Consider the following 72,089-nt stretch of genomic DNA (forward strand, 5'->3'; position numbering starts at 1 on the left):
GAGGGCTGATCTGGAGTCCATTCGGGGCTCCGGAGAGGGGAATCCGTCACCGCCGCCATCATCAACCTTCCTCCATCACCAAGTTCATGATGCTCACCGCCGTGCATGAGTAATTCCATCGTAAGCTTGCTGGACGGTGATGGGTTGGATGAGATTTACCATGTAATCGAGTTAGTTTTGTTAGGGTTTGATCCCTAGTATCCACTATGTTCTGAGATTGATGTTGCTATGACTTTGCTATGCTTAATCCTTGTCACTAGGGCCCGAGCGCCATGAATTCAGATCCGAACCTATTATGTTTTCATGAATATATGTGAGTTCTTGATCCTATCTTGCAAGTCTATAGTCACCTATTATGTGTTATGTTCCGTTAACCCCAAAGTGACAATAATCGGGATACTTACCGGTGATGACCGTAGTTTGAGGAGTTCATGTATTCACTAAGTGTTAAGGCTTTGGTCCGGTACTCTATTAAAAGGAGGCCTTAATATCCCTTAGTTTCCAATAGGACCCCACTTCGATGGGAGGGTAGGAAAAGATTTCATGCAAGTTCTTTTCCATAAGCACGTATGACTATATTCGGAATACATGCCTACATTACATTGATGAACTGGAGGTATTTCTGTGTCACCCTATGTTATAACTATTACATGAGGAATCGCATCCGACATAATTATCCATCACTGATCCAATGCCTATGAGCTTTTCACATATTGCTCTTTGCTTAGTTACTTTAACGTTGTTGCTGTTACAATTACTACAAAACTGCTACTGTTACTTTTGCTACTGTTACCGTTACTTCCATACTACTTTTCTACTAAATACTTTGCTACAAATACTAAGTTATCCAGGAGTGGTTGAATTGACAACTCAACTGCTAATACTTGAGAATATTCTTTGGCTCCCCTTGTGTAGAATCAATAAATTTGGGTTGAATACTCTACCCTCGAAAACTGTTGCGATCCCCTATACTTGTGGGTTATCAAGACTATTTTCTGGCGCCGTTGCCGGGGAGCATAGCTCTATTCTTTGAGTCACTTGGGATTTATATCTGCTGATCACTATGAGGAACTTGAAAGACGAAAGAACTAAGATTTATCCCTCAACTACGAGGGAAGGTAAGGAATTACCATCTAGCTCTGCACTTAATTCTCCTTATGAGTAAACTTGCGACACCTAAACCTGCTTCTGCTATGAATTCTGATATGTCGCATGTTGTTGATGATGCCACTTCTACTATGCATGATACTTATGATGAAACTACTTCTATGCTTGATACTACTGTGCCATTAGGTGAATATCTTGATGAACAACTTGCTAGGGCTAGAGAGAATGAAACTATTGAAAATGAAATTATTGATGATAGTGATGATGAAGGTTCTCCCCCTAAATATGAATTGCCTGTTGTTCCTGAGGGTTATGTTATGGATGAAGAAACTGCTAGGGATTTTCTTGCTTGCAATGATAGATCCGATCTTAAGAAGTTACTAGCTAAACTGAAACAAAAGTCTTTGAATGCTAGAATGAAATACGACCCTGCTTTTGCTACTTCACCTATCTATGTTTCTGATAAGGATTATGATTTCTCTGTCGATCCTGAGATAATTACTTTGGTTGAATCTGATCCTTTTTATGGCTATGAATCTGAAACTGTTGTGGCACATCTTACTAAGTTAAACGATATAGCCACCCTGTTCACTAATGATGAGAAATCTCGCTACTATTATATCCTTAAGATATTTCTGTTCTCATTAAAGGGTGATGCTAAAACATGGTTTAATTCTCTTGATCCTGGTTGTGTGCGTAGTCCCGAGGATATGATTTATTACTTCTCTGCTAAATATTTTCCTGCTCAGAAGAAACAAGCTACCTTAAGGGAAATATATAATTTTGTGCACATTGAAGAAGAGATTCTCCCACAAGCTTGGGGGAGGCTTCTCCGATTACTTAATGCTTTGCCTGATCATCCTCTCAAGAAAAATAAATTCTTGATATGTTTTATAATGGACTAACCGATGCTTCCAGAGACCACCTGGATAGTTGTGCTAGTTGTGTTTTCAGGAGAACTGTCGATCAAGCTGAACTGTTATTGAATAATATGTTGACTAATGAAAACAATTGGACACTTCCTAAGCCAATTCCTGAGCCAACCCTTGAACCAACTCCGAAGAAAAGGGGTGTTCTATTTCTCAGTCCTAAAGATATGCAAGAGGCAAAGAAATCTATGAAAGAAAAAGGTATTAAAGCTGAAGATGTTAAGAATTTACGTCATGTTGAAGAATTACATGGTCTTAATATACCACCTATTGAAGAAATACATGGTCTTGATAACCCGACACAGGTAGTAAAGGTAAATTCTCTCTATAGATATGATAAAATTGAAATCCCGTCTACTAAGTTTGCTAGCCAATGCTTGGATGATTTTGATGACTTTATGGCTAGACAAGAATATTTCAATTCTTATGTTGGTAGATAATTAAAAAGTAATGCTTATATGATTGGACACTTGAGTGATTATATGTCTAGAGTTAAGGGTGAACTTAAACTCATTAGTAAACATGCTTCCATGGTTACCACTCAAGTAGAACAAGTGCTTAAAGCTCAAAATGATTTGCTCAATGAATTGAATAATAGATATGACTTTGCTGTTAGAGTAGCTACTAGAACGGGTAAAATGACCCAGGAACCTTTGTATCCTGAGGGCCACCGTAAGAGAATTGAGCAAGATTCTCAGAGAAATAACGTTGATGCACCTAGTCCTTCTAAAAAGAAGAAGAAGAAAAATGATAGGACTTTGCATGCTCCTAGTGAACCTGTTGTAGACACACCTGAGAATCCCAATGATATTTCTATTTCTGATGCTGAAACACAATCTGGTCATGAACATGAACCTAGTATTAATGTTAATGATGATGTTCATGTTGATGCTCAACCTAGCAATAATAATGATGTAGAGATTGAACCTGCTGTTGATCTTGATAACCCACAATCATAGAATCAACGTTATGATAAGAGAGACTTTGTTGCTAGGAAGCACGGTAAAGAAAGAGAACCATGGGTTCAGAAACCCATGCCTTTTCCTCCTAAACCATTTAAGAAAAAGGATGATGAGGATTTTGAGCGCTTTGCTGAAATGATTAGACCTATCTTTTTGCGTATGCGTTTGACTGATATGCTTAAAGTAAATCCTTATGCTAAGTACATGAAGGATATTATTACAAATAAAAGAAAGATACCGGAAGCTGAAATTTCCACCATGCTTGCTAATTATACTTTAAAGGGTGGAATACCAAAGAAACTTGGAGATCCAGGAGTACCAACTATACCATGCTACATTCAAAGAAACTATGTTAAAACTGCTTTATGTGATCTTGGAGCCGATGTTAGTGTTATGCCTCTCTCTTTATATCGTAGACTTGAACTGAATAAGTTGACACCTACTGAAATATCTTTGCAAATGGCCGATAAATCAACTGCTATACCTGTCGGAATTTGTGAGGATGTGCCTGTTGTGGTTGCAAACGTTACTATCTTAACAGACTTGGTTATTCTTGATATTCCCGAGGACGATAGTATGTCGATTATCCTTGGTAGACCCTTTTTGAATACTGCAGGGGCTGTTATTGATTGCAACAAAGGCAATGTCACTTTTCATGTTGATGGTAATGAGCATACGGTACACTTTCCGAGGAAACAACCTCAAGTTCAGAGTATCAATTCTATTGGAAAAATTCCATCAATTATTATTGGAGGTTTTGAATTTCCACTCCCTACTGTTAAGAAGAAATATGATATTCTTATTATTGGGGATGTGCATATCCCCGTTGAGGTAACCTACTGTTATTCAAAATTTCTCCGGTTTCATGCGATTCGGAATGAGTTTGTTAACAAGACTTGATCAACCTTGTTAGTGGATTCCTTTTTATGAGCATGAGATGGATGAAGTTAGAAAGCACAACTTTCTGTACCCTCTTTTTACTTTCTGTTATTTATATTAAATAAAGCAAAAATAGTATTTTCTGTCTGTTTTCTGAATTATCCATGCAATAAAAAAATACCCCGAAAATAGAAGTTCTCCAAATGCCCTGAAAATTTAGTATGATTTTTATGGAATATTTGAGAATATGTGGCACCGAGAACACAGCAGGGGGAGCTAGCACCTGGCCACGAGGGTCCAGGGCGCGTCCCCTGCCTCGTGGGCCCACGGTGGCCCCCTTCCAGTTATTCCTGCACCCACACACTTCTTCTTCCTCCCAAACAAATCACCATCCAGCTCAAGCACGAGTTCTAGCTCATTTTGCTGCCATTTTCGATCTCCTTGCTCAAAGCTCCATTCATAAAACTGCTTTGGGGGATTGTTCTTTGGTATGTGATTCCTCCAATGGTCCAATTAGTTTTTGTTCTTGTGCTTTATTCATTGCAAATTTTTGCTGCTAAGGTGACCCTGTTCTTGAGCTTGCATGTCAAATTTATATGGTCCCAATTAGTTCTAATGCATGATATAGTCTCTAGGCACTTGTGGGAGTAGTTGCTATCAATTTTATTGAGTTTGGTTCACTTTTATTTGGAGTTACCCAAATTTTCAAAAAAAATTCAGAGGAAGAAATATGTCTAGGAAAATGTACCAAGGTGGTTCTTCAAGGAAGCAAGGACCCATGCTCGCAATACGTGAGCAGGACGAGGAACCACCGAGGGAAGCTTACGTGCGACCCTGTGAATGGCCGTCAGAGGAGTTTATGGTCAAAGTAGGCATCAAGGATGAATTTGATGCATATGTGCGTAATGCTGATCTTGAGGACTTCATGCAAAATAAGTGCCCTCAATACTACCATTTAACTGATTTCTTTGTGAGAAGGTTCAAATTTACATCTTCGCGTAATTCTCACAATGTCCTGTTTGATCCTTATGATAAATCTTATACCATGGACTTAGAAGATTTTACTACTGCTTGTAAACTCCCGCAATGGGGTAGTGCTAGTGAACCTCGCAAATCTGAATATAAAGATTTTCTTGCTAGTATCATTGTGGGGGAATCTAGAGAAATAGCAGAAGCTACCATAGGGAGCATTCATTTTCCTGCTATACATTATTTTGCTCTCTTCATTGGTAGATGCATTACCGGTAAAGACGAGGCTTGTCACATGTGTGTTCCGGATCTTAGTGTCCTCAAGAGTGCTCTATTAGGTGATAAACAATATAACTTGGGGGCCATTGTTGCACGTAGGTTGCATAATAGTGGTTTGATTGGAGATTTGTTTGGTGAGATTTATGCAACTCGTGTAGCTAATTTTCTTGAGATACCCATACATGAAAGGGATATGGAGTTGCCCCCTGCTTATTTAGATTATGACGCCATGGTTAGCCATCAGTTTCTTGAGAGGAATGCACAATTTTTCCAATACCGACTAATCTTTAACAGACGTCGCACTGTCCATGTTGCTCTCCCTGCTCCTGGTTTATTTGACTTTCAGGCAAAAAGGAGATATTTTATAACCAGGGAGGAGGCGAACGAGTACGAGAGGAGGATGGAGGCAGCCGCCTCCAAGCTGCAGCTCGTGAGGCGATGGCTGCTGCATCCCAGTACGACCCCAGTTACAACTTTGGATATCCGCCAGGCCATCCGTGGGCATAGACCAACTTAGGCCAAAAGCCTAAGCTTGGGGGAGTACGTATTCCTCACCGACATTACATTCATGTTCACACACTCATTCTAGTTGTCGGTGCTCATACTTTTTCATTGTACTATCCATGCTAGTTTATTTTCTTTTTCTAGCTTTCTTCTTGTGAGTTGAAAAACCTTAAGAAAAACAAAAAAATTAGTTGTAGCTTTTAGCTAGTTTACTTTCCATGCCTGTAGTAGTAGTAACTAAAAGAAAACCCAAAAATATTTCTTGTTCTTCTTTTGCTTGTTGGGAGCTTTCCCGTGTAAATAGTTTTATTTCTTTTCTTTCCTTTGGGGGTCGAGAGGAGAAGACTTTGTTGAAAATGTTGAGTGGCTCTCATATGCATTACTGTTGATTTAACCAAGAGCCCATATTACCTTGTCTTCTCCCTTGATTTGAATGCTTGCAGATTCCAGCTTAGTCCAATGCACATGCACTATTATTATTATATACACCGTTCGGTCGTGCGAGTGAAAGGCAATAATGACGATATATGATGGACTGATTGAGATGAGAGAAGCTGGTATTAACTCGACCTCTCTTGTTTTTGTAAATATGATTAGTTCATCGTTCCTGATTCAGCCTATTATGAATAAACATGTTTGCAATGACAATTAGAGATTACAGTTGCTTCTGCCATGCTTAATTAGCTAGGAGTTTATAATGGTTTACCTTGCGTGCCAACATGCTATTAAAATGATTGTGATGTGGTATAATAGGGTGGTATCCTCCTTTGAATGGTTTGAGTGACTTGACTTGGCACATGTTCATGCATGTAGATGAAAAAAATCAACATTGCCTTCATGATATTTATGTTCATGGTGGATTATATCCTACTCATGCTTGCACTGAGTGTTTATTAATTTTAATGCACGTTCATGACTGTTGTCGCTCTCTAGTTTGTCGCTTCCCAGTCTCTTTCTAGCCTTCACTTGAACTAAGCGGGAATACTGCTTGTGCATCCACATCCATAAACCCCAAAGTTATTCCATATGAGTCCACCATACCTTCCTATATGCGGTATCTACCTGCCGTTCCAAGTAAATTTGTATGTGCCAAACTCCAAACCTTCAAATGAAATTCTGTTTTGTATGCTCGAACAGCTCATGTATCAACTAGGGTTGTCTGTATCTTCCATGCTAGGCGGGTTATTCTCAAGAGGAGTGGACTCCGCTCCTCATTCACGAGAAAATGGCTGGTCAACGGGATGCCCAGTCCCATGCTCAAATCAAATCAAAATAATTGCAAACAAAACTCCCCCAGGATTGTTGTTAGTTCGAGGCACCCGTTGTTTCAGGCAAGCCATGGATTGATGATTGCTGGTGGAGGGGGAGTATAAACTTTACCATTCTGTTTGGGAACCGCCTATAATGTGTGTAGCATGGAAGATATCGAGATCTCTTAGTTGTTATGTTGACATTGAAAGTATATCGCTCAAAATATTATTTATCTCTATTTCAAAATCGAGCTCTGGCACCTCTACAAATCCCCGCTTCCCTCTGCGAAGGGCCTATCTATTTACTTTTATGTTGAGTCATCACCCTCTTATTAAAAAGCACCCGCTGGAGAGCACCACTGTCATTTGCATACATTACTATTAATTTATATTGGGTATGACTGGATCTCTTTTACCATGAATTACAATGTTTAGTCAGTCCTTGATCTTCAGAGGTGCTCTGCATTTATGCTTTGCGGTCTCAGAAAGGCTAGCGAGGTACCATCTTGTTATATCATATTATGATTGTTTTGAGAAAGTGTTGTCATCCGAGATTTATTATTATTACTCGCTAGTTGATTATGCCATTGATATGAGTAAACATGAGACCTAAGTGTTATTGTGAATATGGTTAGTTCATACTCTTTGCTGAAAATTTGAATGCTGGCTTTACATATTTGCAACAACAAGAGCAAACAGAGTTTGTAAAAGTTTTTCTTTATCACTTTCAGTTTGTCAACTGAATTGCTTGAGGACAAGCAAAGGTTTAAGCTTGGGGGAGTTGATACGTCTCCGTCGTATCTACTTTTCCAAACACTTTTGCCCTTGTTTTGGACTCTAACTTGCATGATTTGAATGGAACTAAACCGGACTGACGTTGTTTTCAGCACAACTGCCATGGTGTTATTTTTGTGTAGAAATAAAAGTTCTCGGAATGACCTGAAAATCCACGGAGTAACTCTTTCGAATTAATAAAAATATTGGCGAAAGAATCAACGTCAGGGGGCCCACACCCTGTCCACGAGGGTGGGGGGCGCCCCCCTAGGGCGCACCCCCTGCCTCATGGGCCCCCTGGAGCTCCACCGACCTCAACTCCAACTCCATATATTCACGCTCGCGGAGAAAAAAATGAGAGAAAAAGATTCATCACGTTTTACGATACGGAGCCGCCGCCAAGCCCTAAACTCTCTCGGGAGGGCTGATCTAGAGTCCGTTCGGGGCTCCGGAGAGGGGAATCCGTCGCCGTCGTCAGCATCAACCTTCCTCCATCACCAATTTCATGATGCTCACTGCCGTGCGTGAGTAATTCCATAGTAGGCTTGCTGGACCGTGATGGTTGGATGAGATTTACCATGTAATCGAGTTAGTATTGTTAGGGTTTGATCCCTAGTATCCACTATGTTCTGAGATTGATATTGCTATGACTTTGCTATGCTTAATGCTTGACACTAGGGCCCGAGTGCCATCATTTCAGATCTGAACCTATTATGTTTTCATGAATATATGTGAGTTCTTGATCCTATCTTGCAAGTCTATAGTCACCTATTATGTGTTATGATCCGTTAACCCCGAAGTGACAATAATCGGGATACTTACCGGTGACGACCGTAGTTTGAGGAGTTCATGTATTCACTAAGTGTTAATGCTTTGGTCCGGTACTCTATTAAAAGGAGGCCTTAATATCCCTTAGTTTCCAATAGGACCCCGCTGCCATGGGAGGGTAGGACAAAAGATGTCATGCAAGTTCTTTTCCATAAGCACGTATGACTATATTCGGAATACATGCCTACATTACATTGATGAACTGGAGGTATTTCTGTGTCACCCTATGTTATAACTATTACATGAGGAATCGCATCCGACATAATTATCCATCACTGATCCAATGCCTATGAGCTTTTCACATATTGCTCTTTGCTTAGTTACTTTAACGTTGTTGCTGTTACAATTACTACAAAACTGCTACTGTTACCGTTACTTCCATACTACTTTTCTACTAAATACTTTGCTACAAATACTAAGTTATCCAGGTGTGGTTGAATTGACAACTCAACTGCTAATACTTGAGAATATTCTTTGGCTCCCCTTGTGTCGAATCAATAAATTTGGGTTGAATACTCTACCCACAAAAACTGTTGCGATCCCCTATACTTGTGGGTTATCAGGGGATCGTGGGCAGGGGATTAGGGTTCGGTGGTAAGGCAGGGGCCTAAGTAGGCCAGTAGGTGGGCCAGCCTGGCTGGGCCGTGGCCCGGTTGCACTGGAGAAAACCTTTTGCTTTTACCTTTCTTTTCTTGTTTATTTTATTTTTCTTTTCCGTTTTCTTTTAGTTCCTAATTATTTAAGTTTTAATAAAATACCCAAGTGGCACCTAAATTGATGCTACAAGTTATGTCACAACCAGAAAAAGTTCCATCGCAAAATAATATAGTTTAGTATTTTACAAAATATAAAAGGCATTTAATTAATGGTTTTAGCTACTGATTCAATTAGTTTAGTGCATTTAACATTTTATAAAGACTTGGTTTCTCCACCAATATATATCTTATGAATTATTTGTCATAGTAATAACATTTTAGTTTTGACTTTTGAAAACTTTAATTGTTTGACTTGTTTTTGAATTTGGATTTTGAATCGGTTTTGAACTAACGCGAGATTAGCAATAGTAACAGAGGTGACGTGGCATCATTAGCAGAGGTTCACTGTAGCTTAATTATCCGGGCGTCACACACGCCGGCCAAAGTATCATAAGCAACATTGAACACTCAGTACCAGGAAGAGGCTCTAAAGCATGCAGCAACCATTCTTTCCCATTGTTTTGCATGGTACCTATACAAGGGAATGACAAAGCCTCTGCCATTATGTCCCATAGAATCTTTGACGAAGTACAACGACAGAGTGCAGGAAAGTTGTCCTTAGATTCAATTCCGCTTATCGGGCATAGATCATTTATTTCGAGGCCCTGAATATGTTTGTTTCTCCAAGTCGGCAGAGAGTCAGTAGCCACGCACCAAGCAAAGTTTCGAACACTTGGGGTACATCGGTGGACCAAATGAGTTGCTGGCAAGATCGTCGGCCATCAGGGCATGAACTGAAGCCATTAGACGTGCTTCTGTGTGCCTCTTCAAAACCGAACTGGTAAGCACTCTTAGTAGGAAAAACACCATACTTTCCTGCACCCCATGCCAGCATGTCATCTCCCAGCCACGGCGACACATGAATTTTTAGAATATCTACAACATCCGTTGGTAGGAAATATTGTAGTAAAAACTCTAGATTCTAGGAGCCATGCTATAAGGGCATATTTCACCCCATGTGGTTTTGGTGATTGATGACAATGCTTTTGCGGACTAATCGTGTGCTTTGAGCATTTCATATGTTTAGGCACAAGACGATTCATTGCCCCTCGAAGCTTAGTGAAGACGGCGTTTCTCTACGTTTCTTTTCGGTGGATTTGAGTCGTAGGAAAGCCATACTATTAAGAGGGGTCCACTTTGCGAAGGTTAGGTTGGAATCATCACGTACACGTCTGTTCCTTTGAACCACCTTTCCTTTGCATCTTTAGAGCACCGACCGTTTATCCGTGTCTTGGCAAAATGAAGGACTTCTAGTGTTATTGAGCTGTGGCATGCAGTAGTATTGCTCAAGGAAGCAATAGTACCGCAAAGGCCCATGGTAGTACCGGCCGGTCACGCGGTAGTACCGCAGGTCCTTGCGGTAGTACCGCTCCCCGGGCGCGATAGTACCGTGGCCTCTGGCCTAGCACAGCAGCACGAGCGGAAGTAGGGGTGAATGTAATTTTTTACATGCGCGCCCTACGCGGTAGTATCGTTTCCTGTATGCGGTAGTACCGTGTCGGATTTTTGCACAAATCGAAACTCAGCGGAAGTAGCCACGGATGTATTTTTCTTCGTCCGTGCCTTCCAAGCCCAGGCCAACCCTGCCTTGCGGTAGTACCGCAAGGGCGAGCGGTAGTACCACTCCGGCGGTTCTACCGCTCCTTTGCTTCATCGCAACAGGGCTGGTCTCGCTCCTGCCGTGCAAGCAGTAGTACCGCATGTCGCCGGCTGGATAAGTGGGTAACGGTTGGATTTGTCCTATCACTATATAAGGGGAGTCTTCTTCTCCGAGTTGACTACCTCTTCTATCCCCAAGCTCCATTGTTGCTCTAAGCTCAATTCTCGCCCGATCTCTCTCCCTAGCCAATCAAACTTGTTGATTCTTTAGGGATTGGTTGAGAAGGCTGAGGGAGTCCTAGACTAAGGGGTCCTCGGACAGCCAGACTATGTGCGTAGACCAGACTATTGGGCTATGAAGATACAAGATAGAAGACTTCTTCCCGTGTCCGAACGGGACTCTCCTTTGCGTGGAAGGCAAGCTTGGCGATTCGGATATGTAGATTCCTTTTCTCTGTAACCGAATTTGTGTAACCCTAGCCTCTCCGGTGTCTATATAAACCGGAGGGTTTAGTCCGTAGAGACAACAACAATCATAATCTCATAGGCTAGGCTTCTAGGGTTTAGCCATTACGATCTCGTGGTAGATCAACTCTTGTAATACTCATATTCATCAAGATCAATCAAGCAGGAAGTAGGGTATTACCTTCATAGAGAGGGCCCGAACCTGGGTAAACATTGTGTCCCCCGCCTCCTGTTACCATTAGGCTTAGAAGCATAGTTCGGGACCCCTACCCGAGATCCACCGGTTTTGACACTGACATTGGTGCTTTCATTGAGAGTTCTGCTACGTCATCACCACAAGGCTTGATGGCTCCATCAATCATCCACAACAATGCAGTCCAGGGGAGATCTTCCTCCCCGGACAGATCTTTGTATTCGGTGGCTTCGCACTACGGGCCAACTCATTTGGCCATCTAGAGCAGATCGATAGCTACGCCCCTGGCCATCAGGTCAGATTTGGGAGCCTGAATTTTGTGGTCGGTATTCGTGGAGACTTGATCTTCGACGGATTCGAGCCCATGACGGCTGTCCCCTGCCACCACGATGAAGATGACCTAAATCTGTCATCTGACTGCGCTTAGAAGATAACGCCTGTAACTGCTCTGGCTCTAGATCGGGAGCGGATCGCGTCATCCGAAGACGGGAATCTTAACCCTGTCACGGATGCCACAAACTCAGCGGTGCTCGAGCTGCGCACAGACCCAACATCGACTTGGGCTTGTGTCACCGGAACCTCGGACTCATCTCCGGCCATAGGTTCCGGACCGCGTGCATCCGCGCCCATCGAACCTGATTGGGCGCCGATCTTGGAGTTCTGCTCCGCGGACGTCTTCCAGCACTCACCTCTAGGCGATGTGTTAAACTCATTGAAATCCCTCTCCCTGTCGGGAGACTCTCGGCCGAACTATGTCCGGCTCGAATGGGAAGCGGACGACGAAGAACTTCGTTTCCCACCCACCACCCACTTCATTGCCACTGTCGAGGACTTAACCGACACGCTCGATTACGGCTCTGAGGACATCGACGGTACGGACGACGATGCCGGAGAGGAGTAGGCACAAAAATCACCACCCTTGGGGCAGTGGACGGCTACATCCTCATATGATATATACATGGTGGACACACCTAATTAAGGAGAAGGATGCTGACAGCGATAACGGCATGCCTATCGATGAACCCCCCAAGCGCCAGCATCAGAAGCGCCGACCTCGATCCGGCAAATGGAAAAACATCAACATTGTCATGGACGACGATGATAATATGAACCAAGCCGAGGACCCCACAGACCCAGCGCTGGAGCAGGGCATGCAAGAGGATGGCGAACACAGTCCGGAGATGTTGTCTGACCATAGCAATGCCGAAGCTAGCAATTATCAACCTGTCTCTGAAGAGGAGATCAGCCTGGGCGACGATGAATTCGTCGTCCCAGAAGAACCATTAGAACAAGAACGCCTCCATCAAAGGCTTATCGCCACCGCAAGGAGCCTGAAGAAGCAGAAGCAGCAGCTTAAAGCCGCACAGGATACGCTCAATGACAGATGGAACGAAGTGCTAGACGCTGAGGAAAAATACAGCGGTAATCGCCAAACAAAGTGCTATCCTAAGCGTAAGCTGCTGCCCGAATTCGATGATGAGGCTATTGCGCCTATACCGCCAAAAAACAATACGGCTGACAGGCCAGACCGACCACCTCGTGGTCGAGACAGAGCGGCTAGCAATGCCGTACACAAGCCCGCACCCCTCCCCGTAAAGGAAGGAAGGTTGCGGCCCAGGACCAGAAACACGATCTATGTGAAGACCTGGACAAAAAGGCTGGCAAAACCAGGTCCATCTGTGGATCCAGGGAACGTGCTCCTACACGGGATCATGATTATCAAACCAAATATACCGGTCATTTACCAGCTCGGAACCAATACCGAACATTACAACCGTCGGACCGAATCCACGACACAGCCAGATACAGGGGTGCCGCGCATCCCCATGAGGTGCTAGAACACGATTTTCCAGAGGGTTTTAAACCTGTAAACATCGGTGTACAATGGAACAATGGACCCCGCGGTTTGGATAGAAGACTTTATTCTTCACATCCACATGGCTCGTGGAGATGATCTCCACGCCATCAAATACTTAACCCTCAAGCTGAAAGGACCAGCTCGGCACTGGCTAAAAAGCCTCCCTAAAAACTCCATTGGAAGCTGGGAAGAACTTGAGGACGCTTTTCGGGCCAACTTCCAAGGGACCTATGTCCGGCCCCCGGACGCAGACGATCTAAGTCACATAATCCAACAACCTGGAGAATTAGCCCGTAAGCTTTGGAACCAGTTTCTCACCAAGAAGAACCAAATCATCGATTGTCCGGACGCTGAAGCCTTAGCGTCCTTCAAACACAGTGTCCGGGACGAATGGCTAGCCAGACACCTCGGCCAGGAAAAGCCAAGGACAATGGCAGCCTTAACTACACTCATGACCCGCTTTTGCACGGGCGAGGACAGCTGGTTAGCCCATAGCAGCACCAGTGATCCCGACACATGTGAGGTCAGGGACGGCAATGGAAAACCACGACGCAACAAAATAAGCGTCAGAACAATGAAGAAATCCCAGACAATACAGCGGTAAACGCCGGATTCAGGGGCTCCAGACCCGGTCAACGGAAGAAGCCATTTAAAGGCAATAAAGACGGATCATGCAGCCTGGATAAAATTCTAGACAGGCCCTGCCAGATCCACAGCAACCCCGCTAAACCTGCGAACCATACCAACCGTAGTTGCTGGGTCTTCAAGCAGGCCAGCAAACTCAACACCGAACATAAGGGGAAGGGACCTCAGAGCGAAGGCGAGGACGAACCTCGCCAACCGAACACGGGGGGACAAAAGAAATTTCCACCAGAGATCAAAACAGTGAACATGATCTATGTCACTCATATCCCAAAGAGGGAGCGCAAACGCGCACTCTAAGATGTCTATGCCATCGAGCCTGATGCCCCCAAATTCAACCAATGGTCGGCCTGTCCGATCATCTTTGATCGCAGGGATCATCCGACTAGTATCCGTCACGGGGGTTCGGCTGCCCTAGTGCTCGACCCAATAATCGACAGATACCATCTCACTCGAGTCCTCATGGACGGCGGCAGCAGTCTCAATCTGATATATCAGGACACTGTCCGCAAGATGGGGATAGACCCGTCAAGAATCAAGCCAAGCAGCACTACCTTTAACGGAGTTATACCGGGCGTGGAAGCCCGCTGGACGGGCTCTCTAACATTGGATGTTGTATTCGTCTCCCCCGACAACTTTCGAAGCGAAGAACAAATCTTTGACATTGCTCCGTTCCGAAGTGGCTATCATGCACTATTCGGAAGAACGGCCTTCGCCCGTTTTAATGCAGTCCCGCATTATGCTTATCTAAAACTCAAAATGCCTGGACCACGTGGCGTCAGTACGGTCAACGGAAATATGGAGCGCTCTCTTCGTACAGAAGAATACACGGCGGCTCTAGCAGTCGGAAGACAAAACAGCCAATTAAAGCCGAGCAGCTCATCGGTCGTTAAGACCGCAGACAAAGCTAGACGTGTCTGGTGCACACCTCAGCGCGGCAGCTCAGATAAACCCGAGCTAGATTAGCAGCTACGCCCCCACCAACTGCCCCATAAGGAGATAGCACACGTGCCACGTATACACAAATATACACTCAAAATTCCTTGGGTGGCGACAGGGGCACTGTCGGCGTTCTGGGAACGGGGGTCCCCAGACTTGCCTGCTTGCGGCCTGCAGCGTGGCTCACCAGCGGCCCAATACGGCCCGTCTTCATCAACAAACGCTCAAGACCCTTGCGAGGGGCCAAGCCTCGCGGGGCGGGCGACGCAAGGCCTCCTCAGGGGCGGCCTCAAAAAGGCAGGCTCACGAGGAGGCGGAGAGATCAAGGCGAGGGGTACCTCGCGAGGTGCTCATGACGCAAGCCATGATGATCAAGACCAGGCGGGCGCCAGGCGGGCGCCAGCCTGCGCAGTGTCCTTGTTTCCTCTTTGGTGTAAAGGGGGCAAGCGCAGGCGCGAAGTACCGAGGCATCAAGCAAAGGTTTCCATATGAGTGCAACGAGACCAAGACCAGCAGGACGGCAGGATGAAGGTCACTGTGGAGCCCAAGATGGCGTCATCGCCAGTGCCTTTGGCAGTCGAAGACCACCTTTAGTCAAGATAGCTTGTACTAGTTGTCCCCTTTCAAAATGGCCGTTGTTGGCTCCCTTCCCGCTCAATATTTGGGAAGAGGACCAGGGCCTCTATAAATAGAGATAGCCACCACAGTAGGAAGGCATCTCATCTGGAATCTGACCGAGACCTAGCTCATCCACTCACCCACAAGAACACCTCTCGCGAGGCTGTTCTTCCTCTACACTGTTCATCATCAGCCCCAGAGGCAATCCACCACACCATACACTGGATTAGGGTATTACACCACGGCGGTGGCCCGAACCAGTATAAACCTCGTGTCTCTTGTGTTGTTCATCGTGCTAGCTTAGAATTGCGGCGAGGTTGTGGGCGTGTTTTGGTAGGGAGAAGATCTTCGTGCGCACCCCAGAGTTCGGACCTTAAGGGTTTTGCCGGAACCCGATATCTGACATTTGGCGCGCTAGGTAGGGGTGTGCCGGAGCTCTCCTTTCCGTCGGCTCGCTCTCCACCAACACCGCGCTTTGCCCTCATGGCGGACAACGCGCCTCCGGCTTCGGCGGCCGATGCCAGCACTGGGGCCAGGGGGCTCCGAGCCTTGGCCCCCGCCTTGCGGCAGGTGTAGTGGCCACACAAGTTCAAGCCAGAGATGTCGCCGCGCTACAACGGCGCGGTAGATCCACTGGCTTTCCTGCTGGCGTACGAGGAGGCCATCCTCAAGGCCAGAGGCGACGACAAGGTCATGGCCAACTGGTTTCCCATGGCCCTCACCAGCGTCTCGCGCGTTTGGCTGCTCAACCTGCCAACATCTTCTGTGGCCTCCTGGGAGGAGCTGCGCAACCTCTTCCTGACCCACTACGCTGCGCCAGCGCCCCCGGTCGTCGCAGCTCTCCTGGGCGGCTCGCAGGCGCCACCCACAGACCGCCACGCCAAGCCGTTCTTCCGCCAGATCGGCGCCGCCCTCGCGCGGCAAGGAGCTCTTCCGGGTTGGGTGGCACCCAAAGCCGACCTAACTTTCAACTCGGACGATCACCCCGGCAACACCGCCTGCTCGGGTGCGCTCCCAATGCTTTGCATGCCCCCCATCTGCCATGTGGCCGTCACCAAGACCCTCATCGATGGCGGCGCCGGCCTCAACGTGCTATCGGTGGAGGCCTTCAGCCTCCTCCATGTACCGCTGGAACGGCTCCGACCCAGCAAGCCCTTCTCGGGCGTCGGAGGCGGTTCCTCCAGCTCCCTGGGGCAGATCCGCCTTCCTATGACCTTCGGCACCCACGACAACTTCCGCACGGAGCTGGTCAACTTTGACATCGCCCACATCGGCCTCCCGTACAACGCCATCCTCGGATACCCCGCCTTGGCTCAGTTCATGGCAGCGACCCATCCGGGCTACAACCTCATGAAGATGCCAGGGAGCAGCAGCGCCCTCACCATAGCTGGAGAAACCAAGGATGCCCTGCTGGCGCTCAAGCTCGCCCTCAAGACCGCCGCAGCAGCACAGCCTACCAGCACGGACACCCCCAAGGCCAAGGAAGCCGCACCGACCAAGAAGAAGCAGTTGTTCACCCAGGGCAAGGCGGAGACCAAGAAGGTACCAGTTGAGGAGGACGGGTCCTCAGAGGCCAGCATCACCATAGGCACCAACCTCGACCCCGACCAGGAAGAAGCGCTGGTGAAGTTCCTGCGCATGAACAAGGATGTGTTCGCATGGGAACCCAAGCAGCTAGCAGGGGTCCCAAGGCAGGTGATTGAGCATCACCTGAATGTGTGCCCCAATGTACGCCCCGTGAAGCAGAAAGCCAGGTGGCAGTCCACCGAGAAGCAGGCCTTCATTGTCCAAGAAACCCACAAGCTAGAGGCAGCAGGTGTTATTCGCGAGGTTCGCTACCCCGAATGGCTGGCAAACCCTATTGTTGTGCCAAAAAAGGGAGGAAAGGAGCGCATGTGTGTCGACTTCACCAACCTCAACAAGGCCTGCCCTCAAGATCCGTTCCCACTCCACCGCCGAGTGCGACCTGCTGTGTTTCCTGGATGCGTTTTCGGGCTATGACAAAATCAAGATGGCGGTAGAAGATGTGGAGAAGACGGCCTTCCTGACCCCATGTGGGGTATACTGCTACACCTGCATGCCATTCGGGTTGCACAACGCGGTCGCAACCTTCCAGCGGCTGATGCACATCGCCTTAGGCCGGCAGCTCGGGAAAACGCCGAGGCTTACGTCGACGACATTGTGGTGAAGTCTCGGGAGGCGAAGACCTTGATCCAGGACCTGGAAAAGACCTTCGCAAGCCTCCGCAAAGTGGACCTGTGACTCAACCCGGAGAAGTGTGTGTTTGGCGTTCCTTCCAGCAAGCTTCTGGGCTACCTCGTGTCCCATAGAGGGATCGAGGCCAACCTGGAGAAGGTCAAGGCAATCGAAGACATGAGTCCACCGCAAACCCTAAGAGAAATGCAGAAGCTCGCCAGACGCGTAACTGCGTTAGGACGCTTCATCTCCAAGCTGGGGGACGCGCCTTGCCTTTCTTCAAGTTGATGAAGAAGAAAGGCCCGTTCGAATGGACATAGGAGGCCGACCAAGAGTTTCAAGACCTCAAGAAGTACCTGACCAGCCCTCCTGTAATGGTGGCGCCACACCCTCTTGAGCCCCTGGTGCTCTACCTCGCCGCCACACCCTACTCCGCCAGTGCAGCTCTAGTGGCGGTTCGGGAAGAGCGCCAGGTCAAGGCTGCGTCACGACCTGCCACGGCCCCGGCCGCGGCAGCACAAGACCAAGAAGGCCTCGCGAAGACCACGACCTCGGCAGATGGAGACCAGCCTCAACAGGGAGAGGCCCCTAGGGCTGAAGAGGCCGCACCAGGCAGCTAGGAGCTGGGGGCACCGTCGTCTCAGGAGGCGCCTAACCCTTCGGAGGGCACGGACCTCGTCAGCACACCCACCCTCGTCGAGCATCCGGTGTATTTCGTCAGCACGGTGCTGCGGGATGCAAGGGCAAGATACCCCATGCCTCAAAAGCTCTAGCTTGCGCTGCTGGTGGCCTCGCGTAAGCTGCGGCATGACTTTCAAGGTCACCCCATCAAGGTCGTCTCGACCTACCCATTGGAAAGGGTACTCAGGAGTCCCAACTCCGCTGGAAGGGTCGCCGAGTGGAACATTGAGCTGCAAGCGTTTCAGTTGGAATTCAGCACAACTAGGGTAGTCAAGGGAGCCGCACTTGCAGATTTTATGGCAGAATGGACAGTGGCGCCAGGGCTCGAAGCAGGCAAAGATCGGTCACTTTCCCTAGGAAGTGAGGCACCAGATGGTTGGGTCATGTACTTCGATGGAGCATTCTCGCGGCACGGCGTGGGGGCTGGTGCAGTGCTTATATCCCCCACACAGGACAAGCTCTATTACGCCGTGCAGCTCTGTTTCCAGCATGGCGAGAAGGTCTCCAACAACATAGCAGAATACGAGGGCCTCATAGTAGGCTTGAAAGCTGCAGCAGCATTGGGGGTGAAGCGCCTCATCATCAAGAGTGATTCACAGCTCCTCGTCAACTTCTCTAACAAGGCGTACGAGGCGAAGGACGAGCACATGGAAGCATATCTTGCGGAGGTGCGCAGGATGGAAAAGCAGTTTTGGGTGCTGGAGTTGCAGCATGTGCCCCGCGGCATGAACCAAGAGGCTGATGACATCGCCAGGAGGGCATCCAGGCGGCTGCCTCAGGAGCCTGGTGTTTTCGAGGAACGGCTCTTCAAGCCATCGGTAGCACCGTCACTGTCAAGCACACAGCAACCTCGGGAGGAACTCCCTCGGCCACCTGCCACAAGAGCCCCGACCTGTGGCCCAACCTTGGGAGCACGCTTACTCCTGGCGCTGGAGCCTTAGGAGGGATGCTGGACCATGGAATTCAAGGACTACCTGATGCAAGGGACGCTGCCAGAGAAAGAGGAGGACGCGGAACGCGTGGCCCGGCAGGCCACGGCCTACTGCATCCAAGACGAAGAGCTCTACCGGAAGCGGCCAAATGACGTTTCCCTACGTTGCATCTCTAGAGAACAGGGGAAGGAGTTGCTGGCTGACATACACGGTGGAGATTGCGGACACCACTCGTCGTGATGGACCCTCGTCGGCAAGGCGTTTCGCAGCGGGTTCTACTGGCCTACGGCACTCAACGACGCAATCGAGCTGGTGAAGGCCTGCGAAGCTTGCCAATTCCATGCCAATCAGATCCATCAGCCAGCTCAGGGCCTGCAGACCATCCCACTCTCGTGGCCGTTCGCGGTCTGGGGGCTGGATATCTTGGGCCCGTTTCCTCGAGCACCTGGGGGCTACCACTACCTCTACATCGCCATCGACAAGTTAACCAAGTGGGTGGAGGTGGAAGCCGTCCGCACCATCCCAGCTGGTTCTGCTGTCAAGTTCATCAAGGGCCTTGTGAGCCGATTGGGGTCCCTAATTGCATCATCACCGACAACGGTTTGCAGTTCACCAGCAATCTCTTCAGAACATATTGTGCTAACCTTGGAACGCAGATATGCTACGCTTCGGTAACACACCCCCGGAGTAACGGCCAGGCTGAACGCGCCAACGCAGAGGTCCTGAAGGGCCTCAAAACCAGGACCATCAAAAAGAAGCTGGAGGCCTGCGGCAGGGGCTGGTACGATGAGCTCGAGTCCATGCTGTGGTCCATCCGCACTACCGCCACCAAGTCGACTGGTGAGACCCTGTTCTTCCTCGTCTACGGAGCAGAGGCTGTCCTCCCTCACGAGGTCAAGCGTTGCTCCGCGCAGGTCCTAGCGTTTGATGAAGCGCAATAGGACGCCATGCGGCGGATGGACCTCGTGCTGGGGGAGGAGCACCGTCGAGAAGCCGCACTACGAGAAGCAAGATACCAGCAGGCGCTGCGGCGGTATCATTGCCGCAACATTCGCCCCAGGACTCTCGAGGTAGGTGACCTCGTACTCAGGCGGGTGCTCTCCAGGGAAGGGCTGCATAAGCTCTCACCCATGTGGGAGGGCCTGTTCAAGGTTTTCCATATTTCCAGGCCTGGCGTCGCGCGCCTGGAGACTCAGGAAGGGGTGCCCATCCCAAACGCTTGGAACATTCAGCACCTCCGGAAGTTCTACCCTTGAAGAAAGGCCCAGTGCATGTGAAGAAGGCCCGGTGCCTGTGAAGCTCGCCGCGCAAAGAAAGGCCCAGTGCCTGTGAAGAAGGCCCGGTGCCTGTGAAGCTCGCCGCCCAAAGAAAGGCCCAGTGCCTGTGAAGCTCGCCGCCCAAAGAAAGGCCCAGTGCCTGTGAAGAAGGCCCGGTGCCTGTGAAGCTCGCCGCCCAAAGAAAGGCCCAGTGCTTGTGAAGCTCGCCGCCCGTGACACTCTCACATAATAATGAGTTGGGGCTGTACACGCCCCGGAGTGTCCGGAGTGCCGCCCTCGGGCCTCGGGGGCTCCCGCCCATGCCCAATGGCAGCACTTAGCTCCGCGGAGACTAGGTGTCGGACGCGGCTTTTCATTTGCTTTCCGTAGTTGGCTTGTTCTCCCTTGTTTGAACCTTTATTGAAGTTGCTTCTAGTGTTGTTTGCCGTCTTCTGCCCCTGTTCTCTGTTTTTGGCTTTTGTCTGGCTCGCTCTCTCTCTCTCACAAACCTCGCGAGGGGGCTGCGCGGGCACCCTCGTGAGCCCTTTCTCGCCTAGTTTTCGCGAGGCTCCCTCGTTGAAGTTCACAGCGGGACGACCCCTCCTGGTCCATGCCCCTCGGGCATCGCGATGCAGAGCACCAGGCCATAGCCGGCAACCCTCACGACTAAGGTTCGGAAATGATTTTCCCAACTGATTTTTGCAGCTCTTAAGGCGCCCGGCGAGGCCGCAGGCAGGCACCTCGCAAGGCGGAAACTACTGCAAACATCCCGAGCTAAGTTGTTCCTACGCGCAGGCACATAACCACGACACCATCACACAGCACAGGGACAATGAGTGTAGCACGATAATTGGGGGATCATAGTCTGTTGCACGCCCCCACAGGGCAACATACTTCTCTCTCTCAATGCAGGAAAGGACAAAAACAAAATAAACACGGCGCACAGCTCGCGAGAAGGGATCTGCATCATCCTCCCGAGCTCAATCAGACTCCACCTCGCGCTTCACCGGGGCGCGGCGACGGGACGACCCGCTACCACCCTCGAAGCGGGCGCGGCGGTGTGGTGGCTGGTCGTGGCCACCGCTGGAGGAGCTTCGCCGGAGGAGGAACCGCTGAGGCTCGGCGAGCTGCGGTCGCCGGAGGAGGAACCGCTGAAGCTCGGCGAGCTACGGTCGCCGCCAGGAGCGGGTTCGCCTTCGCCCTCGTCGCGGCCGTCGCCAAGGCCAAGCACCCCGTCGCTGTCATCGTCTTCAGGGCAGCACCCAACACGGCGGCCATCTTCTCCGAACACCCTCATGTAGAGGGTCGCGTCGCCGTCGTACTGGAAGTGGAGGGTGCACCGCCGGCCCAGGCCACGTGCGCGGGCAAACGTCTGCCAACCCCGGCCAGGGCCATGTTCCCAGCGACGGAGATCTCCACCGTGACCCAAGAGGCCCTGCTGCAGCATCGTCCGCCTGCAGCCAGAGCCCGCTGGGGCCAGCGGCCGGCAGTTCACCGACGAAGAAGTGAGGGAGCTGGAGCCAGTTGCCGGCCAGGTTGTCCGACCACACGACTAACTCTGGCAGCACCTCTGTCGAATTGAAGCGCGGCCGGGGAGGCCGCGCAGCCACGGCACGCCTTCCTCCACCGACTGGGCTGCCTCGATACGGGCGGCCGCCATCGCGACCACGAGAAGCCGCGACGGGATTCACGGGATGCTTACGGGGACGGCCACGGCCGCGCTTGGGTGGAGGAGAGCCAGGCCCTTCCTGGCGAGCCTTCCCATTCTCCGCGGCCGAGAACCTCTTCACGGGCACCATGGGACGCTGCAAGCAACCGGAGCGAGGAAGAAGAAGAAGCAGGCGGGGCGAGGGGAGATGTGCTACGGGGGCTTTCGCCCCTCCCCATTTATAGCCCAAGGGAGGCCAACCGTCGGCCCCCACGATCATCGGTAATGATGACTCTTTTTGCATGCAGCAGGGTCTCATCAAATCGGGCAGTTGCTGAGGCAGCATGGGAAAGCAGAGACGCCCACGTCCAATCAACCGCCACGGGGCGACCAAGGCCGCAGGCTGTTGGGGCCCTCAGCGCTCCGCACTAGCCCTTTGGCTTCGCTGCTAAGCCAAGTCCAAGCGCGCCTTGGGCTCGGGGGCTACTGTCGGTGTTCTGGAAATGGGGGTCCCCAGACTGGCCTGCCTGCGGCCTGCAACGTGGCTCACCAGCGGCCCAGTACGGCCTGTCTTCATCAACAAACGCTCAAGACCCTCGCGAGGGGCCAAGCCTCACGGGGGGGACGACGCAAGGCCTCCTCAGAGGCGGCCTCACCAGGCAGGCTCGCTTGGAGGCGGAGAGATCAAGGCGAGGGTGTCGTGGTATTCTCACGGGGGGCTTGCGAGTCGACAGATGTCACAAGGGCTTAGTGTGAGGGTAAGACTGCTGCTGATAGGACCGGGAGCGGGTATGCGAGTAGCACGCGCTAGTTTACCCAGGTTCGGGGCTCTCCGGAGAGATAATACCCCTACTCCTGCATGTCTGAGTATATATATCTGGGGTGTACATCGGGCAGTACAAAGTGCTCCAGGAGTTGTATCTGGGCGCAGTGCCATAAGCATCTGGCTCCATATATGCATGTACGAGGCATGCTTTAGTAGCCGGCCATGCTCGTGGCCGTATGTGTGTGCTTGGGCATGCTTGCCTGAGGGAATGGGTGGATGGATGGCTAGCTAGCTCTTTTGCTAGCTAGCTTGCTTATGGGTGTGTGCGTGAGTCCATCCTGGATGGATGGATGTGTGCCCCTTTATATAGGAGAGGGTAGCTTAGGATGTAAGCTTGGTAGTGGGCATGGGCTAGGCATGGTGGGGTGTCATGCTTGTCCCCTAGGTCACTTCATAAATAGTGCCAGGGGACAAGTGACACTATACATGATGGCTAGGGTGATACAATAATAGTGCTCGGGTAAGGCCGTCTCGTCGGTGTCGCGTCGGGCTGTAGTTGACCTCGGGCAGCCGGCTGGATGGCGCAGTCGGCAGCCGCAGCCGGCCGGGTGGAGCAGTCGGACGGGGAGCCGGCAGGAGAGGCCGGGCAGTCGGACTAAGGGGCTTTGCTAGACCCGATGTCTTGAAATATTGTCTTGCCGTCTTCGGGGTACCCGTGGTCAATTACTCCGTCAGTAGCCTCCAAGCCTCCGGGCAACTTGGCAAAGTTGCGCGGAGGTTTTTTGGCGGGTGTTGATGTAGAAAATGCCGATGACGGTCTGCTGCAGGCCCAGCTGGCATAACTTGCTTCGGGCGGGGGCGCGCCAGCGCACCCGCTGGGTGTAGCCTCCGAGCCTCCGGGCAACTTGGAAAAGTTGGGCGGAGGCTTTTCACGTTTGTTGGTGCAGAAAATGTCGATGACGGCCGGCTGCAGGCCGCAGCCGGCGTAGCTTGCTTCCGGCGGGGGCGCGCCAGCGCACCCGCTGGGTGTAGCCTCCGAGCCTCCGGGCAACTTGGAAAAGTTGGGCGGAGGCTTTTCGCGGTTGTTGGTGCAGACAATGACGTCGAGGGTGCCGGGTGCGGACACGAAGTCCGCAGGCTGGTGCTGTCGGGCGCGGACGTGGGGTCCGCCGACTGAAGGTGTCGGTGCGGCTTGCTTCCAGTGGGGGCGCGCCAGCTCACCCACTGGGTGTAGCCTCCGAGCCTCCGAGTGAGGAGGGTTTTCCCCACGAAAAACGATCATGCAAGAGATAGAGTTAGTCCGCGCAGATATATCAAATGTTTGCTTTTAGCATTGCAAGTTTTATGCGGAGGGTGCCGACTCGGTTTCGTCCGAGCCCCCTTCAATCTTTTTCATGTTCCCTCCACTCTTTGGCTTGTGCTCTCGCTTGCCGGACAGCCGCTCCACGGTCTGTGGCTGAGAGTGGGCCGTGGAGTGGAGTGTACAATATTCAGACTCTGGGAGCGGATTTAACTGAGCAGATACTCATAAAAGAAACGACCGGGTCGCCCGAACGGTTTTTCTTCCCGGATGTTTTTCACGTGGGTGGCCTCCAGCGTTCACTCTTGCTAGCCGGACAGCTGCTCTGCGGTTTGTGACTAAGAGTGGGCCTTTGGTACCGTGCACGCTACTAAGCCGTCTGCGGGAACTAACGTCTCAGGCCAAACGGCCAGCCTCCGGGCCAACTCTGGCTGGCGCTGGGGCGAACAGTGATGCAACTGTAATAAAATGCGGAGAGATAGCCCCGAGCATCGCTCGAGATTATCCGTACTTTCGTGGTGCAAAAATTATGCGGGTGAGGAGCTCACATTGCTTTTGGCGCAGTTGAGGCGAAGTTTGCCGAAGACAGCCGGCGTGGCTCGGCGCTTGCGGAGCGCGCCGGCGCACCCGCTGGGTGTGGCCTTCGAGCCTCCGGGTGCTCGAAGTGGGGCCCGACCTATTAGGCCTGATCGGCCAGGAGTCGAGGCGGGACGTGCCCGAGCCGGCTTGGCACAGCCGGCCAGGCGGCGAGGCATCTGAGCGCCCTTTTTCTTCTCTTTTCTCTTCGTCCGCCGGCTGCTGGCAGCCGGACAGACTCGTTTCTTCTTTCTCAGCACCCGACCACTTTCTCAGCCGGACGTGGTGCTCTTCTCTCTTTTTTTTTCAAGCACCCAGCCACTCTTTTCCAGTCGGCCACTGGGGCAGCCGGCCCCTCTTTCTTCTTTTTCTCTGTAGGCAGCAGAATGCGCGGGTGCAGCAGGCGGCCGTAGTGGGTGCGCAACGGCTGGCCTCTCTATTTTTTCTCGGCTTCTTGACATTCTTTTGCTCCAGCCGGCAGAGGAGCTTGCAGGGCGCAGCCCGCACGGTCGCGGCCAGCCGACATGCGGGAGGCCGGGATGCGGGCGGAGCCGGCGCGGGGGGCGGCAAGCCGGCTAGCCGGGATGCGGGCGGGGCCGGCAAGCGGCCGGGTCGCCGGGCAGGGCTGACAAGCGGCGGAGCCGGCCGTGCGGGCGCGAGCCAGCCAGCGTGGGAGGCCGCCGGGGACGCCGGACGGCGCCGAGTCGCGCGGAACCGGCGCGCGGCCGCGTCGCGCGGAGCCGGCGAGCGCGGACACGGCAGAAGCCGGCGCAGGCACAGCCGGCAGGCCGGGTCGAGGGGGGAGACGGCGGTTGGTCGGGCCGGCCTGCGGAGCTGGCGGCCGGGGTGACGGACGGGGCGGCCACCGGAGCCGGCACAGGAGGTGGAGAGGCCGGCGTGAGGGTGGGCCGGAGGCGACCCGGCGGGGACCCGGAGACGGCCGGAGCGAGCGCCCGGCCGCAGGCGGATGCGACCCGGAGCCGGTTGGTGCGGGGCACCCGGCCGCGGCCGGAGGCGACCCGGTGGGGATCCGGAGCCGGCGGGCGCAGGCGACGGCCGGGGCACATGCTTGTGGAGGTGCGGGCCGATGCAGAGGGGCTGAGCTCGGGGTTGGCCGCGCGGAAGCCGCGGAAGTCGGGCGCGGGGCCAGGAGGCGGATGGGCCGGGCGGCAACCGGCTGTGGTCGAGCATCCTGTCCTCGCGTTCGCCGAGTACATTCGGCCCAGCAGCCGGCCACGCGGGGCACGCGAGCAGCGGGAGCCGGCCTGGGAGGCTCGGAAGCGGCGCGGGCGCCTGGAGCCGGCCGCGATGTGAGCGCATGGAGGCGGCGAGCTGGACAGTCGAGTTGGACCCAGCCGAGGGTGAGGTCGCGCGGGGCGGACCGAGACTGCTATGGACGTTCAGAGCGCGACGACGAAGGACCCGTCTGTGGAGGCACACCGGAGCGAACGGGCGGCCGCTGCACCAGTGCTAGCGAGGCGGAGCCTGTGCTCGGGGCGGCGAGCAGCAGCAGGACGCATAGGCGGGGCTGAGCGAAGGCGGGCCGGTGTATGCGTCGTGTACAGGCAAGGCAATGTCTGTGTTGACCATTATCCGGCTAGTGTACGAGGATTATCTGACCATTATATGGAAAGTGTATGAGCGGTATATGGCCATAGTCTGACTAGTATATGCCCATTGTCTGGTTTGTGTACGAGGCACGTCTAACTCGCATTAGGGAAGTGTTTTGGGTAGTATATGGGCGATAAGTAGCAGCAGCAGTAGATGGAGGCGAGGCTTGAGCAGCGCTCGAGTGGCGCAAGCAGGCGACGAGGCGAACGGAGCGCCCGGGGAAGGTGGAGGCGGATGGAGCCGCGGCCGACGGCGAGGACGCGATGCTCCGCACGGTCGCCCCAGGGCGCGTTGATGTCGAGCAGCCGAGCGCTACCAGAGGGACGACGGCGACGCCGCTGCAGAGATGATGAAGATGGCGAGGCCGACGGCGAGGATGCGCCGCTTCGCGCGGCCGCCCCGGGGGCGAGTTGATGTCGAGCCCTCGAGCGCGGTCGGAGAGATGGTAGCGACGCCATAACGGAGATGACGAAGATGGTCCCGCCCGGACTGCGAAACCAGCAGCAGCGTGGTTGCATAGTAGTAGTGCCGCCCCACGATGGGCGCCAATTGTCGTGGTATTCCCACAGGGGGCTTGCAGTCGACAGATGCCACAAGGGCTTAGTCTGAGGGTAAGACTGCTGCTGATAGGACCGGGAGCGGGTATGCGAGTAGCACGCGCTAGTTTACCCAGGTTCGGGGCTCTCCTGAGAGATAATACCCCTACTCCTGCATGTCTGAGTATATAAATATCTGGGGTGTACATCGGGCAGTACAAAGTGCTCCTGGAGCTGTATCTGGGCGTAGTGCCATAGGCATCTGGCTCCGTATATGCATGTACGAGGCATGCTTTAGTAGCCGGCCATGCTCGTGGCCGTATGTGTGTGCTTGGGCATGCTTGCCTGAGGGAATGGGTGGATGGATGGCTAGCTAGCTCTCTTGCTAGCTAGCTTGCTTGTGGGTGTGTGTGTGAGTCCATCCTGGATGGATGGATGTGTGCCCCTTTATATAGGAGAGGGTAGCTTTGGATGCAAGCTTGGTAGTGGGCATGGGCTAGGCATGGTGGGGTGTCATGCTTGTCCCCTGGGTCACTTCATAAATAGTGCCAGGGGACAAGTGACACTATACATGATGGCTAGGGTGATACATGAATAGTGCTCGGGTACGGCCGTCTCGTCGGTGTCGCGTCGAGCTGCAGTTGACCTCGGGCAGCCGGCTAGATGGCGCAGTCGGCAGCCGGCAGCCGGCCGGGTGGAGCAGTCGGACGGGGAGCCGGCAGGAGAGGCGGGGCAGTCGGACTGAGGGGCTTTGCTATCCCCGATGTCTTGAAATATTGTCTTGCCGTTTTCGGGGTACCCGTGGTCAATTACTCCGTCAGAGGGGTACCTCGCGAGGTGCTCATGACGCAAGCCATGACGATCAAGACCAGGCGGGCGCCAGCCTGCGCAGTGTCCTCGTTTCCTCTTTGGTGTAAAGGGGGCAAGCGCAGGCGCGGAGTACCGAGGCATCAAGCAAAGGTTTCCATATCAGTGCAACGAGACCAAGACCAGCAGGACGGCAGGACGAAGGTCACCGTGGAGCCCAAGACGGCGTCATCGCCAGTGCCTTTGGCAGTCGAAGACCACCTTTAGTCAGCATAGCTTGTACTTGCTATCCCCTTTCAAAATGGCTGTTGTTGGCTCCCTTCCCGCTCAATATTTGGGAAGAGGACCAGGGCCTCTATAAATAGAGATAGCCACCACAGTAGGAAGGCATCTCATCTGGAATCTGACCGAGACCTAGCTCATCCACTCACCCACAAGAATACCTCTCATGAGGCTGTTCTTCATCTGTACTTTTCATCATGAGCCCCAGAGGCAATCCACCACACCACACACTGGATTAGGGTATTACACCACAACGGTGGCCCGAACCAGCATAAACCTCGTGTCTCTTGTGTTGTTCATCGTGCTAGCTTAGAATCCCGGCGAGGTTGTGGCCGTGTTTCGGTAGGGAGAAGATCTTCGTGGGCACCCCAGAGTTCGAACCTTAAGGGTTTTGCAGGAACCCGATATCCGACAGGCACACTGCACACAAAAGTCCATAGTTTGGCTCGACCCTATTCGGACTCCAGAAGTTATATTTCACGGTTCATTAAAACGAACCAGCTTTACTTACGGCCACACCAGATTCTTTTACCTGGTTTTTTCCCTTTTTACAGATGGCCATCAGACTATACCCTTCAAGGGCACTTCACAACGGAGAAAAAGGCGTAGACGTGTAGCAGGGCCCCACATTAAGGTTTCCTTTTTAGATTAAGACCCTGTGTAAAACTTTTTTTATCTCTTTTTGTTTTATACTTTCCTAGCATGTAAAATGTCCAAGAAAGTTATCGGCATTACCTGTAAATATACGGCTCGCCGTACTAAAGTGGATGTTATAGAAGCAGCTTGGTTCGTATTGTGTTTTGAGATTTATGCTCTCACCACCTGCGCTCTTTCCCCACGTCGGATTGCCATACGTGCCTTGATACCAGGGTCTATCACCAGGGGCTGTAGTCAGCCCGGTGTATATTGCAAAGTACGGACACCTGTAGGCAGTGTTTGGCGTCGCGAGTTTGGCCTTATATGCATCAGCTCCGAATCATGTCTTTGGTCAATAGTTGGGTTGCCCGGCTCCTGTGCTTACTACCTTACGTTCCGCTATATCGGCTAGGGTAGTAAAGGGAGAACTACTGCAATTGTGTCCTGGCTCGTCCGGATGAACACCTCAGTAGAGAAAGCCGAAAATTGACTGTCATGATGCGGCGAGAGCTGGTCAACCGCTCGATGACTCATCGGAATCCTCGCGATTCCCTCCGTATTAAACAAAGGATCGTTATTCTGGTCACGTATGTAAATGCGCCATCTTCGGATAAACACGAACATATCAGGGGCTATATCGTAGACCCGCCGTCAAACTCCTATGGCTAAGTGAAAGTGTTAAAGCCCTATAGTCCGATTGCCTGGTTCGCCGTGCTAACACCTCCTTAATGGACCAAGACGTTGGGTCAAGTGTGATCAAGTGCTTTTCCGAACACCCCCGCGCTATACGCGAGGGGGCTAAAGCCGACGACTAGCAAACTCTCAGATTATATATATACAAACGGCTGCACAGGAGGCACCAAAACTTTTTGGGAAAAAGTATAAAAACATAGCCTTAAAACATATCATAACATTGTTTTTACAATTTCAGTACACTTCACTCGAACATAACATCTTTCGAGCACTGACCCTCTATCAAGCGGGCACCTTCTAGGACATCTTCGAAGTAATGTTCTGGCATGTTAGGGTCCTTGCCTGCGGGTGGACTCTACGCTGCAATATCGGTGGCCTTCATCTTCGCCCAATACGTCTTGACACGGGCAAGGGCCATCCGTGCACCTTCTATAATAGCGTCGATACGCGGCACCGCATTAACAAGTTGCCGCACCAAACCGAAATAACTATTCAGAATTGGCTCAGTCAGCCACAGTCGGGCTATGACGTCCTTCATGGCAGTTCCAGACATCTTGTGGAGCTTGGCCCACTGGGCCATCTGTTCGCTCAATAGTGGATGCTTTGGCGTGTCAAATTGCGACCAAAATAGCTTTTCCGTCGCATGTCCTTCTTGCGCGTGAAAAAACTGATTCGCATCGGCAGCACTCTTCGGCAGGTCCAAAAAGGCGTTTGGAGAACTCCACAGTTGATTAAGTGGGGCACACTTCGGATCACCAAACTTAGTTTGCAATAAAAAGGGCTTACCAGTCGAGATCTCCACAGCTTGTCGGATCTCCTCCCGAGCTGCTCTAGACTCAGACCGGGCTTCCTTCGCCTCTTGTAAGGCCTTGTCAAGATCGGTCGCTTTGGTTTTGTTATCTTTCTCAAGATCTTGGCATCGACTAGTGGCATCCTTTAGCTCAAGTGCCATAGTTGATATTCTCTCCTCGCACTGATGCCGAGCAGTCTGCTCGGCCTTTAATTTGGCGGCTACCATTTCGGCAACCGCATTACTCATCTTGGCTTGCTCCTTGGCCCGGGCAAGTTCAGCCCGAAGGGTCTCAATAGCGGCAGCACTGTATGCAGTTATGCATGTACAAATTCTCAGTGCCACGCTCATATCATAATACTAGCATGTACTGAGTGCCCCAGAGACATACCTTGCGCCTCGTCGAGCCGCTTGTTAATAAGCATGATGTCATCATCCGCTACATCAACTTTATGCTTCAGATGTGCTACCTCTGTAGCTTGGGCAGTTGCCACAGATGTAACAGCCTGTGTTTCAATTAGTCAGATCATTTCCTGGGCATATATTTTTGATCCTCTGATCACCTCCCTTTGGATGTCAACCAGAGTCTCAGGGGCTATTATCTATACACAGGTGCAATTTGCATTTATAATATAATTGAAATTACACTACGTACCTCGAAGCCTCTTAGTAGGCTCGTAAAGGCTTCATTCAATCCGCTTTTCACGGACCAAACTCTTTCAACCACCGTACCCATCAAGGTACGATGTTCCTCTGAGACGGAGGCATGTTGCAATATGTCCATCAATGTATCCGGCGCCTCCGGATCCGGAACAGGTTGCGTCGTCCCTCGGAACTTCGATAGTCCGGGACTTTTGTTGCTGGTGCCCTTGAGGGCCGCACACCCCGAACCCTGGGTGGCCGAAGCATTACCTTCGGGCCCAGTCTTCACTGCCCCTTGCGCCACTCATTGATCGGGAAAGATCATCCGGGACGACACCTCGGCGTCATCTGCGTTTTCAGGAAGGGAGATTTGAGTAGGCGTCTCGCTCTCCATCATCTCCGGAAGAAGATACCCCGAAGAGGAGGACTGTCGAGGAGGGCTGCGTGCAGGACTGCAAACATATATTTTAAATGTTACCCTCACGACCAGGAAAGAACGGGACATGTTTAAAACACCCTGGTTCACTTACGATTCGGCTAAGGGCCTATCTTTGCAATGTGACTGCATGTCAACGTCGCCCCCTGACTGGGATACCTTCCCCCGCTTAGAAGTTTCTCTCTTCGAGTCTTCAGAGGCGGTCCTCTTCTTCCCATGAGGAGAAGGGATGTCAGCTCGCCCTTTCCTTCCACCTTCAGAAGGGGAAGTTCCAATCTCCCCGGATAAATTGCCTGGTGTGCCTCCAGAATGGAGGCCACCTTGGGCCTCTTCGCTCTCCTCCTTATCTTCCCCCGCTGACACTTGATATGGTGCCAGAGACAGCATCCTTGTTAACACCGGATCGGCGGAGTCTTCGGGAAGTGGAGCCGAACACCTAATTCTCTCCGCCTTCTTTAGACAGCCCTGGCCGAGTAGAGTTTTATCAGTACATTGTTATGAGTAATTTGACTAAACTGTGTTCGGGAGTCAAGTGCTTACCGGAGTATCCGGATGATTGCAGTCAAGGCCGAGGTCTTCTGTAGTATCCGGCCACTATTTTCGTGCGCCGAAGAATAAATTCCACATCCCTCTGAGCATTGTGCCGGAGAAGTGCTGAAGGGTCTGTGGACCTTCCAGATTGAACTCCCACATACGGAGAGAACGCCGCTGGCACGGAAGGATCCGACGAATTAGCATTACTTGGATTACATTGGTGAGACCAGTGCCCTTTTTAATGAGGCTCCGAATGCAACTTTGCAACGTCAACACTTCATCAATAGATCCCCAATCCAGCCCCTTTGAGGCAAGCTGTAAAGGAGGGCCAGGTCGAAATGCAGGTGTAGCTGCCCACTTTTTACCATGGGGTTCGGTAATGTAAAACCACTCCCGTTGCCATAAGTCAGAAGATTCTGCGTAGGAGCCCTTTGGCCAAGGAGAAGTGGTAAGTTTGCTTATTGAAGCGCCTCCGCACTCCGCTTGTTTCCCGTCGATTACCTTCGGTTTCACGTTAAAGGTCTTAAGCCATAAGCCGAAGTGTGGGGAAATACGGAGGAAGGCCTCACATGTGATGATAAATGCCGAGATGTAAAGGAAGGAGTCTGGAGCTAGATCGTGAAAATCTAGCCCATAATAAAACATGAGCCCTCGAACGAAGGGATGAAGAGCAAACCCAAGCCCTCAGAGGAAGTGAGAGATAAACATGACCCTCTCATTGGATTTGGTAGTTGGAATAACCTGCCCTTGAGCAGGAAGCCTGTGGAGGATTTCTGCAGTCAAGTATCTTGCCTCCCTGAGCTTCGAGATATCCTCCTCTGTGATAGAAGAGGCCATCCACCGGCCTTGAAGGCTGGGTACGTGTAACACCCCGGATGCGACTTTCCATATTTGTAACTCCAACTCTTGCCATTTTCGGCTATGTGCTATGATATTCCCTCTGTGGTCGGGTTTTGTCTTCGTTTTGCATTTTGCTCATGTCATGCATTTCATATCATGCCATCATGTGCATCTCATTTGCATACATGTTCGTCTCATGCATCCGAGCATTTTCCCCGTTGTCCGTTTTGCAATCCGACACTCCCACATGTACCGGCGCACCCCTCTTGTCGCTTTTCGTGAGAGGGTGTAAAACGTTCTCGGAATGGACCGAGCCTTGCGAAGTGGCCTTGGTACACCACCGGTAGACCACCTGTCAAGTTTCGTGTCATTTGGAGGTCGTTTGATGCTCCAACGGTTAACCGGGTAACCGCGAAGGCCTTTTGAGTGTTGCAGCCCAACACCATCCAAAACAGCCCAATAACCCATCTAAGTCACTTTCATGCTCTCCGTCGTTGGATCATGATCGTGTGGGCGAAAACCGCACCTCATTTGGAGTCTCCTAGCTCCCTCTACCTATAAATATGTGCTCCCCCCGGATTTTTCGCGCAGTCCAACCCTAGCCCCGCTCCCTCTCCGCCGCCGGACGCGTCCGGTCCGCGCCGGAGAAATCCCCGCCGCCGCCCGCGCCCAATCGGGACGCGCCACGTCATCGCCTCCAGCCTCCCGCGCCGCCGGCCCGCCTGGGCCCGAGGCCGGCCCCCGCGGCCCATCGCCTCCCGCCGCCGCCTCCCGCCGGGCGCCGCCGCCGCTCGCCGGTCCCCGCCGCCTCGACCCGGCCGCCGTACCTCGCTGGCCGTCGCCGCCGCCGCGGCACGCCGCCGCCGCGGCACGCCGCCGCGCCCGAGCCCCGGCGCGCCCCGCCCGTCCGCCTCCGCCCTTCCGCCGCCGTCCGCCGGCGCCATCTCCGGCGAGTAGCCGGCCGGACACGACCGGCCCCACCCCCGGCGACCTCCCCCTCCACTCCGGCCTCCGTTCTCCGGTGAGATCCAGGCCATCCTCGGATTCCGCGCGATCCAGATCTGGACCAAAGGGTTGACCCCGAAATTCTTCTGTCATTTTGTGATATATTTTTTGGCCCTGTTCATCGCATCATATCTCCATGCATACTGCTCCGTTTCGTGCGTGTGATATATCAAAATGTTCATCAGGAGATGCTCTTCACTTTGTTCCATTGTGGCATGCTCATTTGGTCTCATCTGGGTGCCCAAATCTCTTATGCAAGAGTGCTATATGATGTTCGCTGCTGTTACTTATCAGAATATGATGATTTGTCATTTTTGTTGCATTTGATGTGTGCATCTTATGAGTATGAGCTCCACATGTGTGTTGAACTATGCCATGCCATCTTTACATGGGTGCTTGCCATGTATTTTTGTGATCTATGTGATGACTAGCACAAGCATGCAAAATAGCCTCCACAATGTTGCTATTTTCAGGGACACTGGATTTTGCCGTCTTTTACCTGCTGTTATTTTGATGCCATGTAAACTTGATGCTACAGTAAGATCCATGATTATTTTGAGATACTTCAATAAGGATGTTTTGTACATATGACTATGCTCTATCCATCCATGCCTTGGTTGTAATTATGGAGTGCCCTAGGATGTCGCAATCTTGCTCTACTTTTGCTATAAAATGTTCCTGGCAGAATGTTAACATGATATTCAATTTTGCCATGGTTGTTGCTAGTGATCCAAGCATGCTATGAACTTGCTCTTGCCATGGTTAGCTTCATGAACATGTCATATTTCTGTTGGTATCCTTGTTTTTTCATGAAATGCTTTGTGATGAGTGAATCGAGCTCGCAAAGATGCCATCATAATGTTGTTTATGCCATGCTCTGTTTTTCTGCCGTCTGAATCTGTTAACGAAACTTGCTATATTTACATGGGTGCAATCATATCTTCTGTGCCTTTTTGGCTCATAGTCAATAAGGGACTTCTGTTCTATGCTCTGACTAGATTCATGCCATGCCTTGTTTTGCTATCATAAGTTCTTGTAGCATGTTGTTTTCTTGCTCTAAACATGGCTTCCTGATGTTATTTCTGGCATGTTTGTATTTTCACTACGTCTGTAATGCTGATATTTTTTGCACTTTTGCCATGCTTGTTTGAACCTGTTATGGAGTGATCTAGCCGTAGCTCAGTGTTCATCTTTTGTCTAGCATCTCCTGTAGATCACTGCTGTATGCTTTGTTGCTATGTTGGGGTGCTGTAGCATAGTTTCTTGATGTATTCTAAGTGCTATCATGCTGATAATCGCAGAATTGTGTCATTTTTGTTTTGCTTGCCATTTGCAAAGCGTGCATCCGTTTCCGGTGATCTTTATATCTATTTCAACCGAAATCATCTCCTCTTTTCAGCGGCATACTTGGTTTGCCAAGTTGATGCCTTGTTCATCATCTTTCCTTCCGTAGCACGCATATGCATTGCATATCACATCTCGCATATCATGCCATGTATTGCATCATGTTGCTTGCACATTGCATCGTGATTGATTGTGGTTCCATTGCTTGTGTTCTTGCTTTGGGTAGAGCTGGGAGACGAGTTCGTGAATGAGGAACCTATTGAGTATGTGAACGAGGATCAAGCTTTCGACAACTCTGAGAACTTTGCAGGCAAGATGACCATACCCTCGAAATCACTTCTATCTTTGCTTTGCTAGTTGTTCGCTCTAACGCTATGCTTGCGCTACCTACCACCTATTTATCATGCCTCCCATATTGCCATGTCAGCCTCTAACCATCCTTTCCTAGCAAACCGTTGTTTGGCTAAGTTACCGCTTTGCTCAGCCCTTCTTATAGTGTTGCTACTTGTAGGTGAAGAGGAAGTTTGTTCCATGTTGGAACATGGATATTTTGGGATATCACAATATCTCTTATTTAATTAATGCATCTATATACTTGGTAAAGGGTGGAAGGCTCGGCCTTATGCCTGGTGTTTTGTTCCACTCTTGCCGCCCTAGTTTCCGTCATACCGGTGTTATGTTCCTTGATTTTGCGTTCCTTACGCGGTTGGGTGATTTGTGGGACCCCCTTGACAGTTCGCTTTGAATAAAACTCCTCCAGCAAGGCCCAACCTTGGTTTTACCATTTGCCACCTAAGCCTTTTTCCCTTGGGTTCTCCAGACTCAAGGGTCATCTTTATTTAACCCCCCGGGCCAGTGCTCCTTCGAGTGTTGGTCCAAACTAGAGCCACTTGTAGCGCCACCTCGGGGAAACTTGAGGGCTAGTTTTAGTTGTACATAGTGTTCATCCGGTGTGCCCTGAGAACGAGAGATGTGCAGCTCCTATCGGGATTTGTCGGCACATCGGGCGGCTTTGCTGGTCTTGTTTTACCATTGTCGAAATGTCTTGTAAACCGGGATTCCGAGACTGATCGGGTCTTCCCGGGAGAAGGTATATCCTTCGTTGACCGTGAGAGCTTATAATGGGCTAAGTTGGGACACACCTGCAGGGTATTATCTTTCGAAAGCCGTGCCCACGGTTATGAGGCAGATGGGAATTTGTTAATGTCCGGTTATAGAGAACTTGACACTTGACTTAATTAAAATGCATCAATCGCGTGTGTAACCGTGATGGTCTCTTCTCGGCGGAGTCCGGGAAGTGAACACGGTCTGAGTTATGCATGAACGTAAGTAGTTTCAGGATCACTTCTTGATCACTTCTAGTTTCTCGACCGATGCGTTGCTTCTGTTCTCGCTCTCACTTGCGTATGTTAGCCACCATATATGCTTAGTGCTTGCTGCAGCTCCACCATATTACCCCTTTCCTACCTACAAGCTTAAATAGTCTTGATCTCGCGGGTGAGAGATTGCTGAGTCCTCGTGACTCACAGATTCTACCAAAACAGTTGCAGTTGCCGAGGATACCTATGCAGATGACGCAACCGAGCTCAAGTGGGAGTTCGACGAGGATCGTGGTCGTTACTATGTTTCGTTTCCTGATGATTAGTAGTGGAGTCCAGTTGGGACGATCGGGGATCTAGCATTTGGGGTTATCTTCTTTTCATTTGGTTTTGACCGTAGTCGGTCTATGTGTGGATTTTGGATTATGTATGATTTAATTTATGTATTGTGTGAAGTGGCGATTGTAAGCCAACTCTCTTTATCCCATTCTTGTTCATTACATGGGATTGTGTGAAGATGACCCTTCTTGCGACAATACCTACAATGCGGTTATGCCTCTAAGTCGTGCCTCGACACGTGGGAGATATAGCCGCATCGTGGGTGTTACAAGTTGGTAATCGGAGCCATCCCCGACTTAGGAGCCCCCTGCTTGATCGAATCGCTGGCATTGTTGAGTCTAGAACAAAAATGTTTTGAGTCTTAGGATTATATATATCGGAGAGCAGGATTCTTTTTACTCCTCAGTCCCTTCGTCGCTCTGGTGAGGTCTCCTGACATAGAAGTTTTGACTCTTCTCTCCTCAAATTTCACTAAAAAAAATTTAGGATCACGCGGGTATCTTGGAATCGTTCCGATGGTTTTGTGACGAGAAGATTGTTCTTGGTGCCTCCTAACATTTAGGGGTTGTGGCAGTCTCCCGGGGACTTGAGCTCTGAGGTGTTGTCGTCACAATTTTATCGTTGCAGTTCTGGAATACCTGAGTTTCGCCGACATCGAAAATCTCTTTTATGCGGTTGTTGGTGAGATCACCTCGACGCCACCCAGTACTGGGGTAGGAGTTCGGGAGTATTGCCATAACTCGTATAACGGATGCTTTTTGAAGGTTGAGCTACACAATTTCCGAAGATTTCTTGGTTATGTGTTGACGGATGGATACAGCTGGATCTAGGGATTGCTAGTTTGGGTGATATATTTTGTGTCCCCTGTATCCCCAACACCAGATTGCATTACCAGAAAGTTTCAGGAGTTTATAGGTGGGATTCAAGTAGCTCTTAGCATTTCTCCCCGTAGATATTTGGTTTGTGATTTGGTAATCCTTACCACTTATTTGTTCCAGTTGTACCTTGTTATTTCATTCATCAATCTCTTATCAAGTGGCTTCTCACCTTAATGGACGTGTGATGTTAGCTTTGGAATTCATTCGTTCATCCTTGTTCGAATGTTTATTGTGAAGACTATATGTTGCAATTTCTATCCGTTGATTCAACTTGTCTACCTGTCTATCAAGATGCTAACGGATGTCACCCTCTTCAGGATGGCTCCGCCAACGCGTCAGAATCCGGATCGCAATGATGGAAGTCAGGAGAACCCTCCACCACCACCTCTGCCTCCGCAGGCATGGCAAGCTTTGATGGCAGCCACAAACGCCAACGCTCAGTTGCTGATTCAGCTAATGCAAGAGTGAAACCAAGGCCAAGGCAATCAAGGGAATCAAGGTCAAGGGTAGTTCAACCATCAGCCTCAGTTTGCTACCCTCAACCAGTTCCTTGCAAATCAGCCCAAGTCTTTCAGCTACTGTGCCGAAGCCACAGACGCCGATGATTGGCTCATGGATATCAACAAGCATTTTGAATGTAGCAATGTCAGGCCTGAGGACTACGTCAAGTTCGCTTCCTTTCAACTCAAAGACCAAGCCGCTGATTGGTATCAACAATACAAAGATTCCAGAGGAGCTCGTGTGATCACTTGGACTGACTTCTGTCGGGACTTCAAAGCTCACCACATTCCCACCATTGTTGTTGAGAGCAAGTGTGAGGAGTTCCGCAATCTCAAGCAAGGCAATATGTCTGTGTATCAATACAACATCCAGTTTCAGAAACTTGCTCGCTTCGCTAAACAAGACGTTCCTGATGAAAAGAGCATGATCTATCACTTCAGAGGTGGCCTTAGAGAGGATCCGCAGTTAGCTTTTGTTCTTGTGGAGCCTACTCAGTTTGATCAATTCTATAACATGGCCCTCAAGCAAGAAGGTGCTCAGCTCAAGTGTGAGGCTTCTAAGAAGAGAATCAGGGATGCAGTTCAATCTTCTTCTTCTCAAGTGGCTGCTAAGCAACAGAAGTTTTGGCTTCCTCCTCCTCTGTTTCGTCAGCCTTTCCAGCAAAAGATCAAAGGTGGCCATGGTCTTCCCACCCACCCAACCCAGCTCATCAGAACAAGCCTCAGAATCAAGCTCCAAGGTCAAATGCTCCTTATCATCGTCCGCTCTCAGAGGTGACTTGCAACAAGTGTCAGCAGAAAGGTCACTATGCGAACAAGTGCTTCAACCAAAGGCGCCTTCCGCCTCCTCCTCCTATTCGTTCAGCAAGCAATGCAGTGGTCAAGCATAATCCCAAGTCTGCAAAGGTGAACATGATGAATGCAGTGCAAGCGGAGGAATCTACTAATGTGATAATGGGTAATCTCTCAGTTAATGATATTCCTGCAAAAGTTTTATTCGATACTGGTGCATCGCATAGTTTCATCTCAAGACCTTTTGTTGCCAAGCATGAGTTTGTGACGGAAATGATTCCTATCCCGTTGAAAATTGTGTCCCTGGGTAAGCAAATGTCATCTAATAATTGCGTCCCGGATGTTTCTATCAAGATGGGCGACTATAGATTTCTGGCAAAACCAATTGTTCTTGGTGACTCTGATATTGATCTAATTCTCGGGATGGACTGGCTTTATAAGCACAAGGCTCAGCTTGATTGTGCTGCCAGAGAGATTCAATTGACACACTCTTCTGAGGATGTTATCATCTATGCCACTCGTGACGAAACCATTCGGTTGTTTTCTCTCAATGAGAAGGGCGAGTTGGATGCTATTTCTCAGATTCCAGTCGTTTGTGAGTACCAAGATGTCTTTCCAGAAGAGCTTTCGGGTATGCCTCCTCACCGGCCAGTCGAATTCGTTATCGATCTTGAGCCTGGCACGGAACCCGTTTGCAAGCGTCCTTACAAGCTTGGACCCAAGGAGCTGAAAGAATTGAAGAAACAGCTCGGTGAACAAGAGCGTCCGGGTTTGATCAGACAGAGTTCTTCTCCATGGGGTTGTGGAGTTCTTTTTGTCCAGAAGAAGGATGGCACGGACCGACTTTGCGTCTATTACCGTCCATTGAACAAGAAGAGAATCAAGAACAAGTATCCACTTCCCAACATCAATGAGCTATTCGAGCAACTTAAGGGTGCTAAAGTATTCTCCAAGCTTGAACTTCGTATGGGTTATCATCAGATTCGCATTCGTGAACAAGATATTCCCAAGACAGCATTCAGAACAAGCTTTGGTTCTTATGAATATACTGTCATGTCTTTCGGCCTTGTCAATGCTCCTCCAACATTCTCACGAATGATGAACTTCATCTTCAACCCCTACACCAATGAATTCGTCCTGGTGTATCTCGATGATATCTTGGTCTTCTCCAAGAATAAGAAGGATCATGCCATACATTTGCGATTGGTGCTCGACAAGCTCAGAGAGCATCAATTCTATGCGAAGTTTTCCAAATGTGAGTTCTGGCTTGATGAAGTTCTTTACCTTGGTCATATCATCTCCGCCAAGGGCATCGCTGTTAATCCCGAGAAGGTGTCTGCAGTTGTGAATTGGGAACCTCCTCAGAATGTCAAGCAGCTCCGCAGTTTCCTTGGTCTTGCAAGCTATTGCCGAAGATTCGTTGAGAACTTCTCTAAGATTGCAAATCCTCTTTCCAACCTCCTCCAGAAGCATGTCAAGTATGTCTGGATGCCTGAGTGTGACTTTGCTTTCAACACTCTCAAAGAGAAGCTTGTCACAGCTCCTGTCTTGACTCCTCCTGACGAATCCAAGCCATTCGAAGTTTTCTGTGATGCTTCTCTTCAAGGTCTCGGTGCTGTGTTGATGCAAGAGAAGAAAGTTGTGGCTTATACCTCTCATCAGTTGAAGCCCAACGAAAAGAACTACCCCACTCACGGTCTTGAGTTGGCGGCAGTTGTCCATGCATTGATAACATGGAGACATCTCTTGTTGGGAAGGAAAGTGGACATATTCACCGATCACAAGAGCCTCAAGTATATCTTCACTCAACCCAACCTCAACCTCAGGCAAACTCGATGGGTCGAAATGATTCAGGAGTACAACCCAAGCATTGAATATACTCCAGGCAAGGCCAATGTAATTGCAGATGCTTTGAGCAGAAAGGCTTATTGCAACAGCTTAATTCTCAAGCCTTTTCAACCGGACCTCTGTGAAGCCTTCCGCAAACTCAATCGTCAAGTTGTTCCTCAAGGTTTTCTTGCCAACCTCCTAGTCACTCCAACTTTGGAAGACCAAATTCGTGAGGCACAACTCCTGGATGCCATGGTGAAAAAGGTGAAACGTGGTATCGACAAGGGCATTTCCAAATACAAGTGTTTCCACATTGATGACAAAGATACTCTTTTCTTCGAGGATCGAATTGTGGTTCCTAAAGGCGATCTGAGAAAAGTCATTATGAACGAGCCACACAATTCCCTTTTATCCATTCATCCTGGAAGTACGAAGATGTACCATGACCTCAAGTAGTCGTATTGGTGGACTCGAATGAAGCGAGAAATTGCTCAATTCGTGAATGAATGTGATGTCTTCCGAAGGGTGAAAGCAGAACACCAACGACCAGCTGGTCTCCTCCAACCTCTTGCTATTCCAGAATGGAAGTTTGATCATATCGAGATGGAATTCGTGACTGGTTTTCCTAAGTCCAAGCGTGGAAATGATGCCATGTTTGTTGTCATTGACAAGCTTACAAAAGTGGCTCATTTTCTTCCTATCAAGGAATCTATCACAGCAGCTCAGTTGGCAGAGCTATACACCTCCAGGATTGTCTCCTTGCACGGAATTCCACAAGTGATTTCTACAGATCATGGAAGCATCTTCACTTCTAAGTTCTGGGACTCCTTCCAGAAGGCGATGGGCACCAACATTCGCTTCAGCATAGCTTTCCATCCTCAAACAAGTGGCCAAGTCGAGCGAGTCAATCAAATCCTTGAAGATATGCTCAGGGCTTGTGTCATTTCCTTTGGCATGAAGTGGGAAGATTGTCTTCCATATGCCGAGTTCTCCTACAACAACATCTTCCAAGCAAGTGCGGGCAAGGCCCCATTCAAAATTCAATATGGCAGGAAGTGCCGTACTCCTCTCAATTGGTCCGAGACAGGTGAACGCCAACTTCTTGGCAATGACTTGATCACAGAAGCCGAAGAAATGTGCAAAGTCATTCGTGAGAATCTCAAAGCCGCGCAATCGTGCCAGAAGAGCTATTATGATGACAAGCACCGTGATGTGGCTTTTGAAATCGGAGACCATGTCTACCTCCGCGTCTCTCCAATGAAAGGCACTCGTTGCTTCGGTATCAAAGGGAAGCTTGCCCCTAGATACGTGGGCCCTTCAAGATCATTGGCAAAAGAGGCGACCTCGCCTATCAACTTGAACTTCCCTCCAACTTCGCGAATGTGCATGATGTGTTTCACGTGTCACAGCTTCGCAAGTGCTTCAAGACGCCTGAGCGTACCATCAACTTCGAAGAGATTGACCTCCAAGAAGATCTGTCCTACAATGAGCACCCCGTTGCTATTCTTGAAGAAACTGAGCGCAAGACTCGCAACAAGTCAATCAAATTCTGAAAGTGAAGTGGTCACACCATTCCGATCGAGAAGCCACCTGGGAACGCGAGGACCACCTCCGTTCCGAATATCCAGAGTTCTTTCAGTCCTAGATCTCGGGACGAGATCCTCTTGTAGTGGTGGAGTGTTGTAACACCCCGGATGCGACTTTGCATATTTGTAAATCCAACTCTTGCCATTTTCGACTATGTGCTATGATATTCCCTCCGTGGTCGGGTTTTGTCTTCGTTTTGCATTTTGCTCATGTCATGCATTTCATATCATGCCATCATGTGCATCTCATTTGCATCCGTGTTCGTCTCATGCATCCGAGCATTTTCCCCGTTGTCTGTTTTGCAATCCGACACTCCCACATGCACCGGCGCACCCCTCTTGTCGCTTTTCGTGAGCGGGTGTCAAACGTTCTCGGAATGGACCGAGCCTTGACAAGTGGCCTTGGTACACCACCAGTAGACCACCTGTCAAGTTTCGTGCCATTTGGAGGTCGTTTGATGCTCCAACGGTTAACCGGGTAACCGCGAAGGCCTTTTGAGTGTTGCAGCCCAACACCCTCCAAAACAGGCCAATAACCCATCTAAGTCACTTCCATGCTCTCCGTCGTTGGATCACGATCGTGTGGGCGAAAACCGCACCTCATTTGGAGTCTCCTAGCTCCCTCTACCTATAAATATGTGCTCCCCCCGGATTTTTCGCGCAGTCCAACCCTATCCCCGCTCCCTCTCTGCCGCCGAACGCGTCCGGTCCGCGCCGGACAAATTCCCGCCGCTGCCCGCGCCCAATCGGGACGCGCCACGTCATCGCCTCCGGCCTCCCGCGCCGCCGGCCCGCCTGGGCCCGAGGCTGGCCCCCGCGGCCCATCGCCTCCCGCCGCCGCCTCTCGCAGGGCTCAGCCGCCGCTCGCCGGTCCCCGCCGCCTCGACCCGGCCGCCGGACCTCGCCGGCCGTCGCCGCCGCCGCGCCCGAGCCCCGGCGCGCCCCGCCCGTCCGCCTCCGCCCGTCCGCCGCCATCTCCGGCGAGTAGCCGGCCGGACCCGACCGGCCCGACCCCCGGCGACCTCCCCCTCCACTCCGGCCTCCGTTCTCCGGCGAGATCCAGGCCATCCTCGGATTCCGCGCGATCCAGAGCTGGACCAACGGGTTGACCCCGAAATTCTTCAAAGTCATTTTGTGATATATTTTTTGGCCATGTTCATCGCATCATATCTCCATGCATACTGCTCCGTTTGGTGCGTGTGATATATCAAAATGTTCATCAGGAGATGCTCTTCACTTTGTTCCATTGTGGCATGCTCATTTAGTCTCATCTGGGTGCCCAAATCTCTGATGCAAGAGTGCTATATGATGTTTGCTGCTGTTACTTATCAGAATATGATGATTTGTCATTTTTGTTGCATTTGATGTGTGCATCTTATGAGCATGAGCCTCCACAATGTTGCTGTTTTCAGGGACTTTGGATTTTGCTGTCTTTTACCTGCTGTTATTTTGATGCCATGTAAACTTGATGCTACAGTAAGATCCATGATTATTTTGAGATACTTCAATAATGATGTTTTGTACATATGGTTATGCTCTATCCATCCATGCCCTTGTTTGTAATTATGGAGTGCCCTAGAATGTCGCAATCTTGCTCTACCTTTGCTATAAAATGTTCCTGGCAGAATGTTAACATGATATTCAATTTTGCCATGGTTGTTGCTAGTGATCCAAGCATGCTATTAACTTGCTCTTGCCATGGTTAGCTTCATGAACATGTCATCTTGCTGTTGGTATGCTTGTTTTGTCATGAAATGCTTTGTGATGAGTGAATCGAGCTTGCAAAGATGCCATCATAATGCTGTTTATGCCATGCTCTGTTTTTCTGCCAAGTCTGAATCTGTTAACGGAACTTGCTATGTTTACATGGGTGCCATCATATCTTCTGTGCCTTTTTGGCTCATAGTCAGTAAGGGACTTTTGTTCTATGCTCTGAGTAGATTAATGTCATGCCTTGTTTTGATCTCATAAGTTCCTATAGCATGTTGTTTGCTTGCTCTAAACATGGCTTCCTGATGTTATTTCTGGCATGTTAGTATTTTCACTACGTCTGTAATGCTGATATCTTTTGCACTTTTGCCATGCTTGTTTGAACCTGTTATGTAGTGATCTAGCCGTAGCTCAGTGTTCATCTTTTGTCTACCATCTCCTGTAGATCACTGCAGTATGCTTTGTTGCTATGTTGTGGTGCTGTAGCATAGTTTCTTGATGTATTCTAAGTGCTATCATGCTGATAATCGCAGAATTGTGTCATTCTTGTTTTGCTTGTCATTTGCAAACCGTGCATCCGTTTCCGGTGATCTTTATATCTATTTCAACCGAAATCATCTCCTCTTTTCAGCGGCATACTTGGTTTGCCAAGTTGATGCCTTCTTCATCATCTTTCCTTCCGGAGCACGCATATGCATTACATATCACATCTCGCATATCATGCCATGTATTGCATCATGTTGCTTGCGCATTGCACCGTGATTGATTGTGGTTCTATTGCTTGTGTTTTTGCTTTGGGTAGAGCCGGGAGACGAGTTCGTGAACGAGGAACCTGTTGAGTACGTGAACGAGGATCAAGCTTTCGACAACTCTGAGAACTTTGCAGCCAAGATAACCATACCCTCGAAATCACTTCTATCTTTGCTTTGCTAGTTGTTCGCTCTAATGCTATGCTTGTGCTACCTACCACCTGTTTATCATGCCTCCCATATTGCCATGTCAGCCTCTAACCATCTTTTCCTAGCAAACCGTTGTTTGGCTAAGTTACCGCTTTGCTCAGCCCTTCTTATAGCGTTGCTAGTTGCAGGTGAAGAGGAAGTTGGTTCCATGTTGGAACATGGATATTTTGGGATATCAAAATATCTCTTATTTAATTAATGCAGCTATATACTTGGTAAAGGGTGGAAGGCTCGGCCTTATGCCTGGTGTTTTGTTTCACTCTTGCCGCCCTAGTTTCTGTCATACCGGTGTTATGTTCCTTGATTTTGCGTTCCTTACGCGGTTGGGTGATTTATGGGACCCCCTTGACAGTTCACTTTGAATAAAACTCCTCCAGCAAGGCCCAACCTTGGTTTTACCATTTGCCACCTAAGCCTTTTTCCCTTGGGTTCTCCAGACTCAAGGGTCATCTTTATTTAACCCCCCGGGTCAGTGCTCCTTCGAGTGTTGGTCCAAACTAGAGCCACTTGCAGCGCCACCTCAGGGAAACTTGAGGGCTGGTTTTAGTTGTACGTAGTGTTCATCCGGTGTGCCCTAAGAACGAGATATGTGCAGCTCCTATCGGGATTTGTTGGCACATCGGGCGGCTTTGTTGGTCTTGTTTTACCATTGTCGAAATGTCTTGTAACCCGGGATTCCGAGACTGATCGGGTCTTCCCAGGAGAAGGTATATCCTTCATTGACTGTGAGAGCTTATAATGGGCTAAGTCGGGACACCCCTGCAGGGTATTATCTTTCGAAAGCCGTGCCCGCGGTTATGAGGCAGATGGGAATTTGTTAATGTCCGGTTGTAGATAACTTGACACTTGACTTAATTAAAATGCATCAATCGCGTGTGTAACCGTGATGTTCTCTTCTCGGCGGAGTCCGGGAAGTGAACACGGTCTGAGTTATGCATGAACGTAAGTAGTTTCAGGATCACTTCTTGATCACGTCTAGTTTCTCGACCGATGCGTTGCTTCTGATCTCGCTCTCACTTGCGTATGTTAGCCACCATATATGCTTAGTGCTTGCTGCAGCTCCACCATATTACCCCTTTCCTACCTACAAGCTTAAATAGTCTTGATCTCGCGGGTGAGAGATTGCTGAGTCCTCGTGACTCACAGATTCTACCAAAACAGTTGCAGGTGTCGAGGATACCTATGCAGATGACGCAACCGAGCTCAAGTGGGAGTTCGACGAGGACCGTGGTTGTTACTATGTTTCGTTTTCTGATGATCAGTAGTGGAGTCCAGTTGGGACCATCGGGGATCTAGCATTTGGGGTTATCTTCTTTTCATTTGGTTTTGACCGTAGTTGGTCTATGTGTGGATTTTGGATGATGTATGATTTAATTTATGTATTGTGTGAAGTGGTGATTGTAAGCCAACTCTCTTTATCCCATTCTTGTTCATTACATGGGATTGTGTGAAGATGACCCTTCTTGCGACAATACCTACAATGCGGTTATGCCGCTAAGTCGTGCCTCGACACGTGGGAGATATAGCCGCATCGTGGGTGTTACAGTATGGACATGGCTGGGAGCTCGAAGCGACTGGATTGACCCTTGGGTGTTGGAACTTGAGGTGGGAGGTGGAGGAAAGGATTGGCGTGGGAGGAAAAGGACCGGCCTTAGCCCCTTTATAAAGGCGACGAATATCAAACGTCCCCTCCGCGGCCTTAAAACATGCCTATTCCCAAGGAATCATGCCAACAGAATGGTTGGGTTACCCACGCCCGTGTTGATGAAAATCCCGCAATAAGGGGACACAATCTCTGCTTTGATAAGACGTGCCAATAAAAACCTCCTCTCGAAACATGGAGTGGCAGGCTAGAAAACGATTCAAAATAATGGCCGGGTGATGACGTAATGTCACGCTACAAAAAAATTCAGCGGATTGGACTCGTGAAATGTTATACTCTCAACGGTTGTGTGTGGAACTTGTTTTGCAGAGCCGGATACGATTCTTGTGTTCAAAATCTACTTTGAAGTATTCGAAGAAGGAACCCGCCTTGCAATGCCGAAGACAATCTACGCGCCGGACTCATCGTCCTTGAAGCCTGGTTCAGGGGCTACTGAGGGAGTCCTGGACTAAGGGGTCCTCGGACAGCCGGACTATATGCGTGGACCGGACTGTTGGGTTATGAAGATACAAGATAGAAGACTTCTTCCCGTGTCCGGATGGGACTCTCCTTTGCGTGGAAGGCAAGCTTGGCCATTCGGATATGTAGATTCCTTTTCTCTTTAACCGACTTTGTCTAACCCTAGCCCCCTCCGTTGTCTATATAAACCGGAGGGTTTAGTCCGTAGAGACAACAACAATCATAATCTCATAGGCTAGGCTTCTAGGGTTTAGCCATTACGATCTCGTGGTAGATCAACTCTTGTAATACTCATATTCATCAAGATCAATCAAGCAGGAAGTAGGGTATTACCTCCATAGAGAGGGCCCGAACCTGGGTAAACATTGTGTCCCCCGCCTCCTGTTACCATTAGCCTTAGACGCACAGTTCGGGACCCCCTACCCGAGATCCGCCGGTTTTGAAACCGACAAAGGCCTCGATCTACACTTCCACCAAGAGAAATTTGATTCCCCCCACTAATCCCTTGTGGATCTTGTTACACTTGGGTGTTTGAGCACCCTAGACGGTTGAGGTCACCGCAGAGCCATAGTCCATTGGGGTGAAGCTTCGTGGTGTCGTTGGGAGCCTCCAATTAAGTTGTGGAGATTGCCCCAACCTTGTTTCTAAAGGTTCGATCGCTGCCTCCAAGGGCACAATAGTGGAATCATGGCATCTAGCATTGTGTGAGGGCGTGAGGAGAATATGGTGGCCCTAGTGGCTTCTTGGAGAGCATTGTGCCTCCACACCGCTCCAGCGGAGACGTACTTCCCCTCAAAGGGAAGGAACTTCGATAACACATCCTCATCTCCATCGACTCAACTTTGTTTTATCTATCACCTTTACTTGTGCAAGCTTATATTGTGTTCTATCCATTGCTTGCTTGTGTGCTTGTTGTTGCTGCATCATATAGGTTGCTCACCTAGTTGCATATCTAGACAACCTACTTTGATGCAAAGTTTAATTTGGTAAAGAAAAGCTAAAAATTGTTAGTTGCCTATTCACCCCCCTCTAGTCAACTATATCGATCCTTTCAATTGGTATCAGATGCTTGTCTCTTTATTAAGGACTTACCGTCCGAAGAGTATGGTTGACACCGTAGACAGTGAGGAGGAGCACCCCGGTGTGAATCCTTCTTCGTCTACGGCCGATGGGGGATCCCTGGTCTCACGTGAGGAATTCAATGCTGCTTTGGACACATTGAAAAGCTCCATGATGACCGAGGTCAAAGGCATGTTCAAAGAGTTTCTTGATGGACTTAAGTTATCCACCGCACCCGTTGGAAGTGGTCGCTCCCACTAACAAGGTGGCGGATGCTAACTCCGATAAGGGGGAAGCTTCTAGTGATAAAGTTCCTTTGCCTAGTAGTAGAAGTGGAAATGGCATCTTTGCCCATGTTGAACCACCTCTTACTTATGTTGGACCGGTTCCCTCCACTCATTTGAATCATGTTGGTCCTCCTCCTAAGTTTGTGAAAAAGGAGGTTTTTGCCTCTTGGGTCTATCGCTTTAAACGTCATTTGAATCATAGTAACACTAATATTTGGAGAATTGTTGAGCACGGTTTCTACTCGCATGACCCGAGCAACTTCACCCCGAGAGAAGCCGCAGATAATCAATTCAACGAGTCTGCTCTCTTCATCATTCAAGATGCAATTCCACCCGAAGATATCGCTCATCTCCGACCCTTCACCATGGCCAAGGAAGCATGGGACCATGTGGTTTCCATTTACATGGGAAGCGCAAGCATTCAATGCTCCAACTATGAAGTGATGCAAGATGAAGCCGATGAGTTTGCGATGAATAAGGATGAAGAACCTCGTGAGCTCTATCGGAGATTAACCACTCTCGTGGTCTCACTCCGAGATCATGGGAGCAAGAATACGTATGACCATTGGATCAAGCGCAAGTTTCTCAAGGCCATGATGCCCTACCACAAGACCATGTCATCCGTCATCCATCAAAGGACGGACTTCCATACCTTGTCCTCAAGTGAAGTATTCGATGAGTTTTTTGCTATAAGAATTTTGGACAAGACCGCCGACAATGCTGTGATGCGCTCTCAACAGGTGAATAAACCCAACCTAGCCTTGAAGGCCAAGGCAAGTGTGGAAGAATAGGAAGAAGAGGAAGATGAGGAGTGTAATCCCGAAGATAGAAAATATGATTACCATGAACACATGGCTCTTGCTTCAAGGCAATTTTGGAGGAAGAAGAACTCAAGGCCCAACTTCAACAAGAGCATCTCAAGTGGCATCAAGGGCAAGCAACGCATGAGGACATGCTACAATTGTGGGAATGTGAGCCACTTTGTTGCGGAGTGCCCATACGAGAAGTGGGAAGACAATGGTGGCAAGCTCATCCAAAAAGACAAAGCCAAGTCCTTCCCCAACAAGAACAACTTCACCAAGAAGACTCCTTACAAGGGGTTGGTGGCGCAAGAAGAGTACAATGAGGATGATGATGAAGAAGAAGATGCTGAAGCGATGGCCGTGGCCTCCGTTGCCATTGCCACAACTCCACGTGTTTCCCTCTTTGATTCACCCAACGAGAACATCACCGCCAAGTGCCTCATGGCCAAAGCCACCAACAAGGTAACCCCCAACATCAAAACTACCATCATTACTAATCCTTCCTTGACAGATTGCATTGATGAAAGTGAGGGGTCTAATGAGGAAGTGAATGAGTTTGAGTCTTTCATGAGTAAGCTTAAGGGTAAATCCAACAAGCACTTTGTCGCTCTCTTGGAACAACTTGGTGAAGCCAATGACATGATCGAGGCTCACGAAGAAACCATCTCAAAGATGGAAGGACAAAGTCATGACTATGCCGATGAGATATCGGATATCTGTAATGCGCTTGAGGAAGAGTGTGGCCATCGTTTGGCTCTTGAGGAGTCACACAACGATGATCATGCTAAATTAAAGAAAGATCTTGATCATGCTCTTGTTGTATCTCGTGTGCTCAATTCCGAGAAGGCTAAACTTGCGGTTAACCATGCTAGACTCAAGGAGGAGTTTGAGATACTTGACAAGGCTCATAAGGCCTTGAAGGGTGCTCATGCTAGCCTCATGGAGTCTCATGATCAACTCCAAGTGAAGCTCACCAAGGAGAAAGCCACGTTTCCTCATATGGTCTTAATTGATAATGCAAATGCTACTAACCCGTGTTGTGAGCATGTGCATCTTGTGGAGGAGAATGCCAAGTTGAAGGAGCAACTTGAGAAAGGCCTTGTGTCTTGCATACAAGGTGAGAAGAACCTCAATGATCTTTTGAGCAATCAAAAGGAAGTTGTGGGCAAGGAGGGACTTGGGTTTGCACCCAAGTCCAAGAACAAGAAGAAAAACGATAAGGCCAAACAACCTCTTCCTCTCAAGCAAACTTTTGTGAAGGAGGGAGAGGGTGCTCCTAAGGAGAATAAGAAGAACAATGTGAAGGGTGGTGGTATCAAGAAGGGCATCGCCACTCCTTCCAACAAAGCCGGCGACTTTAATCCTTCTTATGTGCTATGCCGTGCTAGTGATGGGCATGTGTATGCCAAATTTGCTGGTTCTCCTTATGAGTACATTAAATGGTCTATTTGGGTTCCTAAGATCCTTGTCACTAACATCAAAGGACCCATTACTAAATGGGTATCAAAACCAAGCATTGATATCTTGTAGGTGTTTGCTTCCTAATATCTGTAGCAAAGTATTTAGTAGCAAAGTATTATGGAGGTAACAGTAACGGTGGCAAAAGTAACAGTAGCAGTTTTGTAGTAATCGTAACAGTGGCAACGGAGAAGTAACTAAGCAAAGATCAATATGTGAAAAGCTCGTAGGCAATGGATCAGTGATGGATAATTATGTCGGATGCGATTCCTCATGCAACAGTTACAACATAAGGTGACACAGAACTAGCTCCAGTTCATCAATGTAATGTAGGCATGTATTCCGGATATAGTCATACGTGCTTATGGAAAAGAACTTGCATGACATCTTTTGTCCTACCCTCCCGTGGCAGCGGGGTCCTATTGGAAACTAAGGGATATTAAGGCCTCCTTTTAATAGAGTACCGGACCAAAGCATTAACACTTACTGAATACATGAACTCCTCAAACTACGGTCATCACCGGTAAGTATCCCGATTATTGTCACTTCGGGGTTAATGGACCATAACACATAATAGGTGACTATAGACTTGCAAGATAGGATCAAGAACTCACATATATTCATGAAAACATAATAGGTTCAGATCTAAATTCATGGCACTCGGGCCCTAGTGACAAGCATTAAGCATAGCAAAGGCATAGAAACATCAATCTCAGAACATAGTGGATACTAGGGATCAAACCCTAACAAAAACTAACTCGATTACATGGTAAATCTCATCCAACCCATCACCGTCCAGCAAGCCTACAATGGGATTACTCACGCACGGCAGTGAGCATCATGAAATTAGTGATCGAGGATGGTTGATGATGGCGATGGATTCCCCTCTTCGGAGCCCCGAACGAACTCCAGATCAGCCCTCCTGAGGAAGATTAGGGCTTGGTGACGGCTCCCTATCGTAAACCGCGATGAATACTTTTCTTTAATTTTTTCTCCCCGAAAGTGAATATATGGAGTTGGGGTTGAGGTCGGTGGAGCCCCAGTGGGCCCAAGAGGCAGGGGGCATGCCCCAGGGGGGGCACGCCCTGCACCCTCGTGGACAGGGTGTGAGCCCCCTGACGTTGATTCTTTCGCCAATATTTTTTATTAATTCCAAAAAGTGTCTCCGTGGATTTTTAGGTCATTCCAAGAACTTCTATTTCTGCACAAAAATAACACCATGGCAGTTGTGCTGAAAACAGCGTCAGTCCAGGTTAGTTCCATTCAAATCATGCAAGTTAGAGTCCAAAACAAGGGAAAAAGTGTTTGGAAAAGTACATATGTTGGAGACGTATCAACTCCCCCAAGCTTAAACCTTTGCTCGTCCTCAAGCAATTTAGTTGACAAACTGAAAGTGATAAAGAAAAACTTTTACGAAGTCTGTTTGATCTTGTTGTTGCAAATATGTAAAGCCAGCATTCAAGTTTTCAGCAAAGATTATGAACTAACCATATTCACAATAACTTTAGGTCTAATGTTTACTCATATCAATGGCATAATCAACTAGCGAGCAATAATAATAAATCTCGGATGACAACACTTTCTCAAAACAATCATAATATGATATAACAAGATGGTATCTCGCTAGTCCTTTCTGAGACCGCAAAACATAAATGCAGAGCACCCCTGACTAGACATTGTAATTCATGGTAAAAGAGATCCAGTAACAGTCATACTCAATGTAAATTAATAGCAATGCATGAAAATGACAGCGGTGCTCTCCACCTGGTTCTTTTTAATAAGAGGATGATGACTCGACATAAAAGTAAATAGATAGGCCCTTCGCAGAGGGAAGCAGGGATTTGCAGAGGTGCCAGAGCTCGAGTTTTGAAACAGAGATAAATAATATTTTGAGCGGTATACTTTCATTGTCAACACAACAACAGAGAGATCTCGATATCTTCCATGCTACACACATTATAGGCGGTTCCCAAACTGAATGGTAAAGTTTATACTCCTCCACCAGCAACAAACATCAATTCATGGCTTGTCCGAAACAACAGGTGCCTTACAACTAACAACAATCCTGGGGAGTTTTGTTTGCATTTATTTTGATTTGATTTGAGCATGGGACTGGGCATCCCGGTTACCGGCCATTTTCTCGTGAATGATGAGTGGAGTCCACTCATCGTGAGAATAACCCACCTGGCATGGAAGATATAGACATCCCTAGTTGATACATGAGCTATTCGAGCATACAAAACAGAATTTCATTTGAAAGTTTAGAGTTTGGCACATACAAATTTACTTGGAACGGCAGGTAGATACCGCATATAGGAAGGTATGGTGGACTCATGTGACATAACTTTGAGGTTTATGGAAGTGGATGCACAAGCAGTATTCCTGCTTAGTACAAGTGAGGGCTAGAAAGAGACTGGGAAGCGACCAACTAGAGAGCGACAACAATCGTGAACATGCATTAAGATTAATCAACAATGGGTGCAAGCATGAGTAGGATATAAATCACCATGAACATAAATATTGTGGAGGCTATGTTGATTTGGTTTGAACTACATGCATGAACATGTGCCAAGTCAAGCCACTCGAATCATTCAAAGGAGGATACCACCCTATCGTACCACATCACAACCATCTTAATAGCATGTTGGCACGCAAGGTAAACCATTATAAACTCCTAGCTAATTAAGCATGGCATGAGCAACTATAATCTCTAATTGTCATTGCAAACATGTTTCATCCATAATAGGCTGAAGCAGGAATAGTGGACTAATCATATTTACAAAAACAAGATAGGTCGAGTTCATACCAGCTTCTCTCATCTCAATCAGTCCATCATATATCGTCATTATTGCCTTTCACTCGCACGACCGAACGGTGTGGATAATAATAATAGTGCACGTGCAATGGACTAAGGTGGAATCTGCAAGCATTTACTACAAAGGAGAAGACTAGGTAATATGGGCTCTTGGTTAGATCAACAATAATGCATATGAGGGCCACCCAACGTTTTCATCGTGGTCTTCTCCTCTCGACCCACAAAGAAAGGAATAGAAATAAAACTATTTACACGGGAAAGCTCCCAACAAGCAAAAGAAGAGCGAGAAATCTTTTTGGGTTTTCTTTTAATTACTAGTACTACAGGCATGGAAAGTAAACTAGCTAAAGGCTACAACTATTTTTTTGGTTTTTCTTAAGGTTTTTCAAACACACAAGAAGAAAGCAAGAAAAGGAAATAAACTAGCATGGATAGTACAATGAAAAAGTATGAGCACCGAGAACTAGCATGAGTGTGCGAACATGAATGTAATGTCGGTGAGAAATACGTACTCCCCCAAGCTTAGGCTTTTGGCCTAAGTTGGTCTATGGCCACTGCTCGCAGCTACTCTCTCCGGTGTACTGAGGAGGGTCCTCAAGGTGCCACTGGTTAGCGATCTCCTCCGGATCCCATTGATAAATAGACTATCGAGATGGGTCAAGTGGTGGCTCATCTCAGGCTCTGAGACTTGTGTCAGCCTCCAGTATGCTTAAATGGCCTCGGGCAAGATAAGGTACGTGCCTAAATGTATGTTAAACAAAGAGGGTGTAGGCAAGATAATAGTCTCACAGTGAGTTTTATCAAATATCAAATTATACTTAAGCATCTTCTTCTTATTGTTAACAATAAACTCATGTTCTACCATACTCTTATAATCTAGAAATAGTGGGAAGCAACTTCTCCTCTTTCTCATGATGCCTAATAGGTATCTCAAAATGTTCAGCAAGGCGTAAGGCAAAGATGCCTCCGAAGATAGGGCCCTTTGTACGGTTCAGACTTAACCGTATAGCAACAATAGCGCCTAAACTGAAGGTTGTATCACGAAATAAAGCATGGCGCAAAATAAGAAGATCAGGAGCACTAAGATTTCCACTGTTCTCGTGACCAATTAAGCATCTACTAGCAAATATTGCAAAGTAACGTAGAACAGGAAAATGTATACTCAGTAATTCTTACATCGGAAACTTTCCTTGTTCCCCCTACAGCAATTCTATCAATAAACTCCTCCACATCTCTATGATGTGGTTCCTCAGTACTGCCCACGGAGTGACAGAAATCACGGAGTGACATCTCCTTAACCTCATCATATAAGTGAAACTCCACCGAAGGTGGTGATTTCTTAGGATGGAAATAAAAAATTTGCACGAATATATTAGTGAGTAGGAGATATTTTTCGCGCTGGTCATGGAGGAAGTCGGTGAGGCCTGCATTCTCGGCCAAGTAATAAAAGTCATCATGAATTCCGGCGGCCCTCAAGAACGCGTCACAAGGCCATTCACATGACCGGACTTCCGTGTTGCGAGGAAGATTGTACTTGGGCTTTTGGTTCTCCTCATTCTGCTTATCCTTCGAGCTTTGGCTCGAATAGCCCCTCAACAATCTCTTCATCATTTCCTCTGAAAAATTTCTGAAATTTTTAGTGACTCAAAATAAAAGTGCACCAAACTCAACAAGATTGATAGCAACTACTCCCACAAGTGCCTAGAGGCTATATCATGCATTAAAACTACTTTGGACCATATAAATTTGACATGCAAGCTCAAGAACATGGTCACCTTAGCGGCAAAAATTGCAATAAATAAAGCACTAGAACAAAAACTAATTGTACCATTGGAGGAGTCACATACCGAAGAACAATCCCCCAAAACAGTTTTGTGAATGGAGCTTTGAGCAAGGAGATCGAAAATGGCAGCAAGATGAGCTAGAACACGGGTTTGAGCTATGGGAGGATTTTTCTGGAGGAAGACGAAGTGAGTGGGTGCTGGAATAACTGGAGGGGGTCCATGTGGGGCCCACGAGGCAGGGGGCGCGCCCTAGGGGGTGGGCGCGCCCTGTGCCCTCGTGGCCAAATGGTGGGCCCCCTGGTGTGTTCTCAATGCCAGAAATTCTTAAATATTCTACAAAAAATCACACTTCATTTTCAGGGCATTTGGAGAACTTTTATTTTTGGGGTATTTTTTATTGCATGGATAATTCAGAAACAGACAGAAAAATACTAATTTTGCTTTATTTAAACTAAATAACAGAAAGTAAAAGGAGGGTACAGAGAGTTGTGCTTTCTAACTTCATCAATCTCATGCTCATCAAAAGGAATCCACTAACAAGGTTGATCAAGTCTTGTTAACAAACTTCTTCCGAATAACATAAAACCGGAGAATTTTCGAATAACACTAGGTTACCTCAACGGGGATATGCATGTCCCCAACAATAAGAATATCATATTTCTTCTTGATAGTAGGAAGAGGGAATTCAAAACCTCCAATAGTAATCGTTGAAATTTTTCCAATAGAATTTGTACTATGAACTTGAGGTTGTTTCCTTGGAAAGTGTAATGTATGCTCATTACCATTAACATGAAAAGTGACATTGCCTTTGTTGCAATCAATAGCAGCCCCTGCAGTATTTAGAAAAGGTCTACCAAGGATAATCGACTAATATCGTCCTCGGGAATATCAAGAATAACAAAGTCCGTTAAAATAGTAACATTTGCAACCACAACAGGCACATCCTCACAAATACCGACAGGTATAGCAGTTGATTTATTGGCCATTTGCAAAGAGATTTCAGTAGGTGTCAACTTATTCAAATCAAGTCTACGATATAAAGAAAGAGGCATAACTCTAACACCGGCTCCAAGATCACATAAAGCAGTTTTAACATAGTTTCTTTTAATGGAGCATGGTATAGTTGGTACTCTGGATCTCCTAGTTTCTTTGCTATTCCACCCTTAAAAGTATAATTAGCAAGCATGGTGGAAATTTGAGTTTCTGGTATCTTTCTTTTATTTGTAACAATACTTTCATGTACTTAGCATAAGGGTTCATTTTAAGCATATCAGTTAAACGCATACGCAAGAAGATAGGTCTAATCATTTCAGCAAAGCGTTCAAAATCCTCATCATCCTTTTTCTTGGATGGCTTAGGAGGAAAAGGCACGAGTTTCTGAACCCATGGTTCTCTTTCTTCACCATGCTTTCTAGCAACGAAGTCTCTTTTATCATAACGTTGATTCTTTGATTGTGGGTTATCAAGATCAACAACAGGTTCAATTTCTACATCATTATTATTACTAGGTTGAGCATCAACATGAACATTATCATTAACATTATCACTCGGTTCATGTTCATTACCAGATTGTGTTTCAGCGTCAGAAATAGAAATATCATTGGGATTCTCAGGTGTGTCTACAACAGGTTCACTAGAAGCAGAGTAGCAAAGTATTTAGTAGCAAAGTAGTATGGATGTAACGGTAACAGTGGCAAAAGTAACAGTAGCAGTTTTGTAGTAATCGTAACAGTGGCAACGGGGAAGTAACTAAGCAAAGATCAACATGTGAAAAGCTCGTAGGCAATGGATCAGTGATGGATAATTATGTCGGATGCGATTCCTCATGCAACAGTTATAACATAGGGTGACACAGAACTAGCTCCAGTTCATCAATGTAATGTAGGCATGTATTCCTAATATAGTCATATGTGCTTATGGAAAAGAACTTGCATGACATGTTTTGTCCTACCCTCCCGTGGCAGCGGGTCCTATTGGAAATTAAGGGATATTAAGGACTCCTTTTAATAGAGTACCGGACCAAAGCATTAACACTTAGTGAATACATGAACTCCTCAAACTACGGTCATCACCGGGAGTGGTCCCGATTATTGTCACTTCGGAGGTGCCGGATCGTAACACATAGTAGGTGACTATTGACTTGCAAGATAGGATCAAGAACTCACATATATTCATGAAAACATAATAGGTTCAGATCTGAAATCATGGCACTCGGGCCCTAGTGCCAAGCATTAAGCATAGCAAAGTCATAGCAACATCAATCTTAGAACATAATGGATACTAGGGATCAAACCCTAACAAAACTAACTCAATTACATGGTAAATCTCATCCAACCCATCACCATCCAGCAAGCCTACGATGGGATTACTCACGCACGACGGTGAGCATCATGAAATTGGTGATGGAGGATGGTTGATGATGACGATGGCGACGGATTCCCCTCTCCGGAGCCCCGAACGGACTCCAGATCAGCCCTCTCGAGGAATATTAGGGCTTGGCGGTGGCTCCATATTGTAAAACGCGATGAATATTCTCTCTGATTTTTTTTCTCCCTGAAAGTGAATATATGGTGTTGGGTTGAGGTCGGTGGAGTCCCAGGGGGCCCACGAGGCAGGGGCGCGCCCCCCTGGACATGGTGTGGCCCCCCTAATGTTGATTCTTTCAGAAATATTTTTTGTTAATTCCAAAAAGTGTCTTCGTGGATTTTTAGGTCATTCTGAGAACTTTTAATTCTGCACAAAAATAACACCATGGCAGTTCTGCTGAAACAACGTCAGTCCAGGTTAGTTCCATTCAAATCATGCAAGTTAGAGTCGAAAACAAGGGCAAAAGTGTTTGGAAAAGTAGGTTTGTTAGAGACGTATCACTTCCGGTGGGGGATCATGGTTGCTCGATAAAGGAGACACAAATCATATGACTGGAAGCAAGGACTTGGTGGTGGACGTGCACAAGGTCTCATCCATGCCCAGCAATGTCGAGTGTGATGCCTCATCTTCTAAGGTATTGGGTCTTGGCAAGGTTGTCATTTCTCATGATCTCACGATCGAGAAAGTCATGCTTGTTGAGTCCCTTACATACAATTTACTTTCCGTTCGTCAACTTGCAATCATGTGTCAGGACCCCGACTCAATGCCACATCGATCTAGCATGTAACACCTCATATCACTTTGCGGCCTCACGCACGGTATTCCCACGGGTGTCGCCTTACCTTGCCCGGGACCGTTTGCGCCTTTTGGCACACGTATATGATAGTGTCGCTAGCATCCATATGATAAGGAGACCGGGCTGACATGGCTAGTCGTGAACCCAAAGTGGCACTAACTTACAGGGACAGGCATACATGACCCAGCATCGAACGTGTCGGTCATCAGCGAGTTAATCCAGGATGTAGCACTGGGCTAGCAGGACTCCGGTAAACCGGGCTGTAGCGGGCTAACAGGACTCCGGTATTCATCGCGTGACATTTCCCCAAAGGGACAGACACAGGAACGAAGAAGGACACATGCCGGCCAGCCAAAGTGTTCCGAAGCAGTAGCAAGCTACCATGGCTCAGTGGAAGCACTAGGAGACATTTCCCGGTAAGAGAGGCTACTAAGGATAAACAACTAGATAGTCAGATCCCACACATACCAAGCATTTCAATCAGACACACAATATGCTCGATATGTGGAAATACAACAAGGCATCACAACATGACTCTACAACACAAGTACTTTATTTAAAGGCTCAGAGAGCCATACATAACATACACACAAGTACGGGTCACACGACCCAGCATTCAAGTCATACAAACATACAAGCCAATAGCGGAAGTAACTTGTCTGAGTACAGACAACTAGGAAAATAAAAGAGGCTTGGGTAAGCCTGACTATACTACATGGTCCATCGTGAGCTCAGGATCACCACCTGGGCTTCAGCCTACTCGTCGACATCGACGTCTATGAAGAACCCATCAGAAGGGGTTGCAGCGTCTTCTGTAAAACGTAAATTAAGCAACATGAGTACAAAGGTACTCAGCAAGACTTACATCAGATCCTACATACATGCACATTATCAAGAAGGGATGGTGGGGTTATGGCAGCAAGCCAGCTTTGACTCTTGGCTAAGCTATCTTACGAGACTCCAACTTGAAATGGTTTTGCGCACTCGAGTCCACTACTCACCACTTCAATACACTACCGAGGATCCACCTCTGTCATCCTACGGAAGAGCCATCCTCGGCACTCACGCTTATCTTGAGGCTTTTAGTAGTATCCATTTACTTGTCTATGAACTGTTTAGGCAACCAAGTAGTCATTTACCGCGGACGCGGCTATTCGAATAGATGATGTTAACCCTGCAGGGGTATACTTCTTCATACATGCTCTCACCACTTACCGCCGTTTACACGACATGTACTCGGCAACCTTCAAGCGGAAGCCCAACGTGGGTGTCAGCCACGACCTACCTAAACACCTAAGTCTCTAGTCCAGGTTTATCGCCTATCTAGGTTCCATCCGCAGGGAGTCCGGCCGAGGTTTCCACATACGGCCCCGAACGATGTGTGCAGGGTTCCCGAGATACCTAACGGGCATCGGGTACACTGTGCCACGTACCTACCGCATCACAGCCCACCCGCGGGTCAGCACTGTCGGCCTCCAGTAAGCTACAAACACCAGAAACTACTTGCAACTCTTGGACAGAGGACTAGGGTGGATAAGAAGCCGAGAGGGTCCATTGTTTTCGGGCCCAATGCATGGTAGTAGCTGAATCTTAAATCACACATACAGATCTCAGTGCTTAAGGACGGTTTCAATGAAACAACCCACCATGTACTCCTACATGGCCTCTCAACGATACCTTTACCAAATCGTGTTCAACACATCGCTCTCATTATCGACACGATCATTTCACTCTAGCCCATCACCCAGATGAACCAGACCTGACACGACTCTAAGCATAGCAGGCATAGCAAGGTAGGAACAACACATACACATGGCTCAATCAACTCCTACACATGCTAGTGGGTTTCATTTAGTTACAGTGGCAATGACTGGTCATGCAGAGGAAATGGGTTCAACTACCATAGCACACAGCAGTTTGAATCGAGTTGTCTTAATGCAGTAAAAGAGAGCAGAGGCGAGAACATGGGATTGTATCGAGATGATCAAATGGTTGGTTGCTTGCCTTTCGGGTCCGTGGACTGGTATTGCTCTTCGTTAGGGTATTCGCGATACTCCTCGGGGGTAGAACCTGCCGCAGAGAGCACCGATATACAATCATCACCAAATAAAGTGCAACAATATGATGCATGCATGAGACATGGCAAAATGAGTGTATTGGGCTAATGCAACTAAGACCAGATGGGTTTGAACCATTTTGAATCAAAGATTCAAGTTTCAAGCTCATGCATGGCCATAAATAGTGCTTTATCTTGTTCTGCACTAAACATCAGGTTAGCTTGCTTAAACATGCACGAAACCAGTGCAGATGGATAGATTGGATTTTTCTGATCATTTTTCATATATAACACTTTGCATTTGGAGCTACAGATTAATTTCTATGATTTTTTTGAAGTTTGTAGTATTTTCTGGAATTTCCTGTATAAGAATAATTACAGTAATTAAATTACTGCGTCAGCATTGCGTCAGGGTGACGGCAGTGGTCAACGGGACGGTCCAGGTCAAACCTGACCAGTGCGTCCCACGTGTTAGTGTCATTAGTCTAACTATTTTTAATTAGTACTAATCCTAGTTAATTAGCAGGGCTGGGCCCCACCTGTCATTGACCCGGGGGGTCAAACTGGGCCCACCCATGGTCAAACGGAGTCAGCGGGGTCAAACTCGCCGGCGTTTAGCCACCGGCGAGGCCAAACGCGGCGGTGCGGTGCGGGTTTTGTGCTCCGGTGACTAAAACAATGACGGAGCACATCTACGTGATGCGGGGAGTGAGCCGCGTCCAGTGGTGGTGGTGGTTGGGCTCGGGGTCGCCGGAAACGACGCCGGCGACGAGTTTGGCGGCGGCCGGTGAGGGAGTCCTGGATTTGGGGGTATCCTGACAGCCGGACTATATACTTTGGCCGAACTGTTGGACCGTGAAGATACAAGACTCAAGACTTCGTCCCGTGTCCGGATGGGACTCTCCTTTGCGTGGAAGACAAGCTTGGCGATCCGGATATTATATTTCCTTCTTTGTAACCGACTCCATGTAAACCCTAGCCCTCTCCGGTGTCTATATAAACCGGAGGGTTTAGTCCTTAGAGACAGAATCATAATCATCATAGGTTAGCTTCTAGGGTTTAGCCTCTACGATCTCATGGTAGAACAACTCTTGTAATACCCATATCATCAATATCAATCAAGCAGGAAGTAGGGTTTTACCTCCATCGAGAGGGCCCGAACCTGGGTAAAACATCATGTCCCTTGCCTCCTGTTACCATTAGCCTTAGACGCACAGATCGGGACCCCCTACCCGAGATCTGCCAGTTTTGACACCGACATTGGTGCTTTCATTAAGAGTTCCTCTGTGTCGTCGCTGCAAGGCTTGATGGCTCCTTCAATCGTCAACAACAACACGACCTAGGGTGAGACTTTTCTCCCCGGACAGATCTTCGTGTTCGGCAGCTTCGCGCTGCGGGCCAATTCGCTTGGCCATCTGGAGCAGATCGACAGCTACGCCCCTGGCGACCAGGTCAGGTTCGGAAACTTGAACTACACGGCCGATATCCGCGGAGACTTGATCTTCAATGGGTTTGGGCCTGCGCCAGGAGCGCCGGACAGTCATGATGAGCACGGCATAGACCTTCTGCCGGACAATGCTCAGGATATCGCCCTTGCAGAAGCCCCGGACCTAAATCCGGAGCAGATTGCGTCGCCCGAGGACGGATGGATGGACCCCGCCCCGGAGGCCGCACACTCATCGGCGGTAGAGCCGAACATAGGCTTCACCCCCAAGGAAGCCCGTGACACCGGACCCCCGGACTCGTATCCGACTGTAGGTTCTAGTCCGCGCACTCCCGAGCCCGCCGAATCTGGTTGGGCTCCGGTAATGGAGTTCACCGCTGCGGATATCTTCCAGCACTCGCCCTTTGGCGACATGCTGAACTCGTTAAAATCTCTCTCTTTGTCAGGAGACTCTTGCCGAACTATGTCCGGCTCGAGTGGGAAGCAGGTGACGAAGGAATTCGTTGCCCACCCACCACCCATTTCATTGCCACGATCGATGATTTAACCGACGTGCTTGACTTCGACTCTGAAGACATCAACGGTATGGACGACGATGTAGGAGAAGAACAGGAACCACCGCCCACGGGGCGGTGGACAGCCACCTCCTCATATGATATATATATGGTGGACACTCCGAAGGAAACCAATGGTGATGAGGCAATGGAGGATAACCCCTCAGGGAAGAAAGCAAAGCATGGGCGTCGTCGGCGCCGCTCCAAACCCCGCCACAGCAATACCGACACAGGAGACGAAAACAATCCGGATGGTGCCGAAGATGAATACAACCCCGATCAGCCTGCCTTCGAGCAGGAAGACGGGCAGGTCAGCCCAGACGAACAGGCGACGGACGAATATCCGGAGGAGGACAACTACATGCCCCCTCCGAAGACGAGATTAGCCTCGGCGACAACGAGTTCGGCGTGCCTGAGGACCCCGTGGAGCAGGAGCGCTTCAAGCGCAGGCTTATGGCCACTGCGAGGAGCCTGAAAAAGAAGCAGCAACAGCTCCAAGCTGATCAAGACCTGCTCACAGACAGATGGACTGAAGTCCTAGTAGCTGAGGAATACGGACTCGAGCGCCACACGGCTGACCGGCCACCTCGTGGCCGGGATAAAATGGCATATCAGCCCGAATACCAGCCCGCACCCCCACGCCAATACACTACGGCCCGGGGCAATAGGCAGGACCTGCAAGATATACTGGAAAAGAAGGCAGAACAGCCAAGATCGATCTACGGATCGCGGGGGCGCGCCCCAATACGTGACGATGATCGTCACGCCGGATACACTATCAACAAGTCCGGCCGAGCCGAACACAGCCAACCAGAATCATTCGAACTGCGTAGCCACATAGCCCGGCATAGGGGTGCCGCACACCCCGTCTGCTTCACTGACGAAGTGATGGATCACGAATTCCCAGAAGGGTTCAAACCCGTAAACATCGAATCATACGATGGCACAACAGACCCCGCAGTATGGATCGAAGATTTCCTTCTCCACATTCACATGGCCCGCGGTGACGATCTACACGCCATCAAGTACCTTCCCCTTAAGCTCAAAGGACCGGCACGACACTGGTTAAACAGCCTGACGGCAAATTCCATTGGCAGTTGGGAAAACCTGGAGGACGCATTCCTCGACAACTTCCAGGGCACATACGTGCAACCACCGGATGCCGATGACTTGAGCCACATTACCCAACAGCCCGGAGAGTCAGTCAGGAAATTTTGGACTCAGTTCCTAACCAAAAGAACCAAATAGTCGACTATCCGGACGCCGAAGCCCTGGCGGCCATTAAGCATAATATCCATGACGAATGGCTTGCCCGACACCTTGGCCAGGAAAAACCAAAGTCCATGGCGGCCCTCACGACACTCATGACCCGCTTTTGTGCGGGCGAGGATAGCTGGTTGGCTCGCAGTAGCACCACGTCGATAAATTCAGGCACCTCAGATGTCCACGACAATAACGGCAAGCCACGGTGCAACAGACATAAGCGATGGAACAATGGCGACCACACTGAAGACACGACAGTCAACGCCGGATTCAGTGGCTCGAAATCCGGTCAGCGGAAAAAGCCGTTCAAATGAAACAATCAGGGACCATCCAGTCTGGACCGCATACTTGAACGCTCGTGCCAAATCCATGGCACCCCGGATAAGCCAGCAAACCACACTAATAGAGACTGCTGGGTGCTCAAACAGGCCGGTAAAATAAACGCCGAAAACAAGGACAAGGGGCTGCACAGCGACGATGATGAGGAGCCCCGGCATCCGAACACAGGGGGGCAGAAGAAATTTCCTCCCCAGGTGAAAACGGTCAACATGATCTACGCTACCCATATTCCCAAATGGGAACGGAAACAAGCACTACGGGACGTCTACGCGATGGAGCCAGTCGCCCCAAAATTCAACCCATGGTCAGCCTGTCCGATCACCTTTGATCGTAGGGATCACCCTACCAGCATCCGTCACGGCGGTTCAGCCGCATTGATCCTAGACCCAATCATCGACGGATTCCACCTTACGCGAGTCCTTATGGATGGCGGCAGCAGCCTGAACCTGCTTTATCAGGACACTATGCGCAAAATGGGCATCGACCCTTCGAGGATCAAGCCCACCAAAATCACATTCAAAGGTGTAATTCCAGGAGTAGAGGCCCGTTGCACGGGCTCTATAACATTGGAAGTGGTCTTCGGATCTCCGGATAACTTCCGAAGCGAAGAGTTAATCTTCGATATCGTCCCTTTCCGTAGTGGTTCTCACGCACTGCTTGGACGAACTTCATTCGCTCGATTCAATGCGGTACCACACTATGCATACCTCAAGCTCAAGATGCCAGGACCTCGCGGGGTCATAACAGTCAACAGAAACATGGACCGCTCTCTCCGTACAGAAGAGCATACTGCAGCCCTCGCGGCGGAAGTACAATGCGGCCTTCTCCGGCAAACCACCAATCCGGCGAAAACAACCCCGAACACCGTCAAGCGAGTCCGGAGTACCCCGCAACAGGATCGCCACGCACGCCAAGAGCGCGACTAGCAGTCCGGTCTCCGCTCCAGCCCCATCAAGGCAGCATTCGTGCCGTGCGTACACAATTACGCACTAAAAATACCATGGGCATAGGCGGAGGCATAATAGGGACTCAGTCAACAGTGCGGCTCAGCCGCAACATACTTTAATAACCCCCCTTTTATCTTTCAGGATATTGCTTTCGGGTAGCCTCTTCAGAAGAGCCGGATTATCAGACTTGCACAGGAGAGAAAACCAAGGAGGCAAAAGGCTTTGCGCACAAAGGGAATACCCAGGTGGAATCTGTTCACGATCGTTATACCTCTTTTATATACCTACATGCAGCCCGCCCTTGGATGGGACATGTCAAATAGACCTATTTACCTCTGCTTAACGCATTCATTGTAAACATACGCTTAGACTTATTATTTATCAATGGGAGATAATATATAGCGTCAGCTTATTATTCCTATTTGCACATTTTTTCTATAAATGTTTATTTAATATTGCATCCGTACATCTTGGTACGTTCAGTTTTCCAGGGGCTCCTTATGGCGCCCCATTACACGGCAAGACAAGTCCGGACACTTTCAACAGTGCGGCACCCCGAACTTATAGCATTATATGCATCAGCTCCGAATCATGTCTTGGGTCAATAGTTGGGATTCCCCGGCTCCCTTGTTTTGGTACCTTACGTTCCGTTATATCGGCTAAGGTAGCGCAAGGAGAACTACTGCGATTGTGTCCCGGTTCTTCCGCATGAGCACCTCAATAGAGAAAGCCGAAAACTGACCGGCATGATGCGGCGAGAGCTGGTCGCTGTTCGAGAGGTCTTAAAATCCTTAAAGATTTTTTTCGCTTTAGGCGAGGAATCAGCCTCGTCCGATTTAGGCGTATATAGCGCCCCAATTCGGCTTTCCGAATTCTAGGGGCTTCGCCGAAATTGAAAATTGTAGACTTCTATGGCGAAGTGAAAGTTATAAAGCCGCATAGTCTGATTGCCTTGTTCGCTACGCCAAACACCTCCTTCAGGGACCACAAATTTGGATAAAGAGTGTCTGGGTTTTTCCAGGAACACCTCGGTACTAGTTATGTGGGGGCGGAAGCCGACGACTGGCCTACTTTCAGAATTTTCTATACAGCTGCACAGATGGTAATATTTTAAATCAAAAAGCGCTATATAGCGCAGGTAACTTCGTATTTATATTAAAATAACGACAAGAGTACATTCACTCAAAGATTGTGTCCTTGGTACATTCATCGGCCACGAGACGAGCGCCTTTCATAACGCCATCATAATATTTTTCAGGACAGCGATGCGCCTTGCCCTCCGGCGGTCCGTCCTTCACCAGCTTCTCCGCATCCAGCTTGCCCCAATGCACCTTTGCACGGGCAAAGGCCCGGCGGGCACCCTCAATGCAAACGGATAGCTTAATCACTTCAAGCCGCGGACAGGCATTTACCATCCGCTTTATCAGGCTGAAGTAACTAGCGGACAGGGGCTCACCAGGCCACATCCGGACTATGAAATCTTTCATAGCCACTTCGGCCGCCCTGTGGAGTTCAACCAACTGCTTTAGTTGGTCACTCAGAGCCATCGGGTGTTCGGCTCCAGCATACTGGGACCAGAACAGCTTCTCCGTTGAGCACCCCTCCTCGGCACGGTAGAACTCCGCAGCATTAGATACGCTGCATGGCAGATCTGCGAATTCCCCTAGAGAGCTCCGAATCCGGGTAAGTAAAAGAAACGTCTCCTCCACATGCTTGCTTTGCATAAAGAATGTCTTACCCGCCGCTATCTTCTTGGCCGCCTGGATTTCCTGCTGGGCCTTTTCGGCTTCGGCCTTGGCGTCTTTCATACTCGCAAGGGCCTTCGCAAGCTCAGACTCCTTCGTCTTGAGGTCACGCTCCAAGGACTCGAACTTCTTGCCGAGCTCCTGGAGCTCTTGCTGTACCTCGCCCACCCTAGCATTTTGCTTTTCGCGCTCAATGCGCTCCATGGCCGCCTTGTCTTCGGCCTCAGACAACGCTTTCTTCAGGGACGCCACTTCGATTGTGGCCCCTATTACAAAGTCACGACGCTTTGTCATTAGAATCACCAATTTGTCTATTCTTTATAATATGCGAACGGGGTATCACTCACCTTTGTTCTCTTCGAGCTGCCTCTTCGTGAGGCCGAGCTCTCCTTGTACCTGCTCCAGGTCCCGTTTAAGTCCGGCGACCTCGGCCGTGCGGGCAGCAGCAGCAAGCAGCACCGCCTGCTTATTCACATGCACACCTACTATTAGACTCCTGCGGATTATAATCGACCCTCCGTTTGGCTTTTCGTTCCGAACACCAAATAGAGTATCAGGGGCTACTACCTATTGGGTGATAATTTCACACATTTTTGATTACTTACCTCAAAGCCTGTCAGGAGGCTGGTGCAGGCTTCGGTTAGTCCGCTCTTGGCAGACAGAACCTTCTGAATCACCGCACTCATAAGAGTATGGTGCTCTTCATCCATGGAAGCGCTGCAAAGCGCTTCCAGCAGACTATCCGACGCCTCTGGCATAACGGAACTCATCGGCATGGATGGCTCACCCTCCTTAGAGAGGGGCCGCCTGCCCGAATCCGGAACCACTGGAGGTTCCGGTACAGTGTCCGGCTGGGAGCCCGGCTTGCTGCGGCTCTCGTCGGCACAATCCGCGGGGATCTTATGCCCCGTATACCCGTCGTCTGGGATTTCGCCTTGGGGCGTCTCCAGAGTTACCTCCCCCTGCTCGCGGAACCTTTGGGACAACACCTCCGTGTCGTCCGCAGGCCGATGGGTAGTGGCCGTCGGGAGCGAGTTCATCGCCGAATCACTCAAGGACCCATCCGAAGAGGATACCTTGGGATGGACCCTGGCCGGACTGCATATACGTGTTCGACGTTATAACAGACTATGAAGCGAAGTCGTACTAAAGTACAACAGAGTGCGGATACTTACGATCTTACTAGGGGCTTCCCCTGGGCAGCCACTCCTCCTCGCTATAGGCGGCCGTGGTGGAGTAATCCAGAAGGGACGCCTTTCCCTTCTTGGGCGTCCTAGCCTCCCCCTCCAGGGTGGCTTTCTTCTTCTCCTCCCCAGTGCGGGGAGGCAGAGTTTCCTCGTGTTTCCCCCCGCCTCCGCGGGAGGAATCTACCTTGTCGTCTTCGGACGACGAGGGTATGATGGCCTTGCGCCGGGGACCCTTCCTGGTCCCCTGGGCCGCCTTCTTAGGCCCCTCGTCCTCTCCGGATGGGGCAGCCCTTTCCTCTTCCTCCTCCCCTTCGGGGGAGGAGTGTGCCTCGTTGTCTTCGGACGAGGCGTCCGGTACGACCTTACGCCAGAGACCCTTCCTGGTCCCCGGGGCCTTCTTTTCGGCCTTCTTTTTCGGCGCCTTGTAGGGCGCCGGGACTAGCATCTCCGTCAGGAGAGCATCTGCTGGACCTTCTGGCAGTGGAGCCGGACAGTCAATCCGCTCCGCCGTTTCCACATACTCCTGATTAAATACACACAATGACTGAAGATCCTCCCATGAGTACACTGGGAAAAACTACATCCGGTGATAGTCAGAAAACTCACCGGACGGGGGAGCCGCGTGGCGTGAAGTCCACGGTCCTCGGATGTGGGAGGAGGTATTTCGGAGGCCTTGAACAGCGCCTTCCATGCGTCCTTGTGTGTCATGCCGTAGAGCTCTCGAAGTATCTGGTGTTCGGCCGGGACGAACTCCCACAGGTTAAATGCCCGTCTTTGGCACGGAAGAATCCGGTGGATAAGCATGACCTGGACCACGTTGACAAGCTTGATTTTCTTGTCCTTCATATTCTTGATGCAGTTCTGAAGTCTGGTCAGCTCCGCAGGCTCGCCCCAGGCCAGGCCCTTCTTTTCCCAGGAGGTGAGCCGCATGGGAATTCTGGACCGGAATTCAGGGGCCGCCGCCCAGTTGGCGTCGCGCGGCTCGGTGATGTAGAACCACCCGGATTGCCACCCTTTCATGGTCTCCGCGAAGGAGCCGTAAAGCCAGGTGACGTTGGGCATCTTTCCCACCATGGCGCCTCCGTACTCCGCTTGCTGGCCGCTCACGATCTTCGGCTTCATGCAGAAGATTCGTAGCCACAAGCCGAAGTGAGGCTTGATGCGGAGGAAGGCCTCGCACACGCCGATAAATGCCGAGATGTTGAGGACGAAATTTGGGGCTAGATCATGGAAATCTAGCCCGTAGTAGAACATGAGCCCGCGGACGAAGGGATGAAGTGGAAATCCCAGTCCACGGAAAGTGGGCGAGAAACACGACCCTCTCGTGGGGTTCCGGAGTTGGAATGATATGCCCTGCGTCCGGTAGCCGGTGCGCGATGTCTGCGGCCAAGTATCCGGCCGCCCGGAACTTCGCAATATGCTCCTCCTTCACGATAGAGGCCACCCACTTGCCTCCTGCTTCGGACATGCTTGGCTGTGCGGACAAGGCGTGGACTAGGGCGCTGGAGCTTGAGGAGCCAAGAATGGATAGGCAAAGGAGGAATAAGGCGTGGGTGAAAATGGGGAATCCTTATCCCTTTATAGAGGCGACGAGAACGGTGCGCCTCCCCACTTTCCCATTGAGAATCGCTTATTTCCCAAGAGCCACGATTGATGGCGCGGTTGGGTTACCCATACCCGTATTGATGCGAATCCCGTGATAAGGGAACATGATCTCTGCTTTGACAAGACGTGCCGAGGAAACCGCCTCGCAATATGCGCTATGGCTGGTCGCGGGAAAACGGTTCGAATAATGACTCGACCGTAGTGTCATGTCACGTTGTCCAAAGTCGTCAGCAGATTACATTTGTGAAATATCATTCTCTCTACGGTGGTATGTGAAGATCATCTTGCAGATCCGGACACGGTTTAAAGTGTTCGATAATTACTTTGGAGTATTCGGAGATGGAACCCGCCTTGCAATGCCGAAGACAGAACTGCGCGCCAGACTCATCGTCATTGAAGCCTCGTTCAGGGGCTACTGAGGGAGTCCTGGATTTGGGGGTATCCGGACAGCCGGACAACATACTTTGGCCGAACTGTTGGACCGTGAAGATACAAGACTCAAGACTTCGTCCCGTGTCCGGATGGGACTCTCCTTTGCGTGGAAGACAAGCTTGTAGATCCGGATATTATACTCCCTTCTTGGTAACCGACTCCATGTAAACCCTAGCCCTCTCCGGTGTCTATGTAAACCGGAGGGTTTAGTCCTTAGAGACAGAATCATAATCATCATAGGCTAGCTTCTAGGGTTTAGCCTCTACGATCTCGTGGTAGATCAACTCTTGTAATACCCATATCATCAATATCAATCAAGTAGGAAGTAGGGTTTTACCTCCATCGAGAGGGTCCGAACCTGGGTAAAACATCGTGTCCCTTGCCTCCTGTTACCATTAGCCTTAGATGCACGGATCGGGACACCCTACCCGAGATCCGCCGGTTTTGACACCGACAGCCGGAGCTCGGACGAGCTCGGACTCGTCACTAGGGGCACGGCGAGGCGCGTGTAGTGCGGTGAGCTCCTGGGGGTGCGGTAGGGTTAACGGACAAGGTGGCGCGACCGTGGCGTGGCCGGAGCCTCGTTGGCGACGAGCTCGGCGGCAGCGCGTGCGGGTGAGCTACATGCTGTCGCTACGGGGCTCGAGAGAGAGAGAACGGAGAGGATGGGGAGGTAGCTAGGCTCATGATGGTTGCGACGAAGCTGGCGGCGAGGTCGGGGACGGCCTGCTGCGACGGTGATGGCGAAGGGGATCTCCGGCAGTGGCGGAGTCGGGCGAGGTCGATGCAGTGGCTTCGGGGCACGCGAGCGCTCGGGGCTCGGCCTGTTCGACGGAGAGGACGGTGGCGGAGCTCGTGGACACGGTCGGGCGGCGCGGAGACGACGGTGGCTACGACTACGACGGCGGGTGGCTGCGGCAGCGTCGGCCATGGCGGAGGGGAGCGAGGGAGAGAGGCAGGCGGCGAGTGGACGTGTCCAGGGGGTCGGCGGCGCGACGTGGAGGTCGTCCAACCCATCCAGCGGCGAAGCGACAAGCAGGTGGCGCCGTGGTGAGCTCGCGCTCGTCGGCGTCACCTCCCTGCCTGCCTGGCAGGGACGAAGCAGCTGGCTGGCACGGGCCGGCACAGTGCTGGGCCGCCAGGTGTGCCGGGCGTGGGTTTGGCCAGGTAAGGGGTTTTTTCATTTATTTCTGTTTTATTTTATTTCTGTAGGTTTGTTGCATTATTAAAAATGCTTAGGCATCTCCAAAAATCACCAAACTACACATGGCCAATGTTTGGATTATATCCAGCATGGAACATTTTAGTTTGGGACTATTTGAGCATTTGAAATATTTTAAATTATTTAAATGCCGAAACTCAAATAACTAATGATTTAATCCAGTGACCTTAGGATGACCTAGAAATTTGTGCATCACTTTTGGCAGTGGTATAAGACCAAGGCAGAGGTGATGAACATTTTAGAAGGGCATTTCAGGTTCATTGAAAATATTTTTAGAAAACCCTAGTTGGTTTTAGGGGGTACTGGGGGTTCTGTCATCCCCATTTCAAGTTTCTGATGAATGAAATAAACATGATGAAACACTCTAATGCATGAACTAGCTAGGGTGTGACAACTGACCCCCACTTAGAAAAATCTCGTCCCGAGATTTAGGTTCCTCCGGAAAGAAGGCGAGATACTCGAATCGAACACGATCCTCCCTTTCCCACGTTGCTTCTTTCTCAGAATGGTGCGACCGTTGAACCTTGAGAAACTTGATATTATGACGTCGAGTGGTACGCTCGGCTTGATCGAGGATACGAACAGGGTACTCTCGATACGTTAGATTGTCTTGAAGATCAAGCGTTTCGTGGTCCACTCCACGGATGGGATCCGAGAAGCAACGCCTGAGTTGAGAAACGTGGAAGACATCGTGGACTCTGGAGAGATGCGGAGGTAGTTCCAATTGGTAGGCAACTTCTCCTTGTTTAGCGAGAATGCGAAAGGGTCCAATGTAGTGAGGAGCCAATTTGCCTTTGATACCGAAACGATGGGTTCCCTTTAGAGGAGTA

The sequence above is a fragment of the Aegilops tauschii genome, chromosome 2 (assembly GCF_002575655.3).
Source record: "Aegilops tauschii subsp. strangulata cultivar AL8/78 chromosome 2, Aet v6.0, whole genome shotgun sequence".
NCBI lineage: Eukaryota > Viridiplantae > Streptophyta > Magnoliopsida > Poales > Poaceae > Aegilops > Aegilops tauschii.